This window comes from Myotis daubentonii, chromosome 8 (genome assembly GCF_963259705.1).
Source record: "Myotis daubentonii chromosome 8, mMyoDau2.1, whole genome shotgun sequence".
In the NCBI taxonomy this organism is placed as follows: Eukaryota; Metazoa; Chordata; class Mammalia; order Chiroptera; family Vespertilionidae; genus Myotis; species Myotis daubentonii.
The window spans coordinates 35,419,825-35,489,642 of record NC_081847.1 but is presented as its reverse complement, the minus strand read 5'-3'; the positions used below and the strand labels follow the sequence as shown (position 1 = coordinate 35,489,642).

General features: G+C 49.2%; 4 protein-coding genes across 4 annotated transcripts in view; all 4 read right to left on the bottom strand.

Annotated features, from left to right (window-relative positions):
- Nucleotides 1–3,757, bottom strand: part of LOC132240283 (uncharacterized) — an 18,393-nt gene extending 14,636 nt beyond the window's left edge. Inside the window, exons 1-3 of the mRNA XM_059707578.1 lie at nucleotides 3,617–3,757; nucleotides 2,305–2,521; nucleotides 1,575–1,679 (exon numbers count right to left, since the gene is read on the bottom strand). Coding sequence (XP_059563561.1) covers nucleotides 1,575–1,679; nucleotides 2,305–2,521; nucleotides 3,617–3,725 — 431 coding nt within the window. The 5' untranslated portion in view covers nucleotides 3,726–3,757. The remainder of the gene's footprint in view (nucleotides 1–1,574; nucleotides 1,680–2,304; nucleotides 2,522–3,616) is intronic.
- Nucleotides 3,758–13,200: 9,443 nt separating this feature from the next.
- On the bottom strand, nucleotides 13,201–36,631 carry BPIFB1 (BPI fold containing family B member 1). Its single transcript, XM_059707577.1, has 16 exons — nucleotides 36,593–36,631; nucleotides 34,978–35,134; nucleotides 32,323–32,464; nucleotides 31,206–31,313; nucleotides 30,100–30,240; nucleotides 29,247–29,328; nucleotides 25,854–25,917; nucleotides 24,043–24,128; nucleotides 22,912–23,091; nucleotides 21,491–21,544; nucleotides 20,868–21,026; nucleotides 19,243–19,310; nucleotides 18,197–18,242; nucleotides 17,057–17,120; nucleotides 16,060–16,136; nucleotides 13,201–13,272 (listed from the first exon to the last, which is right to left on the bottom strand). Exons 2-16 carry the CDS (start codon nucleotides 35,090–35,092, stop codon nucleotides 13,240–13,242), a joined length of 1,419 nt encoding a protein of 472 aa, XP_059563560.1. The 5' UTR covers nucleotides 35,093–35,134; nucleotides 36,593–36,631; the 3' UTR covers nucleotides 13,201–13,239.
- Nucleotides 36,632–52,383: 15,752 nt separating this feature from the next.
- On the bottom strand, nucleotides 52,384–59,214 carry BPIFA1 (BPI fold containing family A member 1). Its single transcript, XM_059707576.1, has 9 exons — nucleotides 59,170–59,214; nucleotides 57,925–58,100; nucleotides 57,594–57,753; nucleotides 56,048–56,155; nucleotides 55,585–55,734; nucleotides 54,632–54,716; nucleotides 53,968–54,031; nucleotides 53,517–53,591; nucleotides 52,384–52,558 (listed from the first exon to the last, which is right to left on the bottom strand). Exons 2-8 carry the CDS (start codon nucleotides 58,082–58,084, stop codon nucleotides 53,551–53,553), a joined length of 768 nt encoding a protein of 255 aa, XP_059563559.1. The 5' UTR covers nucleotides 58,085–58,100; nucleotides 59,170–59,214; the 3' UTR covers nucleotides 52,384–52,558; nucleotides 53,517–53,550.
- A 6,275-nt stretch (nucleotides 59,215–65,489) lies between these two features.
- Nucleotides 65,490–69,818, bottom strand: part of BPIFA3 (BPI fold containing family A member 3) — a 10,876-nt gene continuing 6,547 nt past the window's right edge. The window contains exons 3-7 of the mRNA XM_059707506.1: nucleotides 68,888–68,995; nucleotides 68,039–68,191; nucleotides 66,745–66,829; nucleotides 66,015–66,078; nucleotides 65,490–65,494 (exon numbers count right to left, since the gene is read on the bottom strand). Of these exons, the coding sequence (XP_059563489.1) occupies nucleotides 65,490–65,494; nucleotides 66,015–66,078; nucleotides 66,745–66,829; nucleotides 68,039–68,191; nucleotides 68,888–68,995 (415 nt within the window). The remainder of the gene's footprint in view (nucleotides 65,495–66,014; nucleotides 66,079–66,744; nucleotides 66,830–68,038; nucleotides 68,192–68,887; nucleotides 68,996–69,818) is intronic.

Genomic DNA, 69,818 nt, shown 5'->3' with positions numbered 1-69,818 from the left:
AACTAGGAGGTCACGGTTAGATTCTTGGTCAGGGCACATGCCCGGGTGGTGGGCTTGGTCCCTGATCATTCAGGAAGCAGCCGATCAATGATTCTTTTCATAAATGTTTCTATCTCTCTTTTCCTCTCCCTTCTTCTCTGAAATCAATAAAAAATACATATTGAAAAAAAAAGAATATGGAATTCATATAGGTGGAACTAAATGAACAAACTGAATTACCAAGCAAAATAGAGACAGACTCATAGAAAGCAGACAGACAGCTCGGGTGTTGGTGCAGGGGAGGGTGGAGTGATTGAGCAAAAAAGAAAAAAAGAAGAGAGAACTCCTGGACATGTACACTGTATGTGATTGCTGAGGGGGTGGAGGTAGAAGAGGGCATGAGGGACAAATGGTGATGGGGGGAAAAAAGGATATGGAGTTTTCACTTTGGAAAACCTGAAAGATCAGACAATACCAAGCCAGAGTCCTCCCTGAGTGTCAATCTCTTGGGGGCACTGAGGGTGACCTTGAGATGGGCTATATGCTCTCCAGTTTGCTACGTTCCACCAGGTCAAGGGTCAAGTTGTATTTTTATTGCACACATTACAAGGGTGATGATATATTTATTGTATAGCAGAGAGATATTTTCTATGCCAATATCTCCATTAAAGAAATATTTCTTTGTGCTCCTCTATCAAAAAGGGAAGCTAGACCAAGAAAACCATATTTTACAAAAAAACATATTTCTAAAGGGCATTTAAGAATATTCCTTGTCCAGCCGGCATGGCTCAGCGGTTGAGCATTGACCTATGAACCAGGAGGTCGAGGTTCGATTCCTGGTTAAGGCACATGCCTGGGTTGCAGGCTTTATCCCCAGCAGGGGTGGGGTGCGGGGGGGGGGGCAGGGAGGAGCATGGATGTGTGTGTGCAGGAGGAAGTGATCAATGATTCTCTCTGATCATTGATGTTTTTATCTCTCTTCTTTTCCCTTCCTCTCTGAAGTCAATAATAGTATATTAAAAAACATTCGTGTTTCATGTGCAAATACCGCTATAGCACTCCCCCTGTTGGCTGTTGTTTTTATAACCCCAGGTCAGCATCTTCCTCCACAGTTTAGTGAGCAATCTGAGCTCACATAGGCAGTGAGCTTTCTCAGTAGCCAAGTACAGCAGGGGACTTGATCATCCCCATTTTATAGGTGAGGAAACTAAGGCCCAGGGAACTCACGCCCTTGCTCAGGCCACCTGGATGGTAAGTGGGATTGGAGTCTAGGTGTGCTGAACTCCAAGGTGACCTTGAATTAGATCCTCCTCAGACCATCCTGTTAATGCATCTGCCTTTTACGCAGATGGGTGACATGGAAGTCAGAGGGTTTTATCTCAGCGTCTGCTGCTGATTCACTCTGTGACCTGGGGCAGGTCCCTCTCCCACTCAGTGCCTCAGTTTCCCCATCAGTAAAAATGGCTTTGAAACATGCTCAAGCAGAAAGGATTCTTATGATGCTGATGGTGACGCAGGCAGCAGGCTTTTGCCAGCAGTGCACGGCGGCCTGCTGCTTGCTGAGGCAGGTGGGAGGAAACGCGCAGGGCACTCACCCCTGGAGCGACAGGTACAGTTTGCTTCGCAACGTGACCTGCAGCAGGCTGTCGCTCAGGACTTGCAGGGTGACCTCGGGTCCTTTGGCATCTTCTATGACCAACCTGTGAGCGGTATGGGTGGTGGCATAGCCTGGTAAGGCTTCTGTGGAGTGTGTGTGTGTAATGGCTAGAATAGGAGTGGACCCCAGGAAGGGTGGGGCAGCTTTGGGACCACCCCTCCCTGACCCCCAGCTCAGCTGCAGAACACTGGGCTCTAGTTCCAGCCCCAAGCCTTGAAGACCTGGACAGGCCCCTTTTTCTCTCCAGACCTCAGTGCCTCACCGTCTACAAAAGGGGAGAATACAGTGGAGGAGCTGCCTATACACATTTACCCTGTCTGAATTCAAGTGTAGAATTTGATGAAAACCCTCCTGATTTTTAAATGCTGGCAATTTGTTAAAATATCTTTTAAGAACACTAGGCAAGCTTGTAATTCCCAGGTGCAGACTGAATGTGGAGGGCTACCAGACAGAGACCCCTGATTTAGACCTGCTTTATTCTGTGGGAGATTTCAAGTGTCGTGGAGAGGTTTAAGAACAAGAAAAATGCACGTGCTGAGCGCTTCCCAGGCTGTAGAGAACCTCCAAGGACACCCAGGCCTCCCACCACCCTCCTGGTGCTGCATTTGCCTGGTGAGAACAAGGCGCCTGAGGGGGAAGACAGGCCAGAGCAGCCTCGGTCAACTCACCCGCCCGCCCGGAGCAGCTGCCCCAGCAGTGGGAGGCTCTTCCCCGAGAGCAGGTCCCCGACCAGCGACAGGTCAAGCCCACTGCTCTTCTTGGAGAGGCCTTTGCTTACGAAGGGCAGGTGGTCCAGGATGGCGATACCTTCACTTGTGGCGCCCGTCACGGGTATCCTGGCCATGCGGCCCAGAATGTGGTGTTCCGAGAGCAAGTCTGAAATATCTGAGGACACAGGACACGAGGCCCTTCTTGGCCTGGGCTCACCGTTCATTCAGTCATTCAGCAAATGCTCACCCGCACCTGCCCTGGGCCAGTGAGGTAGGTGATCATTTAGCAACAAGTACTTACGTGCTCACTCTCTCCTGGCTCAGGGAACAGGAGCCATTGGCTCCTGCCCTCATGGGCAGTACATGCTGGTGGGGAGACAGACCACACTGAGCACTCAAGTAAGCAAGCACAGCAATTTTGAAAGTGCTAGGCAGTGAATAGAAAATAAAACGGAGTCGAGTTGGAGCATTACTGGGAGAAGGGTGGTTACAGAGAATCTCTCAGAAGAGGAGGCATTTGAGCTGAGACCTGAATGAGGTGAAGAAATCCACTATTGAAAGATTGGGGGGTTGGGGGGGGGGAGCAATGTAGACAGAGGAAATAGCATGTGTGAAGGCCCTGAGGTGGCGAGTTTATGAAACAGATCAATGAGGTAGGACTGTGGTGCATGGAGGACAAGGAGCTCACGGCCAAAAGTTAGGGAGAGAGACAGACAAATAGGGCAAGTGCAATCCACGTGGATAAGGCCATCGACAAGGCTTCACCGAAGGGTGGTGAGAGCCCAGCGGGAGGAGACCTTCTGCTTGGGGGGATTGGGAGGGATTCCATCAGAGGAGGGATTCCCATCAGAGGAGGGATTCCCATCAGAGGAGGGATTCCCATTAGAGCTTTGCCTTAAAGAATGAGTTGGAATTCACCGTGTTGGGAAGAACGAAAAGAGCACAGTAGGCAAAAGGAACAGCACTAGCAAAGGAAGAAACTCGGGCATCTATGGGGTGGCTAGGGCAGTGGTGGCGGGAGAGGCTGGACATACATATAGGGCCTTGAATGCCAGTGTGAGGAGCTTGGAGGTTCTCCTGAGGGTACTGGGGAGCCACAGCAGTGTGAGAGCAGGGGAAGGATAGGGTCAGCTCTCAGTGAAGGAAGGCAAATTCTGCTGCTGGTGAGGGGGAGGCCAGAAGAGAAGCCTTGAATTGGGAGGTGGTGCCATCTCTCCCCCTTCTCCTTCCCTGCGGGCCTGCCTCCCTCGGCCCACCCCTTACATTTTACCTGTTTCTAGCTGGTCCTTGCTGATCCGTAGGAAGAGCAGGTGCTGGGCCTCCCCTTGGGCTTGGGGCAGCAGCCCCCAGCATAGCAGTGACCCCCAGAACAGCAGCATCCTCAGGGCCAGACCTATGGACACAGAGCTGGGAAGCCCCATGTCCCCTCATGTCCTCACCAGGGATCCATTGCTTAGCGTCTCCCAGCTCTGCCTCTTCTAGAACTATCTCTCCAGCTTTCCTCCCCTTGCTTCTCCTCTAGCTCCAGATCCACTGGTCCATGAACACAGCCTGCACTTCCCACCACCTCACACTAGTGCCTTTAGTTCTCTTTGCCTGGAGTGCCCTTCCTCCTTGTGTGGGCTGGCTTCAAATCTGGGCTCTGCCACTCCCGGACTGTGTGACCCTGAGCAAGTTACTTGATCTCTCTGACCCCTCGTTTGTAAAATTGGGATTAAACATTAATTGTGAGGAATACATTCAACAATATGCACCAAGCCCTGAGCAAGCAACGGACCTAACCCCTATTAAAGTGGCCGGGCCACACTGTGAGATATTCTGTTCCCTTTTAGCCATGGAAGCTTCAGGATCTGGAGGACAGGGAAGGGTCCTGGGGGAGGCACCATAGTGGCTGAACTAGGCCCCTGGGACTTTCAGCCATGGCTTTTTACCAACTAGTAAGGAAATATTTCAATATTACAACTAGCATGTTTGTATGAGGCCCTATCGGCTGAACTGCAGCCCTGCAGAGGGTGGCCAAAAGGGCACAGTCAGGACCCCGGAGCCTGCAGGTGGGGGCGGGGTGTCTCTGGGTGGGCAAAAGTGTGTCACCAAGAGACTCAGCTTCTGAAACTGCAAGGCAGAGACCAGCTGGGATGCAGACACATATGCTAGCGTAAGCAGGGCTCACCGGGGAGCCAGCGATGCACCCCCACCGCACGCCTAGGAAGAAGCCGCCCAGAGGGTAAATGCTTCCCCTGAGCAAGGACAGGGTACCCCTAAAAGCAGCTGAGCCTGCCCCGGAGTGCCCTGCATTGCCTTGAGTCAGCAACATCCAGATTTTTGGTGCTTGGTGGCACAGGTGCTGCCCCAAACCGTGATATAATTGGGTATAGAAAAGAAAGGTTTTGTTTGCATATGCAAATTTTGGACTGGAAAACTTGTACTCATGGCATTAGCTCTTTATATTTTGCTTCTAGGATTATTTAAGATTCACCCACTATTTGTCAGTCCCATGACAGACACTTTCCTCAATCAGTTCACCCAAGTCAGTCCCTCCTCCCTCCCTGCCCTTAGTACTTCACACCATCTTCCCACCCTCTCCCTCTCTTGTCCTAAATCACCACACCAGCCCGGACTTCTGCTTGAGCCCTCACTATGTGGCAGACACCACGCCAAGAGCTTTACAAGCTCCATCACATCATCGAGTCCTCGCCGCAGTGGTCGGGATCATGGATAGCAGGCCCATTTTACAGATGACAAAACTGAAGCTCAGAGAGGAGCAATGAGTTACCTGCCCCAAGTCACACAGGTAGTCGGTGGGAGAGCCTGGATTTGAACCCAGGTTGGCCTGGCACTAAGACCCTCCGCACCACTTCACCACATTAGTGTAGGCACTCAAGAAGCACCCGAGAAGTGCCCCTGTGAGCCTCTTGGTCCTTACCTCTCCACGAATGGGGCTGTCTGGAATCTTTCCCTGGTCTCTGTCTCCCGCTTCCAAGAAAGACACTTTTATAACCTGAGTTCTGAAGCCGGTGGGTGGCACATGGCAGCAAGTCCAGCCCCTTGGCTGGGGCTGGTGCTCAGAGGAGCTCTTCAGGGGAGGGAGGGTCCTCTTGGCAGAGGGTGGCAAGGAGCTTCTAGCCAAAACTGATAGGGCCTGTCACTGAGGCTCAAAGGGCAGGCTCTAGGCCGGGCCAACATGCCCCAGGGAGGAAGTGGGAGGACCCTTCAGTTTGGGGTTGGGCCCTTTCCCTTAGGAACAACATCAGAGCTGCAGAACCTGGCTGGGCCTTCACTCTTGGAAGGGACCCAAGGAGGCTCCTAATACAGAATGTGCCAGCCATAGAGCCCAAGGGAGTAGGGTGTATATTGGGGGTGGTGGTGGGGGTGGGGTGGGCGTGTGGAAGAGAGCAGGCGAGGGACAGAGGCAGGCTGGGAGGGACCCGGTGACCACTTTGGGACCATTCCCCATGCCTTTCCCATATATGTCTCCTATGCCATGCCTCTGTAGTCAGGCAGGCCTGGGTTCAAATCCCCACCACCACGCAGTAACTGTGTAACTGTGGGCAAGTTACTGTCCCTTCGGAGACTCACTTTTCATGCCTGCAAAAGGAGAAAAATAAATCCACGTATGTCTTTTGGATATTGTGAGGGTCATTGAGGTAACTTAGCACAGGGCCTGGCACATAGAAAGGGTTCAAAGAAGTTACTTATCTTAATGTCCATTTTACAGATGAAGAAAACAGACTAAGAGAGGTTAAGTGACTTTCTCAAGGTCACACAGCATGTCTGAGACAAAACTGGATTTGAAATCAGGGCACAGAGAGGGGACTGGCTACCCAGTGAAAGGGAAATTCAGTGTGATTATGTAACCCGGCTTCAAGACCCCCCCCCCCCCCCCTGCCCGAGTTCTCACTCCCAATCAAACTGCTATGCAAAAGTCCTCTTATGTGAGTATCCTGGCACCACCATTGCGAGTGTGCTCAGCTGGCTCTGTCACCATGGATGCCTTCATTAACTGCTGTCTCCCTTCCCTCCCCTTCCAAAATCTGGCCTCTCTAAAGGGACAGGAGGGAAGAATTTGGTTGGAGCCTCATGGAATCCGTCTGCTTTACCTCACTGACTAATCTCTGCTGAAAGGAGATTCCTGGGGGAAATGGGCACGTGGGTGAGGCTCCGGTTCCCGTCATTTCACTGGCCGTGTGTTACTTGATGGCTCATCTGTGAGACAAAGACAGTAATGACTCCTGCTAGGCAGGAGAGGCTGTGGAGATATCACTTGTTGTTTTTGTTTTTTGTTTTTTGTTTTTAATCTCCTGTGGCTAATAAGACTCAGAGAAGCAGAAGACGTTTCCCTCCCCAGCCCAGGAAGGTCGTAGGGTCTGAGAGTTCTGATCTGGGGGTTCCTACCTCAGGGGTGCATGGATGGTGGTTGTGTTTTGTGCCTTGCCATCACGACCAAGGATGATCCCGAGTGGGGGGGTGAAAGGATTAAGGAAAGACAGACAAGAGAATGAAAGCTGGGTCTCGGTGGGACGCTGCCTCCCTGATGAGATGACAGCGCCCACAAGCCGTGTCTTTATTTTATAGCAGATGCCACGAGGCAAAGTAGGGGCGTGATCACGTTGTTTACAGCATTCTCGTGAGTCTCAACCTCACTCAACTACATGCACCTGAACTCTACCACAAGGCACGTGGGGCTACGTGTTTGGACCATAGGTTCAAGCTTACAACCACAGCCGTTGGCTATAATTGTGCTGGGAGGGCCCTGCCCTCCAGCTGGGACTTGCACGTGGCAATGTCCTTTCATTAGTCCGAGGCTTAAACCTGGCCAAAACACCGTACCCGCGCCCCACATCGCCCCCTTTACTTTTGTTTTTAAACACGCCTATTTACATTATCCAAAAAACTCTAAATAAATTATTCAGCATAATCAAAACATCAAAACAAACCCCTGGTTATTAACAAAACCATGAACAGCAATGTTAACAAGAGAACAAAACTCTGGCTACTAACAAAGCAATACCAATGCAAAATCAAGTTACAAACATGTTACGTTTTCAGGATATCGTACTCAAAGTCCTTAGATTTAGCTCTGCAAGATTTTACAGAAAACTGACCAATGCTAGCACAGCATAGCTTCTACTTGCTTTTCTAACATTTGCTTGGCCTCAGTCGCCATCTTCTTCAGCTGACTCCATGCTGATATCTCGCCGATGCAAAGATGTCATTGATGCAAAACCAGTCCCCTGGATCAGGTTGTTTGGGCCGTTGACCTCGGCACCAGTCCCAGTCAAATCAGCCTCGTCCATGATGTTGGAAGTCTGGTCCCTTCTCAGCTTTTTTCTTTAGCCGCTGCTGCATGGAAACGAGTAGCCCTCGGTCCTGCTGAGCTGGAGACTTCCAACTCTGAGTCTGGCGTCTCACACAGACCCAAAGTCTCAGGGAGCTATCAGGTCGCACAAGCAAAGATAACCAAAGCCTAGAAACAATGCAACTGCTGCAAGAGCTTACAATCTAGGTCTAAAGTAAAAATTACTTCCTTAAACATCAACCACCACAGCCATCTTCTGCTTTACAGTGGCTTAAACAAAACCTAGGAGATTTCTACCTTATTTTATATTTCCTAACTACTTCTTATTTTCTACAGCTTATTTCTACTTATTTCTCTATAAACTATAGGTCGGCTTGGCTACCCCTGCCTAAACCTTCCTGGGTTGCAATCCCCCCCCCCCCCCCCCCCCGCTTATTTCTATATTCCTACAACTTATTTCCTACTCTCTATTTCTACGGCTTATTTTCTACTGCTTACTTTTCTATTTATCTCACTATTTCTACAACTTATTTCTTAAACCAATAAACACAGCAAAACCAAACTTAGTCCTCGGTTTTGGCTGCGCAAGATTTTGTAGAAGACTGACAGCTAACTAATGCTAACATAGCCATAAACATGGCTGAAGGAGTAGCTTCCACGCCTTGCTTTTCTGCTATTTGCTGGGCCTCAGTTGTTAGCTTCTTCAACTGACCCCATGTTGGCACCTCGGCCCTCAGTGTGGTCTCTGTTTTCTTTTGCTTCTTCTTTGCTGTCATCAGGGCAACTCTCTCAATCTCTTGAACGGAGGGACAAGGAGGTTCTCTGGGTCCATTGTGGTGTCGCATGTACCGTTCTGGCACCCAAATTGGCTGCACTGCTCCTTCTGGAAAGACACAAACACAACCTCTTCTCCCCCTTTTTGTTTTAGTAATTGCATTTTAACACATTGCATCCCGTATAGAAATCTCTAAGACATACGCCAGGGACCGGACGTTTTTGGGCAAACTGCACGTTATTTAAATCATCATAACTACAGATCATAATGCACTCTAGGTGTTGTTTTTCAATAGTTATAACATTTTTATTTACAAAAACAATTAAACAATTGAAGTTCCTAGTACTTTTTTAACGTATGGTACTGCGTAAAACATTTTGCTCTATGAAGAGGGACCAAACAAAATTTACATAAGTATCTAGATTCGCTCCTTTTTCCATGGGCGGCACAAACTCTGCAGGCTCTCGTAGGAAGTTTTTTCTTTCCACTCGCGGAATACACGTAGGTTCATGCTGCTTCATATCACCTGACAACCTTTTGGGTGGACTTTACGAGGTGCTCTCCTTGCACCCCCAGGGGAAGGGCTGGACAGATATGTCTCTGGTTCTGGAGAGTGTTCATTATTGTCACCCGTTATCCAGTCTCTTGCCACCGATAGCAGAAACTGTTTATACTTCATTTTTGCTTGTGGATTGAGGACGTTGTACACTCTAAATGAACTGAAAAGTCCACAGTTTATAAGGTACAGCACTACTTTTTTTGTCCATTTCATCGTTTCCCTTAGAATGGAACAACACGAAAGGAATTGATCCGCACGGTCAACGCCTTTCATGTGGGCATTGTATTCCTTGATGCAGGTAGGTTTTACAATATTCTCTCCTGTTTTTCTATTTTTTTTTCCTGTTGTCGAGACAGAAGTGTCATGGATCGTTGATATCATTTGGGCAACCCGCTTGTCTTTCCATGCTAGGAGAAGAATATCGCCTTTTCTGGAAAATATTATGTCACCTTTCTTCATTCTTGATGTTTTCATTTTCAAATTTGGCGGTAAACCTCTACTCTCCCTAATAGTCCCACAGACTCTAGTTTTGTTCTGTAGCAGCAAATCAGCAGATGTAGCACTGTAATAATTATCCTGGTAAATATGGTGCCATATGCCAAGATAGGGTCCAAGGACTGAAAGAATAGTTTCTTGCAATGTCCTTCCTTCAGCAGTGTATATCTCCATATTGCAGATATAGCCGGTGTCACTCTCGCACACCATCCGAACAAGAAAACCGTATTTTGTTATTTTCGCTGGTTTGTACGTGCAAAATTTTAAACGTCCTCTCTATGGAATCATTCCCTTGTCCAAAGACAACTGTTGCTTTGGTTTGTATATTGTTCGAAATTTATGCAGGAAATAATCCAGCACAGGTTGGATCTTGAAAAGTCTCCCCGAGCGACTGTCCATTTTGGCGTTATCATTGAAATGCCAGAATGTCCATATTTGCTCAAATCTATGGCGACTCATTGTCTGTGGGAATATAGGGGTACATATCAAAGGATCTGTTGACCAATAGTCTTTCCAGCTATCTTTCCTTGTTTGACCCATCGAATAATTAGGCCAAGGAATTTCTTGATGTCCTTCTGTGTAACCGGAGACCACTTTAGTGTTCTAGATGGTGTTTTGTTTCATTGCGGTTTGATGGTGATAGTTGGACAGCTTTTTGCACAACATCTCAAACAATTCATCACCAAAAAAGAGATTGGTCACAGAGGGTACAGAGTCACACTGAGACGGAAATGTAGTGACCCCAGCATGACCTTCAAACATTTGTAAGCGTGGTGGTGTGTCAATTTCAGACCAACAATTATCAGTAGCTTCATCAGTGTCAGAATCACTTGAAAGCACCGCCACCTTGCGCTTCCTTACAGGTCTAATAATTTCACTGTCAGTAGAATCAGTAGCATCGTCTCCGGAATCGTCAAAACAGTCATCCGCATCTTCGATCTCACTAGGAATATCTGATAAATTATCCTTAAATACTTCCGGAAGTGTATCAGTTTCATTGGTTTCCTTCCTTTTTCTGAGAGAGGGCATTTCTAAAAGCACCAGGAACTTGAAGATGAAGACTATTCGAATGACCAAATTACAATGTAACTGCAATGCTTTATGGGTTCGTGCAATTATATAGCTTTTCATAGATTGACCTGCACGGTTTCCACCAATGAGATCGCTTCATTCGATGTGGACTGTGCCGTGCCAGCACAGCCAAGGGTGTCTCTGAGTGGGGGGGTGAAAGGATAAGGAAAGACAGACAAGAGAATAATAGCTGGGTCTCGGTGGGACGCTGCTCCCTGAAGAGGAGACAACGCCAGCGCCCACAAGCCGTGTCTTTATTTTAGAGCAGATGCCACGAAGCAAAGTAGGGGCGTGATCACATTGTTTACAGCATTCTCGTGAGTCTCAACCTCACTCAACTACATGCACCTGAACTCTACCACAAGGCACGTGGGGCTACGTGTTTGGACCATAGGTTCGAGCTTACAACCACAGCCGTTGGCTATAATTGTGCTGGGAGGGCCCTGCCCTCCAGCTGGGACTTGCACATGGCAATGAGAGGACCCTGTCCTTTCATTAGTCCAAGGTTTGAACCTGACCAAAACACCGTACCCGCGCCCCACAGTGTTTCAGGCCTCAGATGGAAGGAGGCCGGCACAGAAGACACTTTCTCCTTTATGGGAGGTGAAGACCCGAGGGGGAGTGATGAAGTTACAGAGTAGGAGGCATTGTGGGGTGATGTGTAGGGGCTGCTTGGTAGTCATGTAGTCAGAGCCTCAATTTCCTCATTTGTCAAGTGGGGGTGCTATGGGCTGTGGGAAAGGCTGGGCAGATGAAGATCTGTCAGAGCCTCAGCAGGGCAGGTGCTTGTGTTGGTTTGGGTTCCCCAGAAGGGTTTGTGTGCAGGTAGGTGATTTGGGAGGTGATCTCAGGAGACTCTGGTAGTGGGAGGGGGAAAGGAAGGGAAAGAGACAGCCCATCAAGCAAGTGATTCCAGGGCACCTGGGGCTCCGCCCCGCTGGGGTATTGTGGGAGCTGGTGTGGAGTTGTTCCCTGCCCCATGGGGTGAGGAAGTGGGGTTATTTATCCACGAACCTCTGGGAAGCCCCAGAGGTTGTGGGTGGTTGGACCCCGGAGCCACGGCCATGGCTGTTTAGGGGAAGTGCTCCTACTTGACTGGGGTGGAAGCTGCTCAGGATCGCACCGTCTGGGACAGGGGTCCCTTCTTCAGCTCCAGATGGGACCCAAGACCATAGGCTCTGTCCCATCTTCCAGGCTCCTCAGAAGCCCCCCAACAGATCCTTGTATGACTCCAGGGAACCAGCAGAGACCTACCCCAGACAGGATGGAGATCGACTTTCTTTTTTTTTTTTTTGTTAATCCTCCCTAGAGGATATTTTTTCCATTGATTTTTAGAGAGAGTGGAAATGAGAGAGGGAGGGGGAAGGGAAAGAGAGAGAGAGAAAGAGGGGGGGGAGAGGTGAGAGAGACATGCTGATTGGTTGCATTCGGTGTGCGGGCCAACACTCTAACCACTGAACCACACCGGCCAGGCAGAGATCAGTTTTCTGGATCTCCCTTGCCGAGTGGGAGTTCACACCTATATTTAATATGACTTGGAAAAGAATGCGATGTGGTGTTTGGGGACACAGGCCACTAAGTGTGGCTGGGAGTCAGCGGTGCGTTGGGACTGCAGCCCCGGGCCTAGAGCTCAGCCCCTGCACAGTAAGTGCTCACTGGCCCTGGTATAAGCGCCTTGTGCAGGGCCTTATCCTGGCCCCGCTGGGTCCCTCTTGGCCTAGCCTGTGTCTTGTAGGTAGAAACTCCGTCTGGGCTGCCTCTCCAGGCTGTGAGCTGTTCTTATGCCTGTTTAGGCCCTGAAGTTGGGTAATGCCTTTTCCTGCAAGGCCCCTCGTGTGCTAGGAGGGGACTTTGTGTGCTCGGAGGGCCCAGAGCCTGGAGAACAGGGGCCCTATTGTCTGTCCTGAACCTGATGCTGCAGGGATGTCAGGGAGACAATGGCAGTCCCGTTGCTGTCCAAGCAGGAAGGGCCTTCGGTGATAAGGCCCACATCCTGGAGGCCAGGTAACAACAGTGAGGACATCGCCCGCAGGCGACATTGTTTGAGCACCTCCCGTGTGTCTGGAACCATTCTCTCTCATTTCACCCTCGCTAGAGCCTTCTAAGATTGGGACTATGGTTCTCCCCATTTTATAGAGAAAACTGGGGCCCATTGAGGGGAAGCCACCTTCCAGGGTCAACAACCACTGAGGGGGGCCGGCCAGAACTCAAAGCCTGCCTCTACAGTCACATTGTTCAAACAGCCGTCGGCCCACCACACTGCCAAGATCAACAAAGCATGCGACCCTGGCCGAGAGGTTGTCCCAGCAAGTGGGGGTCTTAGGGCCAACCCAGAAGGCAGGAGGGCACAACCAGCTTTCTTATTCCCGAAGCCCAGGGAGGCGGCCAAGACCCTGGCTGTTATCCACATGTGGTCTGATGTGGCCCGAAACATAGCTCAGAGGTGGCCCAGATTGGCTCAGAAGGGCCTGAACATGATCCAAATGTGGCTCGGATGTCCAGCCCGTTAGCCTGCCAAGGGCACAGTGACTCCTGGGACAAAGATACACTCCAGGCTTCAAAAGTCATAGACAACTATTTATTCATTGCAGAGAGGGAACCTACGGAGCTGGATGCCACTGGGAGCCAGCCTAAAAAAAAAAAAAGAAAGTCGATCTCCCAAGTCTTCTCTGGAAGAGAGGAGAGGGGTCCAGGGTTCTACGAGGAGTCTGAGGTGAACACAATGGCGTCCTGCAATTGGAGGAGAAAAGTCAACTGGGTTTTTTTTTGTTTTGTTTTGTTTTTTACCTCCTGCCTTGTGATTTACGCTGGCATGTCCTCCTCAAGGTGACCACTGGTACTGAGGGTCAAGATCCTGAACTCACGCAGACAGAATTCTTGGGAGGGACAGAAGAGTAGGGTCTGCCCGCAGAGTGTGGGATTATATAGGATCGCTGTCCCTTGTCCCAGCTGATCACCAACACTTCCCCAAAAGTTTCTTCAAATGCAGATTCCTGGTTGTACCCATTGGGCCTTAGGCAGCTAAATCTTTCTTTTTTTCTAATATATTTTTATTGATTTTTTTACAGAGAGGAAGGGAGAGGGAGAGAGAGTTAGAAACATCGATGAGAGAGAAACATCAATCAGCTGCCTCCTGCACACCTCCTACTGGGGGTGTGCCCGCAACCAAGGTACATGCCCTTGACCAGAATCGAACCTGGGACTCTTCAGTCTGCAGGCCGATGCTCTATCCACTGAGCAAAACCAGTTAGGGCAAGGCAGCTAAGTCTTTTAAAAAATCTTTATTGTTGAAACTATTACATATGTCCTCCCGTTCCCCCATTTAGGTAGCTAAATATTTAACAAGGCTCTGGCTTTTTTTTCTTTTTAACTAAGTGTGCTATGAAGAACTTTATTAGATTTCCCCCAACATTTTATTTTGATCATTTTCTTTTTTTTTTTTTTTTTTTTAGTTTTATTGCTTAAAGTATTACAAAGGGTATTACATATGTCTCTTTTTTCCCCCCACCCTTGACAATCCCCTGGCCTCCCCTACCCCCCAGTGTCTTATTATTTTGATCATTTTCAAACATACAGTAAAGTTGAAAGAATTTTATGTGAGCACTTATATACTCATGATCTAGATTCTCCCATTTAAAAAACTGTATTTGCTTTAATCTCACATCTAACCACTTATTCATTTGTTTGACTAGATTTTAAAATATATCCTGTATAATAAAAGGCTAATATGCAAATCAACCAAATGGCAGAATGACCGGTCGCTATGATGCGCACTGACCACCGGGGGCAGACACTCAATGCAAGAGCTGCCCCCTGGTGGTCAGTGTGCTCCCTCAGGGGGAGCGCCGCTCAGCCAGAAGCTGGGCTCACAGCTGGCGAGCGCAGTGGCCGTGGTGGTAGCCTCTCCTGCCTCCACAGCAGTCAGACATCCCCTGAGGGCTCCCAGACTGCAAGAGGGTGCAGGCTGGGATGAGGGACCCTCCCCACTGAGTGCACAAATTTCGTGCACTGGGCCTCTAGTTATATTATAAAGCTATATAAAGGAAATAATTGTGCTGCTTAGTCCAAAATAAATGAACAGAGTAGAACAGAAAATTTGGAAACAGTTCCAAAGGATGAAATGATACTTTTCCAACTCAAACTGTAAATGATGAATTATGCGATGCAAGTTGCTTTAGAAAATAAAAAAGAGGAGCATTGCTAGATGTCCCCTAATAAGAGATATGTGAAATAAACCAAGCTTCAGCCATACAGTTGTATGGGTACCCGTTGTCCATCCAACACCAACCAAGTGCACATATGTCTTAGATAAATGAACTACTTATATTTTACTCAGATCATTGTAATGTTGTCCATTAGTGCATGGCCTGTGTATTCAGACATCTGCTGAGTTTTGCGGATGAGGAAGCTGGGCTCAGAGAGGCCAGAGGACCTGCCTGAGGTCCCATGGCTGGAGAGAGGCAGAGCTGGGATCTGAACTTGTCCTCTGGTCCCTAAGTCTAGATTCTCAGCCTCTTTCGGTACCATCCACAGTACTCTTCTCATTATTCTTCACCAAAGAAAGCTAAAGGGTGGGCAGCTGATAATAAGTCAAATGTCAACTTGCCTTGAAAGCTTGTTAACAAAGCCTCCTACCCTTCCCCCAAATTCGACTCTAGTGGAGTGGGGCATTTTTGAGACTTCCTTTCCTCTGGGGATTTCTCTGTAACTAAACAGCTTTCCCTGACCTGTGGATGTTTTTAATTGTTAATACTTCTGCTTTCAATGTCTCCTCCACTCCAGGGTGGACTAGAAACTCCAAGAAGGCAGGGGTTTCTGTCTTTTTTGTTCACAGTTGTGATCAGTGCCTGGCACATAGTAGGTGCTTAGTAAATGCCTGCTGGGCAGCTGATTAAGATGGAATCACCTCGCTGTCATTGGCTCATGTGGAGATTGGAGCCCAAAGCAGGGGGTTATCAGGGCAGGTGCCGAGTGCAGATCTCTACTCTGCCACCTACTGAGTGTGTGACCTTGGAAATGGACTTGCCATCTCTCACTCTCAGTTTCCCCATCTGTAAAATGGGGATGACAATAGGATGTACCTCATAGGGTAGTTGTGAAAACTGAGCAAGACACCCCAGTACCTGGCACAAAATGATTATGGACTGTTAACTATTATTAATGACAATATTTGGGGGAGGTGGATGCTGCTACAGCTCCTCTCCCTAACAGCTGCCAACAAGAGTCATATGTTCAATCAGCACTTATTGAGCATCTACTGTGAAAGGCCTTACTGAATCAATGAACAAACGAAAGAATGGGGTGGGAAAAGCTGGAGGTGTATTGACCCCTGGCAAGGACAGTTGTATTCTTCCTCTTACAGATGAGGAACTGAGGCCCTGAGAGAAGAAGCAACTTGCCCAAGGTCCCTCGTGAGTGAGCAGCGGGGTCAGGATTGGCGCACAGCCCACACCTCCCAGCCCAGGGCTTTCCTAGTGACTATGCCCTCCTTGGGGCAGGATGTTTAACCCCACTCACCTTGGTCAGAAACGATGAAGCTTCGGTAAATCCCAAGGCCCTCACTATTGACAGTGGGATCCCAGATCTTAATTTGCCTGAAATAACAAATATGGTTGGAGACTGGTGGTCCTGGGCAGCTGTGGGCAAGCTCACAATTCCCAGAGGCGGCACACCCCATGCAGACTGGCCCTGTTGCTTCTGCTCAGCTGTTCTCCTGCCCAGCATCCGTTTAGCCTCATCTCCTTAACCTTTGCCTCCATCCAGCACCAGCTCTGGCTGCTCCAAAGGGCACCCCTCGCATCCTCTCACATTCCTGCTCAAGTACCAGGCCTCCCATCATCCACAGCACAAGTGTGGAAATTGAGATGTCTCATTCTAATAAAATAAAGGAATGAAAGAGGCGGGCTTGTCATAGGTTACCAACTTTCCCACCCCCATGACCTGAGGCTTAATTAGAGTAATTCCATCTTTTCTCTCGGCTTCCTCCACCATGAACACAAATAACAACGCCAGCAACAACAATGGCTGAGAAATGTTGAGCACCAACTGGGCTAAGGCAGCCCCCTCTGCCCCTTACAAACACCATCTCCTTTGTGCTTCTGAGGAAGGTACTCTTATTTCCCCATTTTACAGATGGAGAAACTGAGGCTCAGAATAATAAGGCAGCTCATCTAAGGCCAGTCAGCCAGCAAGAAGGGAATTAAGACTCGGACCAGGTGTGTCTGAGGCACATCGAGTGTGCTCTTGTCTGTTTACACCTTGGTCTCCTGTTGTCATCCCCATGGGCATTGCCTGGCTCATCTTGCATGCCTAGGCTCTGCAACCAGTGAAGGAAGGTGGAGAGGGGAGAGCTCATTTCCAGATGGGTGACCAGAAAGGCTTCCTGGAGAAGTGGAATTTGAAGTAGGGTGGAAAATGAGTGAAAGGGCCTCAAATGGAGACTCAGGCAGGAGAAGTAACGCACCCACCCTCAAAAGCCCTGGGAAGTGGGGGGATGGATAGCAAAGGAACGCACCATTCTGATTTGGCAGCAAGGTGGCGGCGAGGATATCAGTGGCGATGTCTTTCAGAATTTCAGGCTGTGAGAGAGAAGGGACATTGCACCCTGGCTAAGAATCCCAAGTCTTCCCAGCCATTCCTAGAATGGGCACAGCCCAGCCCCATGGTGAGGACGGCTGGCGGAGATTCTGGAATCCCAAGTCCCTGCCAGTCAAAGTTGCTAGGGCTCCTGAGGGTGACACAAACCCAACTGGCCCTGGGGTCCCATAGTTGAGGGGGCTGGGGTGCATCAGAAGGATGTCCCCCCCACCCCGCCTTCACTCTCAAGGGCTCCAGCAGAATGTGCCTTTAGGAAATTTAGCCCTGTGCTTCCTGAGGTTTTGACTTCTCAAGGGAAGCCAGAGTCCTGGTTTTCATGTGGAAACCTCCCGTTTTAAAATATTAATTAAAAAACAAAATAAAAATATAAGGACAGCCCGGCTGGCATGGCTCCATGGTTGAGCATCAACCTATGAATTAGGAGGTCACAGTTCGATTCCTGATCAGGGCATATGCCTGGGTTGCAGGCTCAATCCCTAGTGTGGGGCCTGTGGGAGGCAGCTGATCAATGATTCTCATCATTCATGTTTCTATCTCTCTCCCTCTCCCTTCCTCTCTGAAATTAATAAAAATACATTAAAAAACACATGTAAGGACAAAAAAACAACCAAAACAAAATATAAGAACAAACACACCAAACCCCCAGAACCGACACCATGTCACAAGACAGGATTCAGCCAATTTCAGACTCTGATTTAGTCTGACTCAGATGAGGAAACTGAGGATCAGAGGGAAAGGGCTGCTCATGGTCATGAGATGAGCTTATGTGATTGTGAATAGAAGAGATTTGTTTCTTAATTTTGGGTCAAAACTTCACAGGAAAGTAAATGTGCATCTGTGTGTCCGTATTTGTGTGTTCTCAGCTGTGTTTGGCATAAAGTAGGTAAATGCCTGAACCAGGAGGTTAGACTTTGTAGCTGATAACGTGGAGGCCGGCCAGCCCACTATGGGGCTGCCCATGGGGACCTGTTGAAAGCACATTCTGCAAAATGTCTCCATTTGAAATGGACCATTCTGGGGTATTTTGTGTCCGCAGGGACAATCTGTTAATACTCACGTCGAACAGGGCAATGTCTGAGTTCATCAAGTGGATCCGATCAGAACTGCAACAGATAATACCCATGAGAATGGACCCTCCAAGTCCTATTCATTCATTCATTCATTCATTCATTCATTCATGCATTTATTCATTCATTCATTCAACAGCTCTTTATTGAGCACCTACTATGCACCAGGCACAGTGTAGGCTCTGGAGATACAGCAGCGAACCAACTCAAATTCTTGCTTTATGGAGCTTACATTGTAATTGAGGGTGGTATGGGGAGACAGAACTGTCTGCCAGGTGTGGGCATGCTGTCAGCCCAGCCCTGGGAAAGCCACACAGAGGCATGTGCAGAGCTGGCTGCTTCTTCCTTTTCTTTCTTAATTGAGAGAAGCTGACCTCTGTTCTGAGAAGGGTCCTCATGGACATGCAAATGCCAGCCAAGTCTGCAGTGGCACCCTGGGATCCGCGTGCAGCAGGACCTTTGGTGGCGGGTGGTGGTGGGCTCTGTTTTGCACATCTGAGTGGCTAGGGCAGCAGGAGGGTGGTTGGGTGGGAGGTCAGGCAGGGGTGCAGAATGCAGCTGGAGCCCCGTGCTTCTGGGCTGGGCTCTATGGGGGCTTCGCATCTAGGCATGACTGTCACTGCCTCTGTGTGGAGGTGTCCAGAATGGGCCGCCCACGGCCGAGGGGATGACGCTGGGCAGGCTGTTCCTGTGGCCAGGGTCAGCACGCCCATGGCTGCTGCAAGGCCACTTCCCTTTCCTGCTCTGCCTCTCACACTCAGTCCTCGACAGCGGGACAGTCCAGGTAAGGCAGCCTTTCTGCCTGCCCTGGAGTAGCTTTCACTGGATGCTCACACCCCAGAGACTCAAAACACTGTGTTTAGGCGGGGGGGGGGGGGAGGTTGGGGGTTAATGGGGGGGATGAGGACACATTTGTAATACCTTAACTAATAATAATAAACACACACACACACACACAAAAGACTGTGTTTCAAGAAACCCAAACGGTCACCAGGTGGCACTCATTTTTATCACCAGATTCTTCACAATGATTTACCTGATTTCATTTAAGTTGAGCATAAGCTGGGCACCTTTGGTAAAAAACTGAGCTTCTGAGTTGGCTTCCTGCAATGAGAAACCCACATTTCTTTTAGAGGATGTATCAAAGGTGGGGTGTGGGGTTCTGCAAGGGGCCCTGGGGTCAAGCTGACACTTGGATCTCAGCTATTGGTTCTGCGACCTTGGGAAAGGGTTTGACCTCTCTGGCCTCACTTTCCTCATCTATTAAATGGGATAGTACCTGTACCCACTCCCCACTGAACAGACAGCCACATAGGATTGCTGTGGGAAATGATGATGACAGCAGCCAATATGCATGGAGCCTTCACTGTGTGTCCGGCAGTTTTAAGAAGTTTATATGATTATCTCCTTTGATCCTCACAACCCTTTGAAGTGGCTTCTATTTTTACCTCATGGTAGAGGTGAGGGAACTGAGGGACAAAGATCAATAACCTCCTGGTAATGTTAAGCATTATTATTATCAGAAAGGTCAGAAGCAAAGTCAGGTCTCAAATACAAGTGACAACGATATATATCAACTTGACCTGTGGGCGGGGTGAGCCTGAGGCAGAGTGCCAGGCTCCAGCTCCAGTGAGCTGCTCCCAGAGAACAGACTTGTCCTGCAGGCCTGGGCTTGGTGGCCTTCTGAAAAGTGCCTGCCGCTGGCCATGGCGGGGCCAGGTCACCAGGGAAGCTCATTCCCACTGCTGGTTGGGAATCAGAATATCCTTCAATAGCCCTAGCCAGTTGCTCAATGGTTAGAATGTTGGCCCTTGGACTGAAGGGTCTCGGGTTTGATTCTGGTTAAGGGCACAGGTTGCAGGTTCAATCCCCGGCCCCGGTTGGTGTGGGAGGCAACCAATCAATGCGTCTCTCTCACATGGATGTTTCTCTCTCTTTCTGTCTCTCCCCCTCCCTCTCACTCTCTCTAAAAATCAATGGAAAAAATATCCCTAGGTGAGGATTAACAACAAGAACAAAAAGAATATCCTTCAATATAGGAAGCTAGGGCACTGTGTCTCCTGTAGTCTTTTGTGAGTGGCACCCCTGAAATTGTGTGTGGGCAACCCATACAGCTGTCCACTGCAACTCTGCTATAAGGATAGTGTCAGCATTAGGTTCCTTCTAACAACCAGGTACTGTCCAGGCTCCTTGGTTAGGCACGGTTCCAGCAGCCAAGCATAAATCCCGTGTTGTCTCTCTGTTCTCTCTGCCTCTGTAGTGGGTGCAGTGAGTGCCCCAACTCAGATCCCCTTGAAAGGGCGGGGCATCCGTCCCTCCCTGCCCAGTGCTGCAGCTAGCAGTCCCCAGACCCTTCGCTGCAGACATGCGCCTGCTTGAACAGAGCTGCCTTGCTGGGAGTCACGTCCTTCCTACCCATGGGCAGTACTTGGTGGCCAGTAACTGACTGAAAAGGGGGTAAAGGCTTGACTGACTAATAAAGTCATACAGGGTTAAAGTCATCAGGGCCCCCAAAGCTCCTGATTCTTGGGGTTAGCGCCCCCTATACCCCGATCCTGCTGGGTGACAAGAAAGGTGGAAACGTTTAGCAAAGCAAGAGGGATGAATGGGAATAGTGTAGGTCCCCTAAATTGCTGCCAATGTCACAGGCAATTAACTCACAATGCCCAGGGTGAAGAAGGGGCGGCGGACTTCATTGGAGGCGAATATTTCCATCACGATCATTTGGGCCAGCTTGGCACTGTCCTTGTCCAGAAGGAGCGATGGGGCCTCCTGGGTTAGGATCTTCACAATCTGTGTGCGCCCCAGCTGAGCCGCAGCCTGGAGGGACATCAGACCTGCATGTGGCCTCCCAAGCACCTCGCCGTGGCCCGCAGGTCCCATGTGGCCTGGCCCGGGCCCAACTTCCCGGCCTCCCTGCTTCCTCTCCGTGCTCCAGCCACACGGTCCTCTCCATCCTGGAACGGATTGCTCTCACCATCTCAGCCTTTGGTTTTGCTTCTCCCTCTGTCTGGAATCCCCTTCTCTCCAGGGAACCCCTCCCTAGTTTTCCAGACTCTCTCAGTGCCCCATGAATGCTCTCATAACCCTTAGCATCCGTCCTCTTCGCTGACAGGTTATCTGTGTAATTATGTGATGCAGGTCAGCCTGGCCTGTTGGCCTGAGATCTTCGTGAGGACAGGGCTGGAAGGGAGGAGAGTGCTCTCACGTAATTTTATTCCCCAGAGGCCCGAGGACAGACCCCAGCAAACACCCATCAAGCTGCAGATGGCCAGTGGACCAACCTTTTCACTGATCGCCTTGAGGCTAGACTTCAGCCGGAGGGCCAGCTCAGGAAGCTGAGGATGAGAGGAAGCCAGAGCAGGTCAGCTGGAGGGGCGGGGGAGACATCCCTGCAGCAGCCCCACTGCTGCGACCCCCAGCACCCCAAAAAAGCTGGGTGGGCCTGGTGGGCCAGGCTACATATTTGTCACTTGCAAAAAACAGCCCTATGTTAGCTGCTGTGAGGCAGGGGATCCCCGCTGGCCTGGACTTTTACTGTGGGTTGGTAGTGGTTGTGGGTTTGAGGGCAGCTCCCTGCTCCCAGAGCGCACAGAGGAGTGACCCAATCCTTACTGTCGTCCTGAATGTGGTTGCTAGTGACCACTCCTCTTTTCTCACCATCTCAGCCCCTTACTCTGAATTCTGATCCTCAAGAGCTTGGTTATCTGTTGTCTGTCAGCTTACTTTAAGTCCGGACACCCTCCCCTAACTTTGGGGCAACACTTTTGCCCTGTAGGCCTCAGTTTCCCCATCAGTCACCTTGGAGGCGGTGGCACACCCTGGCTGACTAGGGTGTGCTGTTTTTTTTTTTTAATGATCCTTCCGCAGGTTCACCTACGGAAACCTTGTTACGACTTTTACTTCCTCTATAGTCAAGTTCGACCGTCTTCTCAGCGCTCGCCAGGGCCATGGGCCGACCCGGTGGGGCCGTTCGGAGGGCCTCACTAAACCATCCAATCGGTAGTAGCGACGGCCGGTGTGTACAAAGGGCAGGGACTTAATCAACACAAGCTTATGACCCGCACTTCCTGGGAATTCCTCGTTCATGGGGAATAATTGCAATCCCCAATCCCCATCACGAATGGGGTTCAATGGGTTACCCGCGCCTGCCGGCGTAGGGTAGGCACACGCTGAGCCAGTCAGTGTAGCGCGCGTGCAGCCCGGGACATCTAAGGGCAACACAGACCTGTTATTGCTCCATCTTGAGAGGCTGAACGCCACTTGCCCCTCTAAGAAGTTGGAGGGTGTGCTGTTTTGAGAAGCATTCCAAGGCTGTGTCAGCACTGAGGCTTGATCGGGAGGACCCTGATTGATTCGTCATGTCTGCCATGGGCCCCGGGGTGGACGGCAGCAGCCTAGTTACTAGTATCTAAGATGCCCTTCGGTTGGGAAGGACTGTTATTTGGCAGAAGAAGCAGGTGTCATGTTCTCAGAGGGCAGAACGAGGAGCAGGACTGGATGCTGCAGGGAAAGCTTCATCTTTAGAACGATATGTCAGAGGCAGAGACTGTCAGGGGAGGGAGGGAGCTCTCCATTACTAGAGGGGTTTAAACTAAGCGTGACAGGGGATTCGTGCCCCGGGGCCCTTGCATCCCCTTTGATTCAGAAAGTTCCCATGATTCAGTAGAGGTGGCTTTCTCCTCTGTCCCATGTCGAGGCTTACCACAGAGTCCAGCATGACCGCGAGTTCTTCTGAAGGGAGGAAGGCCTCTACTGCAGCGTTCATCACATCCTGCCTCACGGTGAGGCTGAAAGGGGCGTCGTCCAGAGCGGGAATTGTCAGGGAAGCCGCAGACTCACTGAACCTGTTGGTCTCCGTTCCCTGTGAGTCCAATAACTTGGCCTAAGGAGACACAGAGCAGAGAGCTGGTATCAAAACTTTAACTCCACGCCTTACCCAACCACCACCTGGAAGGAAATAATGCCTCTCAAACTGCTTCCCTTTTTGCACTTGCTGTCAGGAAGCTCAGCCCAGAATCCAGTGCCTTGCTGTAGGTGAGGAGTAAGCTCAGGTGCCTAGCAATAGCTACCCCACCTGCACCCCTCAGATAACCTCTGATTTTTAAAAACTTTAATTGTCTTATTTGGAATTTAGGTTTCAACTTTTCAGATACTTCACAAGCCCTTTGGATGAAGGGAAAATTAAAAACTGCAAGAAAATGGTTGGAAATGCTTGATGCTGCAGTTTTCCAAGGGATCCATGAAAACTGGTCTGGGATACAAGCTGTCCACATTGGTGTGGGCCCTGAGGGAGTCGAGCTCCAGGGTGTATGCAGCTCCATTTACCAGGCTCTTCCTGCCGGCCAATCTTCAGTCGCATGTCACTCCCTCCTTGGGGACTGTGATTATCTACACTTTACAGATGAGGAAACTGAGGCTTTGGGAGGGGAAGAGACTTGCCCAAGGTCACACAGCCAGGGACTGGTGGGGCTGGGTGAGAAACTTAGGTCTGTGTGCTTTGAACCTGGGATCTGGTTTCAAGGTAATCAGATGTTTGGGGATTGGCAGGGGCCCCAGTGCAAACACTCTGGCCCATGACTGGGGAGATCAGGGTCGGAGGACAGATCACCAGGATCGATGTTCTGTGCTTGGCCCTTAGCTTCTACCTGCCGTGTTTTCCCCATTAGAATGGTTTGCATGGGACATGTTTGGCATATTGAGATTTTTCTCAATCAGCCCGTGTGTCTTAACCGTGACCAGTGTTTTCTCCCCTGAAACAGACCCCTAGTATCTGACCCTGGGGTCAGAGAAGGCAGTGATGTCCCCACTTACTCTCAAGGTCCATGACACTCACCCCCAGGTTGAGCTGGATGTTGTTATCCTTGATGGCAGAAGACAGAAGGTCAAACTGCAGGTGGTCACTGCTCACGGAAATGGGCGCTGCTCGGAGACAAGAAGAAAGCTGTGTGAGGGTGAAGGGCAGGGTTGGGTGGGTTGTTTGGGGGCTGCTTTTGGCTGGAGCTGCATTATTGCATGGGGAGGGGTAAGAAGAGAGGAGCAGGAGTAATGATGATGTTGATGATGACAATGACGAAAATGATAATAACGGACATTTATTAAACATATATTGAGTGTTGAACTGTGTTAAACCTTCATTGTGTTAGCTCATCGAATCCTCACAATAACCTTAGGGGGTATAGCTCTTATTCTTACCCCCATTTTACAAATGGGAAAACTGAGGCTCAGAAAAGTGAAATGATTTGCTCATACTGTGAAAAGATTTGGACCCAGTGATCCTATGTCAGCGTCCTGGTTTGAACACAACTGACCTGTTGCTTGTAACTCTCTACCTCCCCACCAGACTGATCCTATCCAGGCAGGTCTGGATCTGTTCTCTGGTTCAAATGTGTTCGCCTTGGGATTCCCTACTTGGCCGCGAGGGGGCGGAGGCGTCTCAGCTGCCCTCGCTGTTGGGCGGAGAATGGGCAGGGCAACGGAGGAGGCTCAGGGGTGGGCAGGGCAGGGAGTAGGTCCTTGGACCACCTACACCCTCCCCCGCTCCCTGCACCCGAAGCTTGCCCTGCCCATGGGAAGCAGAGCATCCAGACAGACTTCTGTTCTAGCCCCAGTCGCCTTAGGTAGTTTCTTCCCTCCTCAGTCTCAGTTTACTCATTTTAAAGTGGGGGTGCGATACAGAAACGTTGGCCTCATAGGTTGTACAGAACGGGTACCTAGTAAAGCTGGCTGGAATCTGAATTACACCACACTTGAAATTTGAAGAACTGGATTTAAGCCTTCCCCATCCCTAACCTCTGTAAACTTGAATAACGGACTTAATGTGCCTCAGTTTGCTGATCTGTGAAGTGGGTAATGATCACTACTTCACAGTGATGTCTGTGGAGCAGCCAGTTATATAAAACACCAAGCACAGTATTTGCTCTATGGGCACTCAATGCTACTGATTCCATTCTCTTCCCACCCCTCTCTGGTGGCCCCTTTGAATGAGCCACTTCAGATCCCCAAGCAGCAGGCAATAGAATTTTCTTCTTCCTTTCAATCCCCGCTCTGAGGCACTTGAGCACAGCAGACACTTGAGGTGGGGGTAGAAGCCTGTGACCTCCCATTTCTGCTACTCTCAGGGAGGGAGAAGTGACCCTCCTGAGCATACATCTGACCTCTTCTTTTGTTCCCTCTTCTCTAAGCCCACAGTCTTTGCTGTATCATTCACTTATGCATCCATTCAGCACACATTTGAATAAACTTCTATCTGCAGCCAGAGCACCCGCTATGTGCCTGGAACTCTCCTATAAACTTTTAATCCTCACCAACAATCCCGAGGTAGGGCTGTATAAGTCCCATTTTACAGATGAGGAAGCTGAGGATAAGGAGGTGGAGCTGGCTTCCCATAGTCGCCAGACAAATCAATAGTAGAGCTGGGATTTTAACTCAGATTTATTTGGGTCACCTGCTGGCTCATGTGGAAACGTGCCTATAGTATATAGTAGATACTGGTGAACTCAGAACTGTGAATTCCTGTCTGCTCATCCCAGGCAGGAATTAACTGGTGCTGCTCAGGCCAGACTGGGGAGGTGCCCCCTCCAGAGCCGCAGCCTGGAGGCTGGCTCAGCAGAAAAGAAAAAAGGTGGGAGAGAGCAGTGCACTCACCCTCCACCAGATGCAGGAGGTCCTCTTGCATGTCCTCAAAGGCCTCCTCGATCACGGGACACAGCTGTAACAGCACAAATGAGGGAACTTCATCAGCACAGGGGTCCCCTAGTGACCCATGCCCAGCCCACGTGGCCTCAGTCCCGCCGCCGTGCTCATGGCCAGCCAGGACTTTGTCCATGGGGTAGAGGACTCGGTCGCACATCTACTCCCCCAGCCAACTCTGCTGCTCAGAGCACCCCACTTCAGGCCCCGGTGAACCTGGGGCCTTTTGTCCCCATCTTGTTCCCAAGAGCCCATGTTTTCCATGGGAAGGAGATGGAGAGGTCCTCCCTTCATTCACGCATTCATTCAGCACGTCACTACCGAGCTCCTTCTGCATGTCAGACTCAGAGCAGAGGCCAGCAAGACAGGCCGAACCAGACACGAGAAGAATCTCTTTGTGTCCTTTGTGGGTTTCTAGCTCCTCCCAAATTGCCAGCAGCTCTCATCAGGGAGCAACTTTGTCCCCCAGAAGACATCTGGAAATTTCTGGAGACATATTTAGTCGTCACAGATTGGGAGGTGATGTTATTGGCATCTGGTGGATAGAGGCCAGGGATGCTACTAAACATCCCACGGTGCACAGGACAGCTCCCCACAACAAAGAAGGATCCGGTTTAAATGTCGGTCGTGCCAAGGGTGGGAGACCCTGGCCTAACCTAATCCTGGTCTTACCTGTTCTGTTCAAGACGGGGATAAACATTTACTTGCCTGTGGGCCCCAGAGGAGCTCATTCCCTGCTCCAGGCAGCCCGTTTTCCAGGCACCTGAGATTTTGTCTTGGTGCAATTTCCCCAGTGGATGAACCTTTTGGCTGACCACCCATTGCTACCTCTCAAGAAAGGACATTGCACTTTGAGAAATGTTCACTTTTTCGGTGAAAAACCCATTTCCTGCTCCCAGCTGCGTTGCCAACCCAGAACCCAGGAGGACGGAGGACTCGGGTTTAGAGACCCCCAGACTTCACTGCCAAGGGACCACCTGTTTCTCATGGGAAAGGTGTCCCTGGCAACCTTTGCATCTTATCCCAGAGTTCCTCTTCCTTCAGTTTCACCAGTGGTGCCAACTCTGGCTACACATTAGAATCCTCCAGGATACAAGCCAGAATCCTCTGGGATACTAAGGCCCCACCCAGACCAATTAAATCTGAATCTCTAAGGTGGAGCCCAGGTAGCAGGATCATAGTCCCTCCTAATCCACAGCGGATACATCCTAAGACCCCCAATGGATGTCCGAAACCACAGATGGTATGCAATCCTAGATATACTATGTTTTTTCCTATATATACATACCTTTCACTTAAAAAAGCACTTTTCAGTGCTTTCTTTGGTACATCTGGATTGCCAGGATCATGACTCTTGCACTTTGTGGCCATTATTGAGTAAAATAAGGGTTATTTGAACACAAGCACTATAACACCATGGCAATCCATCTGATAACCAGGAGGGTTACTAAATGACCAACAGGCAGGGAGCAATTGTACCATGGGGATGTTGGACAAAGGGATGAGTCACACCTGGGGTAGACAGAGCAGAACAGCTCTAGATTTTATCACGACTCTCAGAATGGTGCATAATTTTAAACTTAGGAATTATTATTTCTGGAATTTTCCATTTAATGTTTTTGGATAGTTGACCATGGGTAACAAACTTTGGAAATTGAAACCGCAGATAAGGGAGGCACTGCTGATGGGACCCACATGTTTACGCTGAAAGGGGCTTTAGCTTTTTCTAGATGGGCTTCTGCCAGATTTCAATATGCCATGCTTTCCCCTTCACATCAAGTAAAATATTTATATGATCATTATATCAACTCTAGTGAATCATGATGGGAGAACAGGATGATTAATAGACAGCCGGTTGTCTCATATTGTTCACTATATGTGGCTTTTAACCCTTAAAAACAGATCTTATGCAAAGAGCATTTTGTAATCCCAAGTCCTTGCCATTTTTTTCTAGTAAATGTAAAAGGTAGAAAATGTAAAAATACATTTTAGGCGATTAAAGTATGATGCCAGTTTAAGAATGATTTTGGTGAAGGCTGGCAAGAAATTTCCAGCTGGATCCTACTTTAAGAAACTCCCACTTTTTTTTATTTAAAGAAACGCCCACTTTTAAATAGAAAAACAAACTTTCTGAAAAGAAAAATGATCTCATGTAAGAAAAGCCAAATTTTACAAAATTACTTTCAGATTCCTTTAAGAAGGCTCTCTGGAATGGCTTAATAAAGTATTAAATATGATGTAGCTATTTCATAATTATGAACTGTGTGCAATGGCATAGAAAATATATATCACTTAAATAATATAAAGTAGTACTGACAACGAGTGCACCACATAAACATTTGAGTGCAATATACAGTAGAGAAAATAGCTGCCAAGTTAAGGTAGAAGCATTATGGGTATTTTCTCCCCTAAAGTTGTTTAGTTATTACATCATCATTTTCTTTCAAAAAAGTTTTATTGTAAAAAAACATATTAGTTATATGACAAGGTATTTTGACCCTCAGGAGGCCCATTGCTGTGAACATATCTTGGAATTTATAGAAATCAATGGTCAAAGTGGATGAACCAACTTATAGAGTTTTAACTTACCCGTGGCCTGTAAGGGACATATAAAATGAGACTGACTCGTGTTTACTGACTCAGGAAAATAAATCCAACAGGACCTGGTGGATGACAGACCCCTGAAGACCGCCGGCTGGTCTGAGACACTAGGGTACTAGAGTCAGCTTGTATTGGTTTGTGAGGACAAATTGTTAAATTTTCAGGAGTTTCTGAGCTGGTGCCAAGCTGAGGCATTATTAAAAATTAAAGTATATAAACTTACAACTAAATAAACTATACTAAAAGCAAAGTTAATGAAAACTCGAAACTCATTACTTCCTAATTATTTTGTTGAATCTCACTAATCATTTTGTTATATCTTACTGTTATTTCCTGCTCTTGAGGTTATTCATGTCTATTGTATCCGTGTGGTGGAAATACCACACAGCAGTGTGCTACGGCACACTTCTTCCCAGCTCTGCTCAGTGACGTCACATTAGTAGCTTGATATTGGCCTTGGAGGGAGTGGTATACATCAGGGAAATCAGCAAATGCTACACGCACATCTGGGCTCTCTCCCCTCAACTCTCCACAGTGAATAGTTAACGATTTATCAGCACATCACTGTCCAAAGTCTCCTGCCTGACTTTTGGCAGTTCCATTATCCTGGCCTCAACGATTCGTTGCTGAAAGAATGATCCAGACTCGGTTTCCCACTCAAGGTCCCGTAACACCAGCTTGCAGTTCCATCCCAGCCCTTCAGGGGGAGCAATCTTTACCGGCCCGTGAGGACCTGATTCCACTCACCTGGCTTTTCACCAGTTTGGGCAGGGCTGGCACCAGGAGTTTCATGACACCGTTGGCTAAGGGGTTGACCATGAAGGAGAGCCTTCCGGAGAGGAGAAAGGGAGAGAGCTTAGGAGAGGTCAGAGATGACCACCCCTCCATTGTTTTACAGAAAGGGAGACTGAGGCCAGGGGAGAAAGGAACTTGCCCAAGGTTGCTGGGCCTGTGGGAGACAAGGCTGGGAGTAGACCCTGTCTACTGAGCCAGGTGTGGATAGTAGCAGGGAGTTCTCAGGGAGCAGGGGCCGGGGGTTGTCACAGAAATGTGTGCTGGACACTGGGACAATGGCAGTTGGCCTTTCTCCCCGTCCCCCTGCTAAGGGGAAGTGGAGGGGAGCACCACGGTTTTGAGCCCCTGCTGTGTGCCCCACACTCTGCTGTGCTGAGTTAGTTACAGCTGTGACCTGAGCTAACCTCTCACTGCAGCTTGAGTGAGGCACAGGGAGGCAGGCCCAGCATCACCCACACAGGAAACGAGGAGATGCATTTGCCTGACGCCAGAGCAGGGGCTCTACCCTCACCTGCCTAGGGGGGGTTTGAGGGGCCCTAGGCAGGTGGCTCCTCTCCACCTTTGAAAGTTTGCTCCACTGCCTGGCACGATGCCTGAAATCCCACCATTACGACTCCACCCTTGATGTCTTGAACTTTCTTTGGCATCACAGGTTCTCTGAAAGGAGCCCCAGATCCAGAGTCGGGAGGGTTGGTCCCTTTCTATCTCTGGGCGTCAGTGCTCTTTATCTGTAAAATGGGGCAAAACCACCTCCTGGCTCCCCTCCAGGCACGGCGGGAGCCCAATGGGAGGGGGCCACACTCACTTTTTCAGCAGGCTGATGCGCAGGCTCCTGCCGTTGTCGGAGCAACTGCTGAGGGTGAGGCCTTTCTTGCTGGTCTCCACGCCGATGGTGGCTTGGACCTCTGTCTCCATGTGAATCTCCACAATGCTCTTGACCAGGGGCCTGGGAGTGACAGTGCCCCATGCTGTGAGCACATCCCAGCTCCAGGCTGGAGTGAAGCTGCTGTCCCTTTCTGTCCTCTGGTGCTCTCACCTCTCTTCTCAGGCTCCTGTGCTGGGTTCTCCGCATCCTCCCCCACCCTGCCCCCCGCCAGCCCACCTTTTTATTTCTTTTACCCCAGCATGTCCCAGGCTCTGTTTTTTTAATTCCTCTCCTGGTTTAAATCCTAAAACAGCTTCCGAATTTATACCCAACTCCTTACTCAGGTATCTTACAGGCATCTCACATTCAGCATGCACAAAATTAATCTGTGCATCCTGCCCAAACCTGCTCCTCTCACGATCTTCCCTGTCTTGGTTGCTGGCCACACCATCCTGCCAGTTGCACAGGCAAAAACCTTGGACTCAGCCTTGACTCCTTAATCTCTCTCCTCCTCTCCCCCCACATTCAATCATCAGGAAATCCTGTTGTCTGCACCTACCTCCAAAATGTATCTAGAATCTGGCCACTTCTCACCATCTTCCTGCCCCCCAACTCCAGTCCAAGCTATCATGGTCTCCCTCTGAATTATTTCAGTAGTTTCTGGATGGCCTCCCCGCCTCTGCTCTTGCCTCCATATACAACAACCAGAGTTATTCTTTAAGAATATTAAACATGTCATGTTTCTCCTTTGCTCAGAACCCACCATGGCTCCCATCTCACTCAGTAGAGGCCAAGTCCTCACTTTGGTCCATAAGGCTCTGTATGATCTGACCTTGGCTGCCTGCTGGCCTCCCCTCCCATGACTCTCCTCTCTCCTACCCCACCCCTTTTTGCCATTCTTGCAACAAAGCAAGTGTACTCTTGCCTCAGAGCCTTTGCACTTGCTCTTCCCTCTGCTTAGAACTCTTTTCCAGATACCTGCATAGAGGAAAGCGGGGAATGAGTGGGTGAATCTGCCTGCTATGCCTGACTGAGGGGATACTCACGTGTTGAATCCAGCCACCAGGTCCAGTGGGATATTGACTATCAGCTCCTGGTCGTCAGCAGAGGGTTGCACCTGTAGCTCCATAATGTTGGCTGAGGTGATTTTCAGCCTGGATGGATGCAGGAGAGATGAGATTTATCTGAGCATCGGCCACAAACTCATTCCCCTCAATCTTCTCTGTCTCCCCTGGTGTCCAGCCAGCAGCTGGACCCAAGCCCTATCCACTGGTTCTTCCCCAGCATGGTCTTGCCATACCCCCCCGCCCCCCCGCCCCCCCCCCCCGCCCCGCCTTGCTCCTGCTCTCAACACTCCCATGGCTCCCCATTACTTAAGAGATGAATCCCAGCTTCTTGGGCTGACTTTGTAGGCCCTCTGGGAACGAACCCCTCTGACCTCCCAGTCCTTACCTTGGGGTTTGAGCACCAGCCATTCTGGCCGCCTCTCACCCGCTATGCCAGTGATTCCCAAAGTGGGCGCTACCGCCCCCTGGTGGGCGCTGCAGCGATCCAGGGGGGCGGTGATGGCCACAGGGGCATTTGTTTTAACTTTTTTTGTATTACCTTTCTATTCTGAGTTCAATAAATAGTTTCATAATTTCAAACTTCAATGTTTCTAACTTACACCTTTCTTTACTATATTTTACGAAAAGGGTAGAAACATTAATACATATATCTGTTTAATTGCTATTAAAATTTTTAAAAAAATTAATTTCCAGGGGGCGCTGAGTAATATTTTTTCTGGAAAGGGGGCGGTAGGCCAAATAAGTTTGGGAATCACTGCGCTATGCCTTTCCCCAGGCTGGCCACCTCTGCCTGGAATACCGCTTCCTTCTTGTCTCCTGGTGAACATGCAGTCAATGGCTCATCTGTCACCGAGACTTAGAAGCATCACCCTCACCCTCTCACCCCAGGTGACCTTCCCCTGGAGTCACCCTATCAGGCTCCCACGTGACTCTCTTATGGTTATTAACTCATCTGGGAACTTCTGAGGAAGGGACTTCATTCGTTCCATTCTTTGTGGTCAGACAGATTTGATACCGATTGATGCTTATTGACTGACCAGTTAAACGTGCAGAGTGTGTCCTGGGCAGAAGTGTGGGCGGGGAGTTCCCAGCTTACCAGATGACGTGGTTCAGGACAGAGTTCACCAGGCTGCCTAGAACGGGGATGCCCCCGGCCGGCTCCTCCCGCAGGGTGCTCAGCAGAGGCAGCTCCTGGAGGATCTGGATCGCATTATGGTCCCTCAGCTCCTGTGTCAGCTCTGGAGACAGATTCTGGGGATTAGAGTCCAGCGGGAGGGGCAAGGAGGGGCTCCAGGCTGGGAGAGGGCAATCACGCAGGACTACTCGGACCTGGACTCAAGGTGAGGGTACGGATGGTTCCATCCTGGCCATCTCTACCATTGACGTGGCCTTGAGCATGATGGCCCAGATTGGGGCGGCTAGGGCATGGGCGGACCATTCACCCCCCTGAGTATTGCCAGCCTCTGCATCCCTCCCACCAGCCGGCGGCAAACACTTCTGGAGCCAAGAGGCAGGGAACTCATAGGTCCCTGTTTGGGGCTGTTTTGCTGCCTAAAACACAATTCTCTGGCATCCACATTCTACGGGCCTGTTGTCCAAAGAGTATCGAGTGCTGAGCAGAGAAAGGAGGAGGTCGGGTCAGGGGCCTGGGAGCCAGGAGCCCTGGGTTCTGTCCATTTGGCTTGTGTGCAGAGCGGGTCAGAGGTGCCGGAGAGCTGATGCTGGAGAGCCCAGTGACTGACGGGAATTGGTGTATAAACACCCTGCTCCCGCAGCCCTCAGGCGGGATGACTCAGGTGTATGTGTGCCCCACTGCACCCCAGAGTCCCTGTGTGTTATTGCCCCTCGGCAACAAAACCACCCTGTTAGCCTGCTCTGTGATGATGGAGATGGGCCCTGTAAGTGGTCCTCCTCCGCTGCTGGTGCGACGTTAAGCTCCGTCAGTAGAGGCTCTGGAGGGCCTTGCAGCAGCAAGTGCTCCCCCTCCCGGCCCTGCTGTGCTCCTCTCGCAGGCTCCTGTGGGGTCCAGGCTCGAGTTCAGCAGGACTGTGGGCCCCAGCTCCTGTCCAGGAAGTTTCCTGAGAAGGCTTCCCAGTGAACCAACCGCAACCGCCTTCCTGCTGGTTGCCATGGTTGCTCATGTCCAAGCTCCTCTGGCTGGCACTGTGCTTGCGATTCACCGTATGGGCCTAGGGCACCTCTGCCTGCCCCCTCAGCACCCAGCGCACTCTGCCCCTGTCCCTACTCTGGGATCCTTGGGGGCAGCTTCCCAGAGAATTCCATCGGCTCCTCGCAGTCAGGTCTCTGCCCGCTGCCAGCCTGCCAGCTGTGCACCCGCTCTGACCCGGAAAACTGGACAGATGTCCCCACCATCCCGTGGGCTTCAACCTCAGTCCTCTCAGGAGGTCAGGGAGGATTGTCCCCTCCAAGTTTATTCTGTCCCTGGATTAGCCTCTCCCCCCTCCCCAATCCTCTTTGGAGTTTTTATTTTCTTTCTTAGCCAATGGCCCATGACTCCGACCCCCTGCTCATAATTCTTTATACAAACTCGTGTGTCGGGCTTACCATGGGGTTTCTGTCTCCTGACTGGTCCTAACCAACACAGCTGCCCAGTAGGACTGCACTCCAGCTCCCTGTGGCAACTGGCCCGCCCTTGCCTGTGGGTGTTTTCTGAGAACACCTCTGAGGCCAACCACTCGCCAACAACTCCTTAACTCAGATTCTGCTTCGGGGGACCTACACCATGGTTGCCATGGTTGCTCATGTCCAAGCTCCTCTGGCTGGCACTGTGCTTGCAATTCACGGTATGTGCCCAGGGCACCTCTGCCTGCCCCCTCAGCACCTAGCGCTCTCTGCCCCTGTCCCTACTGTGGGACCCCTCCTCCGGCTGCAGCAGCTGTGGCCCTGCAGGACCCGGTCCCGCGCCTGTCCATCCAGCCCAGCCGAGGTCCAGAGCATGCAGAGGGCCGGCCTCTAAGTGTTTAGATGGATTTCCAGAGCCAACTGGTTATCACATGCTCCAGGCACAGCACTTTGGAGCGATGGTTTTCAACCAGGGCGCTTCTGTTCCCGAAGAGACAGAATGTCTAGAGACATTTTTGGCTGTTAGCACTGGGCTGAGGATGCAGCTAAGCATGCACAGGACAGACTCCCACAGTGAAGAGTTATTTGGCTCATAAGGTCGGAAGAGCTGACGTCGAGAAACTAGACCAGAGAGTTCGCCAAGTTCTTGTCAATCCCTGTCCTATTGGACAGTCCCAGCAACCCGGGAGGCAGGCCTTCCTGTTTGTTTCCAAAGGACAAAGCCCAGGCTCTGGAAGGTTCCCGGGCCGCAGAGCTGGAGGGGAGAAAGCTGTGCCTGGGATCCAGGCTGCAGGGTTTGCAGCTGAGGGTCTCCTCTCTGGGGACTGGTTGGCCACTGACTCAGACTCTGAGGAGGTGCTTTGCCAGTGGGTTTTAGGCGAGAGCATGCATCGTCACACTCAGGGCCGACCGCCCTCTGCAGGCTGCGGAACCTCAGAGTGGTCAGTTTTGGAATCATGGCATTTAAGAGGGTTTATTGGAATCATGGACTCTTGGGACCACAGACACTTTCAGCCTTTACAATTTACCCACTGGAGTCTCATCTAGACCTGGGTCCTAACTGTGTCTTGCACACCCCCAGTCATGGGCAGCTCCCTCCCTCCTTTGGAGAGCTGCTCCACCTGCCCCATTGCATTATGGTGCTGAAGCCTGGGCGGCCAAGACTTACTTTCTCTGATGATTTCTGGGCCGAGGAGGAGGACTGCAGGAGGATTGAGGGTGGCTCCGACCAAGGTGGCTGCCAGCAAACCACAGAGGAGGGTGAAGGTCCTTGAACTGGCCATCTTCCTGGGGGCCAAGGAGCAGCAGGTGGCAGATGTGAGAACCTGGGGTTTGCATAAAGGGCCCTGTTAGCCAGGCAGAGGCCAAGGGCAGGTCCTCCACGCCTTGTGACTTGGGCATGGATTCCAGCAGAGGCTGTTTAGTGAAGTGATTAAGAATAGCATGAGCTCTTAGAGACACTTGCAATAATGATTCAACACCTGCCTCCCTGACCAGGCCATGAGCTCTGGGAGGGAGCATTGGTCTGCCTGCTCCCCATTGTATCCCCAGCACCCAACACAGTGCCTGGCACACAATGGGTGTTTAATAAACAAATGGTTGCTGAATAAATGAATGACCTTTGGGAGCCCTGGAAGAACAGGGAATCTAAGCCTGCTAAACTGAAAAGGCCTAGGCCATGGGACCCCTGTGGAGTCACAGGATCCCCCATCCCTGTGTGCCAGGAAGCCTAAGGGTAGAGGAGAAATATGGACATCAGAGTCAGACCTGAGTTGGTGGACTGCTTCTACCACTTGCTGTGTGACCTTGGGCAAGGGACTTACCCTCTCTGAATCTCAGTTTCCTCATCTATAAAATCAGGGATACTAATAATACTTCCATCACAAGGTTGTTGGGAGGATTAAATGAAATCATCCATTTGTGGCCTGGCACGCTATAAGAGCTCCATGAATATTAGCTGTTATTATGAGTACAACAGTTATTATTACTAATCCTGGGCTCAGAAAGAATCACCTTGCAGTTAAAGCGAGAAAACAGATAAGATGCCCTGCACTCTGCTCTTTTGCCCAGGAAGTTTCTTTTAAGCATCTTAGCTCTATTTTCCCTCCTTTATCTTTGCATGTCACTCTGTTCTCTGATCAGAGACACTCAGAGAACCAATAGGATGGTAACATCTGTTTTGTGGAAAAGTGTCTCCTCCCTAAATCCCAGCACCGTACACACACACACACACACACACACACACACACACACACACCCCACACCATATCTCACCTCCTGGCATTTGCTTATGTGATTCCCTTTGCATGAGATGCCTTTCTCCAACCAACTTTTACTCAGTTCTCACCTGACATGTCACCACTTCCTGGAAGCCTTCCCTGACTGCCCCCTCCCACCACCACCATACCCCTGGGATTTCCTTGAGCACAGCACATACTGCATTGGCCTATATTAGGCGGGCCAGGACTGTCTGATACTTCTTGTCTCCAGAATCACCCAAGCCCAGGGCTGGACACAGAGCAATTGGTGTGTACAGAATGGGTTTACGTCATCCAGATAAAGCCAGGGAAAGACTCAGCCATTCTCACTCCTCAGGACCATTCTCTGGTCTTCTGGGTAAGGGAGTTGGGCGCCTCTCTACCCCCTCAGAGGGTCCTAGTCGACAGAGGGACCTTACCTGAGGACCAAGACTCCCTCCTTCTTCTGACCTGACCCCAACAGGTATCTCCAGCTCAGAACCTCCCTGGTGCCCAAGGCTTTCAGCCCCTTCCCCACACTTGTACCTGGACACACCAGCGTCCTCAGCCTCCTCCTCACCTGGGCAGTGGGTCTGGAAGTCCAGCCTTATATCCTGCATACTCTGGGCTAAGCAGTTAGTCTTTGCACGTCACTCTGGGCTGAGACTACAGAGTGGGCCAAGGTGTCCAAGGGAAATATTTGTGACTTCTGTTGAACCACATCTTTGCCTGGAGCAGCCCCATGACTCCAGCTTCCTGAGGTTTGGAGAAAGGTCTTGGGCTGTCATGAAGGGCGTGCCGGGTGCTGGGGCACATGGCAGGCACTTGGACCAGGCACATGGTAGCTGTGTTTGCTAATGCGCCAAAGACCTCCAGCTCCTAAAGGTGAAGTCTCCTGGGAGAGACCCTGCCTATCCCTTGGGCACATCTCCAGAGAGGCAAGCAGCCCCTCCTGGGCTTCCCAGGTGGTCATGCCTGCTGCCTATGAACAATGCCTCTCTGTGGGAGGCCTGAGCTCCTGCTTCCTGCCCCTCGGTCCCACACATTCCCTGGGTCAGCAAGCATGACTGTGCCTCTGTAGGCCTGGCACACTTTGGAACCCACGGGTTGCCACGGCCGTGCCCTCAATATTGCTCAGTTCCCTTCAGACTGCTGAGGGCCTCTTTATCCCGGCCTCACCCCTTCCCAGCTCCCAGGCCTTTGATTGTGCTGTGTCCTCTTCCCGGAATGCCACGCCTCATCCCCCTGACCATCCGTCTTGCCCTGTGTGGGCCGCAGGGCAGGGGAAGCCTTTGGAGTTTCACAGACGGGGTTCAACGTCTGCTCCTGGGCTGGCCAGCTGTGCGGCTGTGGGAAGATGACTTCTCTCTGAGCCTCTCTTTCCTCAGCTGTAAAGTGGAACTCTTTTGAGGGTCACATAAGACAATGTGGAATACTTGGAACATCAGAGAATTCAGTAAATGGTGAAGGCTATTATTACTGTTGAAATAATATCACTGACCTTCAAGACCCAATTCAGAAAGCAGGATCTGCATAAAGTGGCCTGTCCTCAGCTCTGGCTACACCTGGAATCCTTTTGCCTTCCTGGGAGCCCCCAAAGCACTAACTACTTACTCTCTTGGGGCTTGGATTCCCCTTTGCCTTGAGAGATGTCCATTTTATCCATCCATCCATCCATCCATCCATCCATCCATCCATCATTCATTCACTTACTCATCCCAATCTCCTCTCCAGTCTCCCTCTTCCCTCTCTTAGTCCCCCTACCAAATTCCAATTTCCACCCAACAACCTGAGTTAAATTTTAAATATATTCCTCAGACCTTGTCACGCTCCTGTTTATTAACCCGCCCCCACCCCAGGCCTCTGCAGTTCTTGCATGAAAATCCAAACTCTGGGAGGCCCCACATGGTTGGCTGCTGTCCACCTCTCAGCCCTCATCTCTCATCACTTTGCCTCTGTCTCCTCTCATTCCTAGCTCAGGGTCTTGGCACGTGCTGAGCCTTTCCCAGGAGTGCTCATTTCCTAGCTTTCCCCTGGCTGGCTCCTTCTCCTTCACCAAGTTTCAGCTTCAGTGTCCCTCCTTGGAACGGCCTTTACTGGCCACTGTGTCTAAATTAAAGCTCTCTCTCTCTCTCACTGCCCACTCATGGGTGTCTTCAATAGTGTCATCTGAGACACTACAATTCCACAGATGCTGTATACCAGTGGTCAGCAAACTGCGGCTCTCGAGCCACATGCGGCTCTTTGGCCCCTTCAGCGTGGCTCTTCCACAAAATACCACGTGTGGGCACACACATATAATGTGATTGAAACTTCGTGGCCCATGCGCAGAAGTCGGTATTTTGTGGAAGAGCCACACTCAAGGGGCCAAAGAGCCGCATGTGGCTCGCGAGCCGCAGTTTGCCGACCACTGCTGTATACCAAAGAAGGGGCCAGACCACAATGGAAGCAGGTAGGCAAGAACTGGCTGCATAGCTCTTCAGTCCCTCATGCGGGAGCTCCTCACCCGGATCAAGGTGATAAAAAGGTCAAGAGGGAAAAGGAGACAGCTGTGGTCCCTTTTCTCACTTTCCCAGGGAGGAGAACAAGGGTGTTTGCCCCTAATGCAGGCAGAGAGGGAGTGGGATTTTCAAGGACAATTTAAGGGCTTGAGGGTCCCTGAAGTTGGGACAAGGAATATCCTGGATTCTTTTTCTTGCCTGAGGCAAGGCCGATGAGCTAAAGTTATGGTGGAGAGCCCTAGCCGGTTTGGCTCAGTGGATAGAGAGTCAGCCTGCAGAATGAAGGGTCCTGGGTTCGAGTCTGGTCAAGGGCATGTAACTTGGTTGCATGCTGGTTGTGGGCTCCTTTCCTGGCCCTGGTCAGGGTGTGCATGGGAAGCAACCAATCGATGTGTCACTCTCACATTGATGTTTCTCTCTGTCTCTCCCCATCCCTTCCACTCTCTCTAAAAATAATAAATAAGTGGAAAAATATCCCCGGGTGAGGAGTAACAAAAAAGGAAAAAGTTTTGGCAGAGAGAGCGGCTTCTGTAAGTTGAGAATTATAACTCTTTGCTCCCTCTGGATGGGGTCAAAGCGTGTGTGTGTTTTTCCTGGGGCCCAGTGTGGACCCTGCAGGAGAGAGCTGGTCTGGGGCTGGTTTCCCTGGGCAGGTGAGGAAAGGGTGTCAGAGGACCGGGGGCTGAGGTGGCACGCAGAGTGACTAGTTGGAGAAGCTCTGTTCATATCTGAGGTCACAGCCTGAGAGACCTGCCAGGAAAGTTTGGTCTCCCCCCAAAGAAGGTGCTGTGAGACTCAACTTGAAACATATTTTGGCTTCCCAGAGTGTAGGAGCCATCTATCAGTCAGGGGAAATCTCTCCTGCCCTCTTTCCTCTCGTTCTTGCCAGAGATAGAGGGAAAAGGGGTGTGCGCGAGGGAGCCTCCCCTCCCCCCATCTCTCTACGAGCTGGTCCATGGCAGCCTCTGTTACGGGTGGAGAGAGGGAGTTTGATGTTCAGCTGAAGCTGGCCACTCTGACATAGCGAAGTGGTGGAGTGGGAAAGACCATCTCCTTTCTACAGGTCACCATCCCGAGGCCAGGTCGGAGAAAATAGAGGTGTTACCACCCTCATTTTCCAGAGAAGGAAGGTTCTTGGGGAAGGGGAGTGACCTGCCCAAGGTCCCACAGCCATAAAATGTGGAGCCAGCATCTGGACCCAGCTCTGGCTGACTCTGGAGCATGCTCTGCTCCCCTGTCCAGCCCACCCCATCTCCTCCAGCTGGGATGAGGGGCTTCTTCTGGGAAGTCTGTGGTCCTGTAGGAAACCAGAAATGGTTTCTGAGGACATGGCAGGGTTGGACAGGTGGAAACGGGAGGTCTTGTGGACTGTCACTCACTCGAAAGGCAAGAAGGGAGGCACTTTGAAGAACTCGCTGGAGTGGCATCAAGTCCACAGTTTAAAAAGGCTCTCTGTTGGCACCAAAGGTGCAACCAGGATGGCAAAAACACTTCGCCTCTCGTTGCCTGGTACTGGCAGTTGGAGAAGTCCTCAGGGTCTGGACTCAGCGGGGAAGGGTGTGCTGATTGATTAGCAATGTCTGCCATGAGCAGTGCAGACGCTACATCCCCGCTGCAACCACCTGCCTCTTTGCTGCAGATTTTGCATTCCCTTGCAAAATGTCAAAGAGAAGACAAAGTGGGGAGGAAATATCTAGACAACGTGGAGTTTGCGAATGCCTTCGGACAAGTCTTCTTATCTCTGGGCCTCAGTTTCCCCAACTGTTAGATAAGGATGTTGGGCTCCTTGATGCTGTGGGTCAGGTTTGGATAACCTTGGCTTATAGCAGAGGGACCTCGGTAGATATGCAGTGAGGAATGGCCTGTTTCCAGGGACAAATATATTATTTGGAAGGCTCATACCCATTGCCATTGGCGCAGGGTCTGTGTAGGTTCTGTGCCAGGGAGCCCAGGGGTGCAGGAAAAATGAAATATTAGGCTGCTCATTGCAGCATTATGATAATGGCCCTAAAGTGGGACCAGCTTAAATGTCCAGCAATAGGGAATTCAGTAAATAAATGGCGGGCCACCAGGCAGCTGTCCCAAGACAATATAGAGAACATACTGAAGGCTCTTAGCAAGTGAAAAAAAGAAGTGGTTTCTACTATTTTTTATCAAAAAAATTTTAATCTAGAAAAAATACTGGAAGGAAATGCCCCCAAATGGTAACAATGTTTATTTCTTGGTGGTGTCATCACAGGTGACTCTTACCCATCTTCTTTGTATTTTCAAAATTAAAAAAAATGTTTACACTAAATGCATTTTTGATCAGCAAACAACCCCTTGAAACAGCTTGAAAATGAGTAAATAAAAGCTGGGCAGAGGACAAAGGAGCGGAGGCAGCCTCGTTCCTTTCCCAGAGCCCATCCACTGACTCAGGATTCCAAGGAAACATTGCGATGACATGGCCGACAGCTGCAACAAAAGCCCAGTCACACGAGTCCCGGAACCACCAGAACCACCGGGAAAGAAAGACAGAAATCAGAACTGGAAACACAGGGGCATAATCCCTCTTTTGTGCGACAGGAACACATAAGCTGTAACGCAAACAAACCCTGGCTAAGCCAGAATCCTAGGTTGGGTCACGGTCAGGGTCAACATAGGAAGGGTCAATCACAAGGACTGGATTCCCATCTGCGGGAGCAGCATGTGTTGAGGTGGAGGACAGCTGGGCATTGGTAAGTGCCCTAGGCAAGGGGAACCCAGACAGGGTGATGGGTGCTCCTCCATTCTCTCAGTCATTTAGGACTGTGGGATGGATAGAGGCATCAGCCACAGGTCAGCGGGTCAGCCAGCTAATTGTATTCCACAGTATGTGGGCCCCGTTCTGGGTGCCTTGGACATAGCAGCAAACCAACCAACTGTCCCACGCCCTCCTGGGACTCACATTCTCCTGGGGAGACGGTGATCCAGAAATAGACAAAGAAATATAAAAACGCAGAGGTCAACTGTCTCAGTCGTGGGGTCAGAGAACAAAAATAAAGAACATGGCCCTGGCTGGTGTTACTAAGTGGTTGGGGCGTTAGCTTGAGCACCAAGGGGTAGCAGGTTCGATTCCGGTCAAGGACAAGTACCTGGGTTGCAGATTCGATCCCTGCCACCTTTCAGGGTACATGGGGGAGGTAACCAATCAATGTGTGTTTCTTTCACATCGATGTTTCTCTCTCCTCTCTCCCCCTTTCTCCCTCCCACTTTCTCTGAAAACCAATGGAAAAAAATATCCCCGGGTGAGGATTAACAAAAACAAAACAAAACAAAACAAGAAAAAATACATTTGGAAGGCTGGAGCTCTATCATCAGAGCATCATGAGGGTTGAAGCGCTTTAGCTTCATCTGGATGCCCTCCCGCATCGTCCAAAACACACACACACACACACACACACACACACACACACACACACACACGCCCTGTGTAAATGTCTCCTTGTTTGACTTTCACATTTCACATATTTGACTTTGGGAACACAATTTGGGGAATAAATTATGTATGAAGGGAGGGGCTGCCTAAAGAATAGAATGGGAACAGCCCTACCATTTTCTTTCTTTTATAAAATAAATGTTTTTATTGAATTTAGAGAGCGGGGAAGAGAGAGGGAGAGAGAGATAGAAACATCAAGTATGAGAGAGAATCATTGATTGGCTGCCTCCTGCACACCGCACATCAGGGATCGAGCCCGAAACCCTGGGCATGTGTTCTGATTGGGAAATGAACCACATGACCTCTTGGTTCATGGGTCAATACGGAACCACTGAGCCACACCGGGCGGGCAGCACTACCATTTCTGAGTGCTCATTACCTGCCAGACTGAGCCGCCAGCCCACAAGTTCACTGCTATTTCCTCCATTGTGCAAATAAGGAAATGGAGGTGCAGAAAGGCCAGGTGACCCTGCTTAAGGTCACACAGCCACTGGGACAAGAGGCCAGGAGTTGAACTCAGGTCCATCTGACTCTGAAACTTGTGCTCTTAACCTTTCAGCCATTGTCTCCCAAACACCTGTTGTCTATGCATCGCGTCCCCTGCCGGCCACATAGCTTCTGCACTATCTGCCAGATTACTGCTTACTCAACTTACGTTTTGGTAAATGGAATCACGTTTGAAAAATCAAATACGCTTGATTTTCTATTTCTAACCGAAAATTGTATAACCCTACCAAAGTGAAAAAAGAACATCGCTTCCCATAAAACAGGGGCCAACATGACTCTGGTGACAATAATGTCGGTGATTCAGTTTACCGAGCACTTCCATGCCCTTTGCTTGCATTAGCCCATCTAAACCCACACCGATGCCCTGAGGTGGGCACTGTTTATCCTCACGTCATAGGCGAGGTTTGAATGAACCCCTTTCGAGAGGGGAAATACTTTTTCTAGAGTCACGGGGAGAACAAACCAAAATGCTCTGGCCATGCTGCCTGCTTGAGGTGTCCGGGCCGAGCAGCCAGTGCTCGGAGAGGTGAAGGGCTGAGGCCGCAAGAAGGCCACTCACTTTTCTCCCGCCAGCAGTGTGGGAGGCAGCCCTGCTTCTGGGAAACTGCACCGACCTACTTACCTGTATCAGGAAATGCCTCGAAGCTCTTTCTCAGAGTGCCAGCCGGACAGCACATCTCTTACCTTGTGGCGGCTGTGTCCACTGGCGGTGGGAGTCCGAAGCCTGAGAGAAGTGTGTTCTCCAACCTCTTTGCACCTTTCCCGGACTCGCCACAACCTCCCTGGACTGCAAATGTCTTGCTCTTTGCTTATAAGGGCTTTCCGGGGGCTGGGAGGGGAGGCCAGGAACCCAGTGGGCACCTCCCTCCAAGTTGCCACATGGAATTAGGTTCCTGTGCTAACATTTACTCACTTAGTCACCTGTCCTCTGGAAGAGGAGAAAGAGGCCGTTCGTGGGCAAACCAGGGGACCCATCTGAAGGTGGGAGCATGGCAGGAACTGTCCAAAGTCTTCCTTCGCATTGGATAGGGACATTCAGGACACCCCTCTGCCCCCTACACCCCCTCCCACTCCCACTCTGCTTCTCTGCACTTTCAGGGTCTCCTGCTCCCGAGAGGAGGTCATTCTGGGGGTCTCTGTGCACAGAGGACCCGACTTCTGGCCTGTTTCCACTCATTCCTCAACACCCTCTCCCCCCTCCTGAGTGTCCCCATGGTGCAGTCTCTGGCCTTCCTTATCTACGCCCCCTCTGCCTGGCCTCATCTCAGGCCTCACCAGGTATTGACGGGGGCAGCTGCAGCAGTCTCCTCTCTGGCCTCCCTGGGTCTGGCCTGGCACCTCAAAGTTCCTCTCCACACTGTAGCCAGAGCCACTTTCAGATAACACTGTCTGTCCACCAGCTAAGTTCTGCCCATCAACTTACTGGTTGGATGCATTGCAACCCAAGTTGCAGATGTCAGGACCCTTCCCACTAGGTACTTCAGCCCGAGTGTCATTCCCTGGAGTCCAACATTTGTCTGCAGTTGGAGGCCAAGGTGCATCCTTCTCTGGTCGTCCAGTGTCTGAGTTCATCCAACACCAGCCTCCTCCTCCATGACGCCCAAGTTTAACCCAATGAGATCACAGTCATGTGCCAAAGTGGATGCCACGTCTGTCCTGGCCCTCATGGTCGATCTCCAAAAACAGTTGGTGATGACATTGCTGGGGACTGGTGGGCCCTGGGGTTACAGTGGAACTGGCCACTTAGAACAGACAGGCCCGGATTGATGGGTGCCTTTGGCCTCTGCCCCGATTAGCCCAGTCCTCAAGGAGCCAGGCAGAGACTGAAAGAAGCAGAAAAACGTCGAGCACAATGGGAATATCACTTTTGATAGGATCGTCAGATTACCTGACAGCTGCAGCACTGATCTTTAGCCAGCGAACTCTCTCTGGAATCATTAAAGTGATCCTGGGACTGCCCAGCCCATGGCTGCCATGGAAAATGTTTCAATCAATATACAATGAAAAGTGCAGATATTAAATGTCCATTTGCTGAGATTTGACAAATACACACATCTGTGTAAACCCTATTAAGATACAGAAATTCATTATCACCCTGAAAAGTTCCCTCATGACCCCTTTTGGTCAATTGTCTCCTGAGCCGCCATCATGGGAATGGGATCTGATTTTTTCTGTTTTTTAACCACTAAACATTAGTTTTGTCCTCGGTCTTCATGTAAATGGATCATACAGTATATAATCTATTGTGTCTGGCTTCTTTCATTCAGCCTAATGTTTTTCATATTCATCCACATGGTTGTAGCTACTGGTAGGTCCTCCCTTTAAAAATTTAAAATAAAATTGATTTCAGAGACAGGAAGAGAGAGGGAGAGAGAGAGAGAGAGAGAGAGAGAACTATAGATGAGAGCGGAACATTGATTGGTTGCCTCCTGCAGGCTTCCTACTGGGGGCCCAGCCCGCAACCCAGCATGTGCCCTGACTGGGAATTGAAACATGATCTCCTGGTTCATAAGTCAATGCTCAACCAGAGCCACCCTGGCTGGATGGTCCTCCCTTTTTATGGATGTACAGTATTCCATTGTATGAGTCAATTACAGGGTGTTTATTCAAGTTTTCTTCCTGTTGATGGACAGCCGAGCTATTTCCAGCTTGGGAGTATTATGAATACAGTTTCTATTGAACATTTTAAGACAAATCTTTTTGTGAATACATGTTTTCATTTTTCTTGGATGGAATTGCTGGGTCACAGGGGAGGGGTATGATTATTTTATAAGAGAGTTCCAGCACTTTTCTCAAAGTAATTGTATCCTTTATCACTTCTGCCTGCGGTGTTTGAGAATTTCTGGCTGCTCTACTCCCACACCAGCGTGTGGTGTGGTCAGTCTTTTTAATTTTAGCCCTTCTGCTGGGACTATCAGGGCTATCTTTATGTAAAGCAGTGGTTCTCAACCTTCTGGCCCTTTAAATACAGTTCCTCATGTTGTGACCCAACCATAAAATTATGTTCGTTGCTACTTCATAACTGTAATGTTGTTACTGTTATGAATCGTCATGTAAATATCTGATATGCAGGATGGTCTTAGGCGACCCCTGTGAAAGGGTCGTTCGACCGCCAAAGGGGTCGCGACCCACAGGTTGAGAACCGCTGATGTAAAGTATGTCCCTGGCTCCCTCCTAAAGGCTCAGGAGGAAGTCCAGCTCTCAGCCTTAGCTCTGAGCTCCTCAAGGTCCAGTCCTTCTCTATCCAGCCTTGCCTTCTCCATCTTCCATTTAGTTTTCCTACTCCATTGACCTGAGTCTCCCCCCTGTCCTGCATGAAACAGATTAGGTTCATTTTTCTCTGCTTTTACATTTTTCTCTGCCTTTACATGTCAGGAGCTGTTTTTCTCAGAGTGTGCGGTTCTCTGCTGAAGATGGCACCGCCTTACTCCAGAGCTGTAGCGGTCTTCTCTGTGACTCGCTTATTGGGGTTTGCCAGAAACTCCACGTGACACCTTCACCATGGAGTCTGAATGGTCACATGACTCGAGCGATAGTGCTGCTGGAGCTGCGGCACAGCCCTTTGTTGCTCTGGGCCCCCTCAACACTAGCACAGAAGAAATGTCCAATAGACACGCCTCTCTGGTGGGGGAGAGGATGGAGTGTAGGGCGAGAACTATAAATGCAAATGCCTGTAGAATCAGGTTGCCAGAAAAAAATACAGGAAGCCCATTTAAATTTGAATGTTAGATAAAAGATGAAGACTTTTTAAGTTTAAGTATGTGCCATGCAATATTTGGGACATACTTACATTAAAAATTACTCATTATCTATCTGAAATTCAAACTTAATTAGATGTCTTATATTTATACTGGCAACCTTACTTTTAAATCTGGCAACCTTACTTTTAATAGCCAAGCTTGTAATAGCATAAAACAACTTGAAATGATGGGGTGGGGAAAACAGTGGATGCATTTATAATCAGTAACCAATTGGAGAATAATCAGCACTTAAAGTAATTTAAAGTAAAAGTGAAAAACAATGTGCCAGATTTGGCTTGATGCTGGTGAACTTTCAACTCCTGGCAACGAGTTTGGCTCTAGAGTTTGACTTCCCGGATTTGAATCCTGGATCCACCGCTCACATGTTGTATGACCTTGAGTCTTAGCATTCTCATATCTGTTAGGGTTAAATAAAATCCTGCATTTAGATGATTTAGCCAGGTGTGGGGCCCATTATTTATGCTAAATAAATATTAATCTTCAAGATGACTATTGGGTTGCCATGCAGCAGCTCCCTCTAGTGGTCATAGGACATATGGGTGAGCACAGGTGCAAAGCTAGGATCCTGGAGGTCTTCTTAGCTCAGGGTATCCAGTAGCCAGGCTAGTCAGGCATTGGATAATGGGGCCCCAAGCTCCATAGATTCCAGTCATTCACATATTACCTCCACCATTTCTGTCACATACCAGCCACTGTTACCTTTATTTACTAATTTTCCTTTATTCCCTTTTAAACTGTATCACTATCTTTAAAGAAATCTACACTAATAAAAGAGAAATATGCAAATTGGTGTCACTCTGCTATGCCCACCAGACAATCAGAGCGACTATGTAAATTAACCCAACAAAGATGGTGGTTAATTTGCATACTCAGGTGTGAAGTGAAGACTGAAGACTGAAGAGGCTTGGCTTCTCCGCTGTGGCCGGACCAAAGGCCTGGGTCCCGGGTGCTGTAGGAAAACCGGTGCAAGCAGCCAGGGGAAGGAAGACCTATTGCATGAATCTTCGTGCAATGGGCTTCTAGTCCATTATAATAGGAAATGTTACAATTTTCAGTTAAAAGCCCAGCATCAACTTTCAGAAATAGAAGCTAACCACCAGTAGATACAAGTGAAATAGAAAAGTTTGTTTTCTTGGGTAATGTGGTGAGAAGAATTGGAGGATTTCTCTCTTTTTCCCCCAATGATGAAATAAGGCTCAAATAATTTGCTCAAAATTTTACTTCAGGAAATAGTTGGCATGAATGATAACAACCGATATGTTTCTGTTTAAAATCTATTTTTATTGATTTCAGAGAGGAATGGAGAGGGAGAGATAGAAACGTCCATGATGAGAGAGAATCATTGATCAGTTGCCTCCTGCTCACCCCCAACTGGGGATTAAGCTCACAACCTGGGCATGTGCCCTGACTCAGAATCGAACTGTGACCTCCTGGTTCATAGGTTGACATTCAACCTCTGAGCCACACTGATCGGGCCAGATACGTTTCATGAACCCTGACTACATGCCAGGCATTGTGATAGGCACATATTTTACATTGATCAGCTGATTTAATCCCCACAAACCCCCTCTGAGATTTTTTTTCAGATGAGGAGCCTGGGGCTCAGAATGTAGCCAGTGGAATGTGAAGAAAGTGATGCACACATGCTAGTTTTCAGCCTGGCCCTCAATACCATCTTACCCATCTGTCAGTCCTCACTGTGCTGTCTTGGTGACTATGGAGCTCATGAATTTCAAATGGTGTAACTCCAACATGGAGCATGGAGTGAATGTGTGAGCGGAGAATCAAATTTTATTGCCTTACTGTGGTACAGACTGGCTCTGTTCTCACTAATACCATAGAAGCTTAGATTCTATCTTTTTTTTAAGTGAGAAAATTCTGATACGTTACTATTGAGAATAATTAGTAGAAAAAGGAAATGGGGAGTTGGAAATAGGAAAGAGAATGAAAGCAGGTGCTGGAGAAACTGTTGAGGTTTTATGATGACGACTTGGGAAAGATCCAGACCCTTGTGAAGGAGTGGGAGGGACAAGAGAGATGAAACAAATCAAGATGTTGTAGTTTGAAATTAATGATCAAGCATAGATGTGAAGCACGTTGTAAGGGCAAGAACTCAAGCACATTTTCTCCTCCTCACTGGCTGACATTTAAGACAGATGTGGCCCTAGCTGGTTTGGCTCAGTGGCTAGAGTGTCAGCCTGTGGACTGAAGGGTCCTGGGTTCGATTCCAGTCAAGGGCCCATGCCCGGATTGTGGATTCATGCAGGAGGCAGCCGATCAACGATTCTCTCTCATCATTGATGTTTCTACCTCTCTCTCCCTCTCCCTTCTTCTCTGAAATCAATAAAAAATATATAAATATATACACTGAGTGGCCAGATTATTATGACTACCCTATCAGTACTTCATTGGCACTTCCAAAAATACTGAATATTGAAAACTTCCTAAGCAAATACTCTCAAGCTTTTATTATTATTATTATTTGCAAAACTAATTCACTTCATTGTACTGATGGGGTGGTCATAATAATCTGGCCATTCAGTGTATACATATATATCTCTATACCTATATCATCTATATCTATATCTATCTATATCTATATCATCTATCTCTATATCTACCTCTATCTCTATCTCTATCTAAATCTCTATCTCTATCTCTATCTCTATCTCTATCTCTATCTCTATCTCTATCTCTATCTCTGCCTCTGCCTCTGCCTCTGCCTCTGCCTCTGCCTCTACCTCTACATCTATATCTATATCTATCTATCTCTATCTCTATCTCTATCTCTATCTCTATCTCTATCTCTATCTCTATCTCTATCTCTATCTCTATCTCTATCTCTATCTATATCTATCTATAAAGACAGCTGTTGCTTTGAATGGCTGGTCATGGTGAATGACCCGTCTTCCTTCTTTCTTTCAGAGAGCACTCTGCTAGGTAGGGCCTTATGCTTGATGGGGCCAGTGCCTGCCCCCTCGTGGTCCAGAGGGTTCATGGTTATGGTGAGAACCACAGTCTTCACTCCCCCTGGTGGATCAACTTCATCCAACTCACTGAAAACCTGTGATACTTGCTCTGCATATTCTTTGGAGTCCTTAGTGGCCTCTGTAGAATACGTGAGGAAATGCGACTGAACAAGGCAGGCTCACAGAGCCCGAGATGATATATCAATTGAATAAATACCCACCAGGTTGCTGTAAGTCTCTGGTTAATTGCAAGAGTTCTGAAAAAGTTGGTTCTGACCATTTTTGTTGTTGTTGCTGTTTTTCTCATTGCTTTTATGTAGGAGATGATTTCCAGAGGTCTTTTTTAAAGATATATTTTTTATTGATTTCAGAGAGGAAGGGAGAGGGAGAGAGAGATAGCAACATCAATGATAAGAGAGAATCATTGATCAACTGCTCATATTGGGGATCAAGCCCGCAACCCAGGCATGTGCCCGGACCGGGAATCAAACCTCAACCTCCTGGTTCAAAGGTCGATGCTCAACCACGGAGCCACACTAGCCAGCAAGAGGTCTTTAGTCTGCCATTTTCACTGACATCCTTCTAGGGAGTTTTTTTAAAAAAAATATATTTTATTGATTTTTTTACAGAGAGGAAGGGAGAGGGACAGAGAGTCAGAAACATCGATGAGAGAGAAACATTGATCAGCTGCCTCCTGCACACCCCCCCACTGGGGATGTGCCTGCAACCAAGGTACATGCCCTTGACCGGAATCGAACCTGGGACCCTTCAGTCCGCAGGCCGACGCTCTATCCACTGAGCCAAACCGGTTAGGGCTCTAGGGAGTTTTTTTAGGTGTTAAAATGTCACTATTAAAAGTCATAAATGTGTTCTCCTTAACCTGCCACCTCTCAGACTGTTTTGTATCCAGGGGAGTCTTAGACTAGTTAGTTACAAATTGAAATTGTTAGGGGAGGGAAAAGACCCATCTGTGAGCTACAGGCAGAAGCCCAGGGAGCAGCTGGAAAATGGTCCAGAATGGGCAGTGGAAGTGTGTCTAGTCAGGAATGTAGTTTGGTGCCATGGTCATGGGGCAGCAACACCAATTCGGATGGTCCCGGGTGTGTGCGCCTGCCCTTATCCACATTGATTTTTGGACCCTCAGCCAAGGAGGACTCTCAGTGTTGACCTGCCCCAAAGGAACATGAAGGTAGCTAATGCTTGGATCCTCCCTGAGCCCAATCAGGCCCTGATGGCTGACTCTCATTCAGGAAGGTCCTCTGTACTTCGGTTCACTAATTAGACATTCACAATGATCATGCAGCTGTTTATGGAATTTACTCATCCTGAGCTCAAAGATCTCATACTTCTGTGAGTGTGAAAGATGCTTCCTCCCTTAAGCCCTCACCAGGAGACACATGCTGGGTTCCTACAATTACCTTCTTGCAGTTCTGACCTCCGAACTCTGGGACTGTCCTCCCATGATGTCACGTTGGCTGGTGGCAATAGTAGGTGCAGACAGTGGTGGGTCTGGGCACGGTGACAAATATTTGGCAGGGATTGAGAAACACTACCCTGAATCTGCTTAATTTCACAAGGTCAATGAGGTCTCCCAAAGAGCAAGGGACAAGATTTTCTGTGAAGTCTGGGATGTTTCAGTTCTTGATTTGCTTTTTTGTCACTCTCTGACCTTGTGCAAGTCATTCATATAAACTACAAGGCTCAGTACCCTCATGTGTGGAGTGAAAGGTTTGAGTGAGTCCAATAAGGATCTCAAACTATGATAGCACATTTATTTTTTATTTGAAGGGACAACCTTCCCCATCCTGGGTAGCCCTGTTCTTCTTCCTTCTTGCATTCAGTTTTTCATAAATCTTATCTGCATTAACAGTCTCAATATCCTTAAAACCTTCCTCTTCTTAGTTCCTTTAGTCTTCTTCCTCCAAAACTATGACACTCACCTGTGGTATCAATCATCTTTTTATATACAACTAGAGATTTGGTGCATGAAATTCACGCACGGGAGTGAGGGGGGGAGTCCCTCAGCCCGGCCTGTGCCCTCTCGTAGTCCGAAAGCCCTTGGGGATGTCCGACTGCCGGCTTAGGCCTGCTTGGGGAGCCTGGCTTCTGGCTGAGTGGTGCTCCCCTTGTGGGAGCACACTGACCACCAGGGGGCAGCTCCTGCGTTGAGCATCTGCCTTCTGATGGTCAGTGCATGTCATAGCGACCAGTCATTCCACCATTTGGGCGATTTGCATATTAGCCTTTTATTATATAGGATTCCAATGACCCTTTTCTATCCCTACCTTCCTCAAGCCTTTCAGCAATGAACACTTTGGACCAGTTTGCCCTTCCTCCTACACTTCTTTTTAAAATCCTAACCCGAGGATATGTTTTTATTGAATTTAGAGAGAGAAAGAGCAAGGGAGAGAGAGAAAAATAAAAGCAAGAGAGGGAGAGAGAGAGAGAGAGAGAGAGAGAGAGAGAGAGAGATCAGTTGCCTCCTGTATGCACCCTGACTGGGGATCAAACCTACAGCTTAGATATGTGCCCTGACAGGGTATCAAACTGCAACCTTTTGGTGTATAGGACAATTCTCCAACCAACCAAGCCATCTGGCCAGGATCCTATTCCCCCCCCCTTTTTTTTTAATCTTTAGCTTCCTCTTGTTGTGAGAACAGAAAAGGGGCCAGTATGACTAGATGCAAGTAGCAAAGAGGAGTGTGTGTCTGTCAGTTTCCTGGACTCTCTCTTGGGGTCGCCCAAGTACTTCTGTACAGCTTGGCCAAAGCTAAAGGCATAATCTTCCTGCTGGAATCAACACACCCTCCCACATTTCCAGTTACCTTTGGGCTCCCCAACTTGAGACATGGACAGGAGCCCCTGTCCTCATCTACACCTATCCAGGTCCACCTCCTGAACATTTCTCAAATCTGCCATTTTTACTTTTTGTGTGGTAATCTTGCCTGGAGGTTTACATCTAGCCCTAACCTCCTGTCCTCCCATTCTAGTAGCCACTCTGAAATTCACATTCATCTGAACACCTCCAGGTCCTGCTGAAGACCATTGAGATCTCCGATATAAGGTCCAAACTCTGTTCAATGGCTCCAAACACCCAGGCCTAGAGCCCTCAAGTGATGGTGAGGAATGACAAGACACTCTGTGCAGACAGAGAACAATTTTATTTGGTGAGAATAGGGATGTAGTGGGAAAGGAGAGGGAACAGTTTCCTTGGAGAAAAGGCTGTTCTGGTCCCCAAACAGTGTCCAGGACGTAGATAGCCTTCTGTGAGTCCTCGGAAGCTGGGCAGGGAGTGGATTGAGCAGCAGGAAATGGTTCTGTTGGGAGAAGACTCTAATCAGAATGAGGTCACTGACTCTTGTTGATATTGGTCATCACCAAACCCTCCAGAGAAAGGGGAGGAGGCTGAGACCCAGGGGCTAGAGGTCTTGTCTCAGCCACAAAGGGAGCCCAGGTCTGGGGTGATGAGGCTCCTTGTGCATGTGTTTGAGTGAATGTGTGTTTGTGTATCCATGAGCACTTGTGTGTGGCGAGTTTGCATATGTGTGCACATGTGTGAATGTGTTGGTGTGAGAGTGTGTGTCTTTGTCTGAGTGATCATGTGTTTGGGTGTGAGTGTGCATCCATGACCAGGCATGTTTCTTCTGTTGTGACTATGTCTCTCCATCTCTGTCAGCATTTCTGTGGACTTCTCTGTGCAAATCTGTGCTTGTCGCTTGCTGGGGGCTAATTCCAGCAGGTCATAAATGCAAGAAGTTCATCAAAGGTTGGTGAACCTTAAGGCTTCAGCAGGGCTGAAGATACATATTATTGCCTGCTGCCAGACAGCTGAGGGCATTTCCCCAAACCTGAAAATCTACATGTTATTACTTGCTACTGGCCAAACAGCTGAACAGCTGAAGGCAGTTCCCCCAACCTGATACTTTGCTGCTTACCAAACTTTACCTTTGATATGTGTGTTTGCTTTGCTAAAGGGCAAAATGTGGGAATAAAAAGCCTTGGGCCCGGAGATTCGGAGAACTCAGCTACTAAAGCTAAGCTTCCCTGGCTCCCCCAAAATGCCTTCCATATTTATATTTCATGTCTAGTCTCTTTATTAATTTACTTGCAGCCCCTTTTTTCAGATTCCTGAACCCTTCTAGATGCAGGGTAACAACCTGGCAGTCAATGTGGGTTGTTTGTCTCTCTCTTTGGATGTTACTGTCACAGCCCCCTGCTGTCCCCAGGGGAAGAGCAGTAGCCCCCAAATCCCGGGGAGTTGGGAGCAGCACTCACAGCTCAGCAGAGGCCAGGTCCCTTTCTGGAAGGCTTAGGCCTTGATGACAAATGTCAGCCCATGGATCAGTTTATCTGGAAAATAAGAAAACAACCGCTGCAGACCTGAGTGGTGGTCTCAGTGTGGAGGAGTCTGGGATGTTCAGCATTCCTCCCGGGCCTAGGGTCAGGGAACAGGAACTCTGGAGGTCTGAGCAAGCTCAGGCTGGGCTTGGCAGGGGCAACTCCTCCTTCCACCAACCAGCCCAGTTGTTCTCAGTGTCAGGGTTGATGGTGGGGAGACAAGGCCTATACCTCAACATTCTCTGTATATTTCAAGGCAAAAGAAACCATTTCTGTAGGGAGCTGAGGTTGGAGGGATCTATCTGCCCCATGGTGTGTGGGGACAGAGCTCCTTGGGGGCAGGCACTGCTCCTGCAGCAGGGGAGAGGGCTTGGAAGCAGGTACTTACCGGCAGTGTCATGCACCAGGGTCATGTCCAAGTTGGCAAGAACTGAATTGACCAGAGGGCACACCTGATCCAGGGTGAGAGAGGGGAATTAGACAAAGTGGTACCTGGAGGGGGACTCTGGGAGCAGCAACATTTTAGGATGGATTGTCCGGGGTAGATTTTCTATTATTTCTCCGTGTCTGAGAGTGTTTGTTTCTAAACATTCCCACAGATATATGCTTGCACTCCCACTGGGCAGAAGGAGAAACCGCAGTCCTGTGCGTGAAGAGTCCAACCACACAGTGAACCAGGGTTCATTCTGACACGACCTCTGTTTCTAACAAGGTATACTGGTCTGAGAGGGCTGCACATCTGGCTAGAGGATGTGCCCAAGCCCAGGCTGGAAGAATGCTGTCTGCAGCCGTAGTGGGGGTGGACTGGGAGCTTCTCTGGGCAGGCCAATCCATTTCAGCTGTAGTGTGGACATGCTCAGGGCCTCGCCCAGAGCAAGAACCAATGAATGCATTTGAAGGATGGAAAGAAGAAACATGGATCAATGGACACATAGACATGAATGAATTTACTTATCAAACTGAAGGGCTCAGAAAAGCTCACCCCGGGGGCCTCTTTCAGCTTGAGAAGATATAGGAGCCCAGGGCCAGGAGCCCCCACTTTACCCACTTACCTGGTGCTGCACCAGCTCAGGAAGGACCTTAGTCAAGACCCCAGTGAGGCTGTCAACAAGGTTTTGAATGGGGAGGGAGCCAACTCTGAAAGAGAAAAGCCATGGTCAGTGCAGGAGCCTGGGGTTGGTATGGAGAAGCTTTCCAAGGGGCCACTGGGCCCATCACAGTCTCAGCATTAAGCTCCTGAAACTGGGCCTCGTCCATGCACACTCACATACAGGCAAACACCAAAGGGCTGTCCAAAGGGAGTGGCACCTTGTAGTGCACACAGTGGCACATGTAGAATAAACACATAGTTCCATTACACAGCAGATATTCAATGAGACTTTGTAGGGTCCATAAATGGATGATCAGTGCTTAGTGTGTAGTTGTCATGAGGATTCAATGAGATGATGCATGTGAAGGATGATATATGTGTTCAGTACATGTTAGCCACGATGGGGACAACTCCTGCCATATTGTGCATGACTCAGTCTTGTGACAAGTAACTGAAGTAAGTAACCCAGGTAGGCTCTGTAGCTATTTTACCTCTTACCAGGACTCACACTTATGATCTTAGTGGGTTATCAATCCACAACTGCAATGCAGCTTGATATACAGTTTGGGAAAGTACTGTCCAAGTTCATCAAGGAAGCCCTCCACCTCTCCTGATTCCCTTTAGTAGATGGGGCTTGAACTTGGATTTCTTGTTGGCTGATCCAGCATAAAATTGGTCAGCCCAGCTTAAGAAGGGATAAGTCACTATTTATCCATCCATTTACTACAATCCATCCATCCATCCATCCATCCATCCATCCATCTTCCTTCCCTCCATCAATCTTCTCATCATTTCATTCTCCCACCCTCCCATCCTCCCACTCATCCATTCTCCCATTATTCTGTCTTTCCAACCATCTATCCATCATCCCATCCTATTGTCTCTGGGCAGGTGAAGCCACCCCCCTGGCCTTACCCATCAAGCAGGGAGAGTTCCAGGCTGCCGGGGGAGTGAGTGCAGTCACCAAGAACGAAGTGGATCCTCCCCTGTTCATTTCTCACAGCTAATATTTCTGCAGTGATGTTTAGCTTCACAGCCAGCTTCAACAGACTTCCGACAAGGGGCCTGCAGAGGAGATAGCGGACCCACCACATTCCAAGGAGGCGGAGGCTTTTCTCCTTGCCAGGAAAGCCAGCCTCACCTCATCCTCAGCTGTACTCATCTCATTTCCCAGTAGGGAAACCGAGGCTCAAAGAGGTCAAGTAAGTTTCCCAAGTGACTCTGGGTCACTGACCTAACAGCAAACAAACTGAACTTGGAGGCATATGTCAAACTCCAATGCCCGTCCCCCGCCACCCCCCGCCCTTTTTGGCTACCCATGGTCATCAGGGTCTCCTTTGGTGAGCTACCTTCCCATCCCTACTTGGAGCCTACTCACGTTTTCACATTGAGGACCACACCCAGAGGGATGGTGAGGTAGAGACGATGGCCATCAGGGCTCTGCACAAGGCCAAGTTCCAGCAGCTGGGGATTAGTGACTTTCACACTGCATAGGAGGTGAAGGGAGAAACATTAGCCCCAAACCTAGAAACCACCTTTAACCCAATCATACCCATCTCAGAGGTGGAGCTAACCATGAGGTGGAATGGGGGAGACAGGGGAGGAGTCTTGTGGCAAAACCACATGGGTTCTGCGTTACATCAGTCCTCCCCAATCTCTGCACTGGGCCGGACCCTGACATACCCAGGGCCCTCTCCTCAACTTGAGTCTGTGAGGTATTCTAGGATAGAGACTGAATTATATCTGCATTCCATCTGGATTGCATGTGCATTCTGTTTGCCAGTCCAGAGCCTTACAAAGAAAGGGGCTACTGCATATTGGTTGACTTTATGGAATGATGAGCATGTGAGTAGATAAATGTATGAATGGATGCATGGAAGAGTAAGTGGTTAGATGGAAGGAAGGATGGACAAATGGATGGGTAAGTGGATGAGTGGATGCTGTATGGGCAAGTGGAGTAAGTTTTTAACAAACATTTATAGTTGGAATCACTCATGCTGCCATGACTTTCAGTGGCAGGTTAATTAACAGTGTTTATCATGGAGACTGAGCAGTAGGAAGTCAGGGAGAATGGAGAGAGGATGGAAGGAAGTTTCTTCTCTGAGCCAGCCACTGTGCCAGGTGGTTGCATCTTTTCCAGTCTTCCCAACAGTTTTCCTCTGTGGAAACCATAATATTTATTTTATAGAGAAACTAAGTGGGACCGAGAAACCCAGGGGGACTGAGTGCCTGGTCCCAGGTCACTCAGCAAGTACATGGTGCATTTGGAAATCAAACACAAGGCTATCTGTCTTTAAGTCAGGGTCAAGCACCTGGGTGGGTAAGAACCTTGGAAATTGCTCTAATCCAGCCCTATCAAGGACCCAGGCTCTGCCAGATCATTGCATTAAGCTTTCCACTATTCCTTCTTGCTTAGCGAGCTCTCAAATGTCTCATGGGAAACTCATATTAAGTCATTCCATTGATATCACATTAATGATGTCATTGAGGAGAGTGGTTACACTTGCTTACATCAAAGGCCACCTGTGTTCTAAGGAATTCCAAAGGTGAGAACAAAATTACCACCATGTAGTGGGAAACACCTTGACTTTGGAATTAAGTACATTAGAGTCAGATCTCTCACTCTGCATCCCTCTAGCTTCAATTTTTCTCTCTGCAAAGTGGGGATTATTAAATCAACCTCAGAGGGTTGTTGTGAGGATTACAGATGATGCTGGGGACTCAGGATGTGCTTTAGGACTGAGTGTAATTGCTGGTTCAAGAGGACTGGTGTTCCCTGCCAGACTATGAGAAGGGTCTCAGACCGAGTCCTGGCCTCGTGTTCAGTCCACCCATCTCCCTCCTTCAGGGCCACTGCCTGGGGTAACAGATCACCAACAGAGATTCTCTGGTGGGGACCAAGGCCCTACTTTAGGGCTACTCACTCAAGGATGTTGTCCAGGAGAGGGATCACTGAAGTCACTCTCCCAAGCAGGCCACCAATCAGGCCACCAGAATTTCCTCCTTCAGACTTCAGAATGTCCAAGAGTGGAAGGTTTGTGAGACTATCCAACAGACCCCCAGAGAGCAGGCCATTGCCGAGAGCTGGAAATGGGTATAGGGGTTCTTAGGGGTCAGATCTGACTATTTCAGATCCTCAGCCTCTCTTCCCCATTCATCCCTGTCCTCCATGGTTGGACACACACACACACACACACACACACACACACACACACACACACCACCTGAAGGAGGTTGTCATAGACTCGCACTTACCACTTGTCAGGCTTCCAGCAAGATCTGTGGGACTTGAGGCCAGCGCTGGAGTCAGAGGCAAGGGTTGGGCCTGACCCAAGGGCAAGGGCAGGGCTTCCAACAGGGCTGTGGTCTGGGTCAGCAGCCCACAGAAGACAATGAGGCCCCCAATTTGAAACATCTTCTCTCCTTGGTATCTGTGGACAGAATGACAGGCCCACTGTGGCATGGATACCAGAGAGAAATTTATCCACCACCCGCCACTGGCCCTCAGAACACTGGGGAGAGAATAGCAATAGCTGACACGACTCAGCATTTCCTCTGTGCCAGGCATCGGGCTGAGCTCTCCACACTCAGTAACTTTTTCATCTTAACCACAACCTAAGATGTGGCACCAATCATCTGCATTGCTCAGGTGAGAAAATGGGAATCTAGTGAGTTTAGGTGACTTCCCCCAAGGTCACAAGTACACCTGAGGACAAGATTTGAAGTCAGATCTGTCTGACCCAGAGACTTCTGTTTAAATTAAGTGCCCCCCCCCCCCCCCCCCCGCCGCCCCTTTGGAGCTCCAGTGGCGCAATCGGTTAGCGCGCGGTGCTTATAAATTAAGTGCCCTCAGATTTACTCTCTAATTGGCTGGCTTGCAATGGCTTGAATCATTGCCACTAGTTCCAACTCTTTAGACAAATCAAATGAAAAACTTAAGCATGCCAAGTAGCTGAGGAACTGAACTGCTTTGACATCCTCCTCCTTAAATCTTTTGGTCGGGGTCCAGCCTGCGATGGTTTGTGGAAGCCCTTGCAAGTCACAGACTATCAGAGAGCATACGGTCATAGCCACCATCTCATCCAGACCAGTGCTGGGGAAATCCTGGGCCATTCGAAGTCTTCATTTCACAAGGAGAATCAGGGGACCAGAGAAGGGTAGTTATAGCCTCAAGGTCGCACTTGAGCCATAGAGATTTTGACTTAGGATATGAAGAGCGAGCCCACGGGAGATTTCAGCAGTGTACACCTACAGTCACGTGCCTCCCATCACCATCGAATTCCCTTTTCTGCATGCAAATGCTTTTATATTGACATTACTGGTTTCCTTGAGAAGCAGAATGACTGGCCATCCTCATGAAAATGGCCAGTCCTGTTTCCTTTAAGAAGACCCCCAATGAGTGATCCCAAGTGCAGTCAGCCAGTGCCCACCCCACAGCAAAGAGCCTGGCACCCCTGCCACTCGGGGCCGCAGAGCAGGAGCAGAACGGGCCGGTCTCACCTGGGCTTCTCAGAGGTTCTGGTGGCTGTCCTGGTCTCCTCTCCCCTCTTCTGCTTGCTCCTGCCAGGGAGGCAGCCGCTTTTATAGCGTGGCAATAAGGAAACGTGCCATCGGATGATGGGTTTCTAGAGAATTCAGAATTCTGCAATCTGGTGGTGCCTTTCAGGGCTCTCCAAAGTAAATAATTGCCAATCATATTAGTAAGTGGGTCAGTTAAGCCATTTGATTAACAAGTTAAACAGAGAAAAACCTGAGATGGGGATGTTACTCAAGACTTCATGGTTTCCTGCGCGGGGCTGAGGCTGGGGACCCACGTTCCAAGGTGACCTGGAACACGGGGAGAAAGCACCAGCCTTCTCACATCTAGGCCCTTTTCCATTCCTGTCCAGGTCTTTTTCTCCAACTAGAGGAATCTTGTTCTTAAAGTGTCAAAAACAGTCTAATTCAGCGGCTCTCAACCTGTGGGTCGCGGCCCTTCGGGGGTCAAACGACCCGTTCACAGGGGTCGCCTAAGACCATCAGAAAACACACATATAATTACATATTGTTTTTGTGATTAATCACTACGCTTCAATTATGTTCAATTTGTCACAATGAAATTGGGGGTCACCACAACATGAGGAACTGTATTAAAGGGTCGCGGCATTAGGAAGGTTGAGAACCACTGGAATCGCTTCTGATTTCCCTTTATTTGTGGGCTCTCCATTCTCACCATAACCCTGGGAGAGAGGAGTTGCTGCTCCTCCTTTGCAGAGGAGGAAACTGAGGCCCACTGGGGATAAGTGCCCCAAGCCACACACTCATTGGAAAACAATAACAATAAATCGGCATCAACAGATAACACTTGCCGAGCCCTTGCTGTGTGCCAGGACCACGTTGTTTTTCACAGGCAGCATCTCATGGATCCCCACAGCTTGTGTGAGGTGGGAATGAGTACTCCCATTGTCACAGGGGAAACTGAGGCTCAGAGTGACTTGACACATGCAGAGTCGTACAGTGGACGTGGGGCTGAGGCATTCACACTCCAGTCCTTTCTCTGAGTCACTGTGCTCTATGCTGACTGACTTGCTTTCCCACATCTGTCAATTTCATGCTGTCATGAAATTTCATGGGAGAGTCTCATATCCTGGGAAAGTCTTTCCAGCTTCCCAGGCCTGAGGGATGCTGTGGCATCCTGGTTTTTACCTTAGCCTCTCTCCTTCCCTTCCCCGAATGAAGTCATAAGGCATTTGTCCCCACAGTTTAGACCAGTGATGGCGAACCTATGACACGCATGTCAGAGGTGACACGCAAACTCATTTTTTGGTTGATTTGTCTTTGTTAAATGGCATTTAAATATATAAAATAAATATTAAAAATGTAAGCCTTTGTTTTACTATGGTTGCAAATATCAAAAAATTTCTATATGTGACACGGCACCAGAGTTAAGTTAGGGTTTTTCAAAATGCTGACACGCCGAGCTCAAAAGGCTCGCCATCACTGGTTTATACCTTGGCAATCTGTTTTACAGATGAAAAAACTGAGGCATAGAGAGGTCAAGTTCTTAGACCAGTGAGAGCAGGTCTTGCCGTGAAAAACCTAACACCTTATTAACCAATAGAAAGAAAGGAGGAAATGCACATGTATTGAACACCTACTATGTGCTGGGTGCCCTCCATACTTTAACCTCGTCTTCCTCAGAAGTATTGTTGTCCCTCAAATATTAGGTAAGGACACCAAGGTTCAGAGATGGTGACAACTTCCAGGGACACAAGGGCGAGTGTGGATGAGTAGTAGAGTTAGAACTCGTCCCTGTGTCTTGTCACTCCTGTCATCAGTGAACCACTCTGCTTTCCCTCCTGCCAGATCTTCCCTGGAACGGCTCGCGCTTCCGGTGAGAGTCCAGAGAGGCCTCCAAGGGGCCAGGGCCATGGCTTGACCTCAATTATCCATTCAAGCACTCACTAGATTATTTCCAGAGCGTGTGTGTTATCAATCATCCTTAAAGGGTCCCGTTTTTTGTTATCTGGGTACCACTCTTTGGGTTGGGTCTGACTGCTGCTATCTGCAGGAAAACGGAGGCAGGTAAGTCAAGGGGACTGGTTCTAGCTTATCCAGCCAGTTACTGAACAGGTGACAGGCGCTGGTGTGAAGAAAGGAAGCTGCATATGTCTGATGGGAGAAAGGGATGGATTTGGGCACAGATGTTCCCTGTCCTTGACTCCTGCCCCTCAACTTGGGGTATCGGTTGCCCCATAACAGGTTTGGCCTGGGCAGTAGCAAGGGCACCAGACACTTCCCAGAACCCGCCAGAACAATGTTCTTCTCCATTTCTCTTGGACTCTCATACTCTACCAACCCGGCATGGGGACTTTTCTAGTCTTGGGGCAGGAAACCTGGCTTTCATTCATTATATATGTGCTATTCTTGATGTCTCCTGTGCCCTGAGTTTTGAAATGGAGAAGCCCAGGTTTGAAAAATATAAAACAATCAACCCGCAGTAAAATCGGCTTTCTATCCTTTGGTGTGCAGTTCTGTAAATTTTAATGCACATGTAGCTTTGTCACCACCATCATAGCCAGGGAGTCGAACAGTTCCATCAACCCCCGAACACCCTCATGCTGCCTGTTTCGAGTCACGCCTGCCTCCCGCCCCCCTCTGGTGAGCACTGGTCTGTCCTATGTCACTACTGCTTTGTCAAAGGCCCGGGCGCTGGAAACTCAAAAGCCTTCTCTCTGCTTCTGAGGTTGCCCCCACTTGAAGCCAAGGTGCTGCCTGTTCCATTGCCCCAAGCAGGGCAAGGGTCGTGGGGCATCAGGCAACGCGGAAGGACACGCTGCTGACACTTCAAGTCAGTGTTTTCCACATTGGTGACGTCAACGCCTTCCCAACGTGTTTCTCAGAAACTGTAGGTGGTGCCCTCTCCTTCCTACGTATCTGATGTGGTTGTGGTTGTGGTTGGGAGCCTTTCTTGGTGGTGTTTTGTGAACCGAGAGGTCCATTTCTAAAGGGCAGAGTTAATCTTCCCAAGGGGCTCTGATCCACCCACAGCCTATTCTCCAAAACCTGGGAGTGTCGGGACGTTGGTTCTGTTCCCGGAGCAAGACCAGGTGGGGGCTAGTTTGAGGGGGATCTTCAGGTGGCCTTGGGAGCCCCAGTGGTTTTGTTGGGGGACAGAGGGCAAACAGGGTTCACGGGGAGCTACGTGCCCCAACTTCGACGAGAAAATATATTTTTGCTTAAGGCAAGTTGCACTTACCTTGAAGATTAATCTTCCCTCTTACATTTACAGCAAATAATAATAATAATAATAATAATAATAATAAAAGCTTTTCATGGGACACTAGAGCTTTATACCATTTCTAACAACTGTGGGGACACTAAGGCTCAGGGAGGACAGTCAGCTGCCCAGGTCACTCAGCCAGGAAGGAGTGAACTCAGACCGCACCAGGGCTCTCTGGCTTTAGTGTTTGTAACGTCAAGAGCAAGTTTGTATCACAGTCTTCAGTTCAGAAAGTGCTGAGAAATCAGACAGCGCTGAGTTCCAAACCCGGTTCAGCCGACTGCGGGCAAGAGCTTCTCCTCTGCCAGCCTCGGTTTCCTTGCCTGCAACAAGGAGCTGGTGGCACCTACCTCCAGGGCTGCCGATAGGATTAAATGGGGAAACAAATGCAGTGCGAGGCCCTATAGCTGGCACAGAGTCAGACCTCTGCAACGGAAGAGCCTAAAGTTATGGGCACAGATAACTTCTGAGCATTTGGGGCTGAATTTCTGCTTAACTCACCCTCCACTCCAGACCCCAGTCTCATAACAAAGGTCCATTGTGCAACAAGCTCTTCTAGGAGAACACACAATGTGTCCACAGCTCTGGGACCCTTCAAATGAAAACAACGCAAGAAACGGGAGGAGGTCCCTTGAGGAAGAAGGCCCCGGGGCCAGCCCTGGAGGGGTCAGGAGGAAGGCAGACTACAGCCAAGTTGGCCAAGGGACCAGGCAACCTCATTGGAGGATGGGGCCCACCCCTCCCATGTTTGCTCTTTAATCATGAACAGGAAGAACCCACAACCTCAAGGCCGTCAAGGGGATTCATCTGTGTGAACATGGGCGGTTAGGGTTGCAAATCCCCGCTGAAGCATTTCGGATTAGGGAGTCTGAATTGAAAGATGGGGACATGAGTCTCTCTTGCCCTGTTCTCATCTCTGAGATGTTGACACTTCCTTATTTGAGCTTCTCAATTCAGCTGAACGCATATTTCGTCACATTCCCGTGTGTGTGTGTGTGTGTGTGTATGTGTGTGTGTTTGGGGGGGCTGATGTTAGAAGGGAGGGAGGGGAGATTGGATGGGGACTTCACAGTGGTCAAGAGTATGGGCTGCCTGAGTGCAGTCAACTTGGTCATTTCATCACTGTGTGACCTTGAGCAAGTGGCCTTCTCTCTCTGAGTCTCTATGTCCTTCCGGGTAAAATAGAATAGTAGTTCATGGGTTGCTGTAAGAATTTGGTGAAATGATGATGTGAGCCTCTGGCACCAGGCTTGGCACATGCCAAGAGCTTAACATGTGTGTGCTACTATTATTAATAGGTGTGTTATTTCCCTTTGATCTCTCAGTAGGCTTTTACTATCCTCAGGTGGAGGAGGGTGGGAATTCATATTTAATAACTGAATAGACATTAATCAAATAAAAATGAAGTAAATGACATTAAATAAGCGTACCCTATGGAAGAATTAATAGTCATTAATCAAATAATTAACAATGAATTAAATGACATTAAATAAGCGTACCCTATGGAAGAATTAACAGTCATTAATCAAATAATTAACAATGAATTAAATGACAGTAAGTAAGCGTACCCTATGGACTTAGCATATGTTAAACATCCTGCAAGTGGCTTTTCATGTACTCTGACAAACATCCTGCATGGTCAATATTTTTATTTATGAATATTTTGTTAAAGTATAACCTAAATAAGAAAAATGCACATCAGTGAATAGCTCAACGAATGATCACAAACTGAACACCCTCCCCATAATCAGCACCCAGATCCAGAAACAGAACATTGCCTCGCTTGAGCCCCTCCCAGTCGCTCAGCCACTCCCCAGGGGTAACCAGTATCTTGACCTTGAGCAGCATAGATTAGTTTTGCTGTTTTGGCTTCATGTAAATGGGAGATGCAACATGAGCTCTTTTGTGTCTAGTTTCCTTAGGTGTGTGTGATGCATCTATGTCGCCGTGTGCTTTTTCAGGTCATTGTCATTACTGTAGAGCATTCTGCTGGGTGACTACCCCACAAGATCTCCTGTTTATGCATTCTTCTGATGGGCATTTAGGTTTGTTGGTTTTTTTTTACTTTGGGGCCAATATGACCATAGTTGCTATGAGCAATCTTGTACACATCTTGTGGTGCCCACAAGCACATGTTTCTGTTGAGCATAGACCTAGGAGTGGAATTGCCATGTTATACGTTGCACATTAGGAGGTGCTGCCACCAAGTTTTATAAAGTGGTGGTACAACCTCCCTCCTACCAGCAGTGTGAAGGCTCCTATTGCCCCACACCCTGTAGGCTTTCTATTCCCAGTTTGCAAGTGAGGAAGACCAAGAGGTAAAGTGCCTTGTCCCAAACACAGCTAGCGAGTCCTAAGACCAGGACTCGCTCACTCGTTTAATCCCAGATATTGGCTGAGCTTACACTCTGTGTCAGCCCTCTGCTGGTAGGTGGGGGGGTCACTGGTCACCCTGATGCACATGGTCCATACCCTCATGGAACTTCTCGTTGGGCTGAATTAAATCTGAACTCAGATCTGTTCGATGCCAACAGATGTTTATGCTTTTCTACTCTGTCACTTTTTCTCTATACTCCCTTGGAGCTCAGCAAAGTGCTTGGCACACAGTAGGTGCTCATTAAGTGTGGGTTTAAATGAATGAAGGCATGGGAAATCTTAATAAGACCCTCCCTGCACTGAAGAGCACATCTATGGAGGTCTTCTGGATGCAAAACACAGGAAAAGAGTGTTATCTCTGGTATTTCTGGGTTGATGAGCAAACCCAGGCATATTTAGTCTCAGGATAAGCCTTCATCAGGCCTTTACTTCTGGAATCCAAACTCAGGACCCTGTCAGGGGATCTCTGCACCCTTAAGAGCTGCAATTTATTATGGGGGAGGACAGGATGTCCATGGAGTCTGTGTAAAGTTTTGGGGGCAGTGGAAGCCCCACTCTAAGGGAGACTTAAGGTTACAAGAGGTAGAATCTTCTTCCGATCATCAACAGGCAGCTGGACACTCAGGCCTGGCCTGGGGAGGGTTGGCTGGACACACAGCTGGTTGAGTTCATGAGCAGAAGGCTATTCTGTAAGGAGAGGAGTTGGTGTCAGTCACCAGCTTGTCCGCTCCTCCAACCCCCAGGTGCACAGGGAAGAAAACTCATCCACCCATGCCAGCCAAGGGCCTGTGCCCGGAGCATTCCCATTACAACTCTTTCCAAATGATATCTGATTATTTGCTCTTATTGTCAATCATTCACTAGACTGTGAGCTCCATGAGGGTGGGGACTATATCTGTTTAATCTGCAACTGGGGTGGGTGGTCTCAGGTTTGGGGTGGGGCCAGTGCTCCCTAAAGGATTGAGAGGAAGAGCTACAGTCTCTGGTAATGTGGAGGTTTAGGTGACTTAGTGGGGCCCAGCCTGCTTGTAGGAGTGCCCTCTGCTGTCCCAGCTCTCTTGAGGGCAGGAATGTGGTCTCCTCTAAGTGTTCTCAGAGCGTGTGCAGACACTGCTCCCTCAACAGGCCTCACTGGGGGCCCCGGTGGGGCAGCTCTTCCAGCCATTTTCCCATCCTGCGTCCTCCCTGAATGGATGCAGACACTCACCCATGAGGCTTTTCAGCAGTTTCACATCCAGCTGCCCGAGGATTTCACCAATTAGAGGGCATACCTGCACCACCAGCACAGAGAGAAGGGTCAGATCTGGGACGGGGAAAAGGAAACTACAGGGCCTGTGGTGGCAGCTTAGACCAGGGGTCCTCAAACTACGGCCCGCGGGCCACATGCAAATACGAATACTGTATTTGTTCCCGTTTTGTTTTTTTACTTCAAAATAAGATATGTGCAGTGTGCATAGGAATTTGTTCATAGTTTTTTGTTTTTTTTAAACTATAGTCCGGCCTTCCAACTGTCTGAGGGGCAGTGAACTGGCCCCCTGTTTAAAAAGTTTGAGGACCCCTGGCTTAGACTCTACTGGATTTCCTTCCACATGGAATCGTGGCAAGAGTGGCTTGGCTTCCTTGTATTGAGTGCCAACTGCATGCTAGGTGCCATACACAACACTTCCATGTTTTATCCCCCTGAATCCTCACAACATCTTTATGAAATTTGGGACTGCGGTGGTTCCCACGCTACAGATGGGAAACCGAGGCCCAGGGAGTCTAAGTCACCTGCCCAAGGATACACAGTCAGTAGGAGGGCAAAACTGAACATTTTAATTGAGATCTTTCAGATTCTAAATCCCAAGATTTGAAACTCTTTGCTAAACTGCCAATATATATGCCCAGACCCTCGGACTGAAGGAGGCCCAAGCCAAACATATTTTTCTCAAACTTACCTGATCTTCTATTAGATGTGGGATAACTTTTTCCAGATTTTGTCTAAAATTGCGGACAAAATGTTTTACCTTTGCTGAGAGATCTCTAGAAAGAGAGGTAGATGTACAGAATAGATAAATACAGACAAAACGTTACTAGGTGCAGTATATTGACTATACCTTACACCGTTATGTCATCTGTTGCTGGCCCTCTACAAGGAGCATCAGTGACAGCAGCAAAGGAGCAATTCAGAGAGGCGACTTGTCCAAGGTCGCACAGCTCGTAAGTGTAGGTTAGATTAGATTCAGTCAGTGAGCTCCAGAGTCCGCAAGTCTTTCCCCTGCCCTGTCCTCTCGGTGAATGTCTGGTATGATCTAAGAACTCAGTGAATGTCTGATGAGTAAATGAATGGACATTCACTGAGAACTTTGTTGCTTTCAGCATTCTGGACCCACATGGAGAAATCAGAGAGAAATCTTGCCCTCGAGGGACTCATAGTCTATTGAGGTTGACAGACTTGGTCAGCCAGTGTATAGATCTTCCTTTAGCTTTTTTTATTTATTTATGTCTTGTTCACTACTGTATCACTAGCATGAAGCATGCTGTGCCTGGCAAATAGTAAGTTCTCAGTAAATATTTGTTAGTGAATGAGTGGTGAAGAGGAGCTTTAGAAAAGGAAGGGCATCCCAGCAAAAGGATCTGCATGTGCAAAAGCACGGTGGTGTGAAAATAAATGGTGTGTTGATGAAGGGGTGGGTCCTTGAGAGAGACTATGGGGTAAAGGGCTGCAGGGTGGGGCAGGGGAGAGGACAAGTAGGGCCTTGAGTGACATCCAGGAGTCTGCATACTGAGGCCATTGGAGAGCCACTGGGAGGTTTGAGGCAGCGGCTGGGGGACATGACTAGATTCTTGTGCTAGAAAGTTGCTTCTGCTGCAGGAGGAGAATGGAGTGAAGGAGGTGAGGTACAGTCAAGGAAAGTCGGAGGAGGCTCCTGCAATGGCCCAGGAAGTGGACCATGGGCTGCACAGTGAAGGATGGAGAGCAGGGAGCAGTGGGGGCTGCCAGGAAGTCAATGTTGGGAGCCGGTGAAGATGGGCTGCAAGGAGTGAGGAGGAGGAAGAGTCTGGTTTCTTTCTGGGAAGGTGGCAGGGCCATCACTGGGAGGGAACACAGGAGAAGGAACAGATCCTGGGGAAAGGGTGAGATCTGTTTGGGGTCCGTCCAGGAGGTGGTGGAGACATGTCAGGAAGCTAGGGCCAGCGAGGGCTAGTCAGGAAGGGGCCCAGCCCTGGGGTTTGCAGCTAGGACCTTACTCAGATAGAACTGTTGTATGGACGCTGCTGGGCTCCACGCGGCAATTGCCTATTGCCAGATCCCTCCGGCCAAACTCATCTTTCTCCAGCCAGAACTCCACAGAGAGGTTCATGCGTGCATGTGTCGTTGCAGTCTTGTTTTTGAAGGGCCTCCTGAGGATGAGAGAGGGAGGAAGAGGGCAAAGGGCAGGAAACAGAGAAAAGGCAGGAGGTGGAAGCAGCCAACATGAAGAGTGGCTCTCCGTGTGGATGGCACTGTCTACACTCTGAGTCCTTTTCAACAAACCAGCCCAGTGGGGCTCCATGTTGCCGGCGTGTTAAATCCTGTGTTCAGTGGTTAAGGAGGAGACTGCTATTAGCCAGAGTGGCTTCTGAAAATCCTTTTAATAGAGCAGATTAGGGGGCTTTGGAAATTCAAAGGTTGAGAGTTTACTTAATTTTTAGGTTTTCACTGTTGAGCTGCAGCCTCCCTTTCCTTGAGGCAGTAGATGTTAAAGGATAGTTTGAACAGAAGAGAAAGGTGATGAGATACAGTGCTTCTCTTTTTTAAGTCAGTGTAGTGAATTCACAGAGATTTAAATGAGCAAATGATCTGCCTCCACCGACCAGTGATTGCCATCCACATTTCAGCTGAAGGAACTAAGGCTCAGAGACATGAAGTGACTAGCCCAAGGTCACACAGTGAGTGAATTTGGAAACCAAGATTTGAAACCAGGTTGGGGCCAGAAAGATCTGTGTTCCACAGGTTGCCAAATTCCCTCCCTTACCCCCCACCCCACCCCCACCCCAGCTCCCTGGTTCCCAGTGAGGAGGAGGCGCACCTCTTACACCTGCCTCTATATGACTTACACACTCAAGTCAATGTCAAATTCAAGTGAGATGTTTGCTGAGAACCACTCCTTAGGGACAGACATCTGGATTCTGCCATAGTCCAGCTGAATGTTGGTGATGTTGGCACTACACAAGGAAAGAACAGAGATCCAGTGAGGGTGAGGGACCTCAGACATCAAGGCCTCGGGCTGACAAACAAGGCTGGTTTGTCTATAAAAAGGGCCTGGCAGTGCATTTGGAGTCAGAGCCTTTTATAGATGATCTGAGGGCAAGAGCCACCTACAGGAGCCCTAGGCTGCAAGCTGTCCCAGCGTGCCCTCGCAGTTCCACGCTGTCATATTGGTTTGTGTAGCCCATAGCCAACTGCAGACCCAGACCCTAGGCCTGTTCTCACACCAAGCCTCCCCGCTCAGTAGATGGCTCCACCACCTCCCCAGGTTACCCAGGCCCAAACCCCAGGAACTGTCTTTAATTCTCTCCATCCCTCATTTCCACGTTCACACCATCAGCAAATCATGTTGTGTCTGCTTGCAAAATACATCCAGAGTTTGGCCACTTCCCACCACCTCTGTTGATTTTACCTGGTCCAGGTTACCATCTCTTCCTGTCTGGAGATACTCTAGTTCTTCTGGGCTGCCGGTCCTGATCTTGGCCTCTCTATGACCGTTCTCCATGTGGCAGCCAAAGGGACCTAACTCCCCTCTCACTCAACATTCTCCACTGGTTTCTCGCTGCTCTTGGAATAAAATCCAAACTACCCACCACAGCCCTTTTGACCTTCAGTGCCTGGCCTCAGCTGCCATCTTGCTCACCCAGCCACATGGGACTTGTTCTTTTTTCAAACATCAATTTCCTTCCTACCTCAGGGTCTTCCCACTTCCTGCTACCCATGTCCCTCATGTTACTTGCTTCTTCATTCAGGTTTCTACCTAAGGGTTATCTCTTTTTT

Coding starts and splice junctions, on each gene's coding strand:
- BPIFB1 (XM_059707577.1), bottom strand. CDS start 35,092: ATGGCCAGTTCAAGGACCTTCACCCTCCTCTGTGGTTTGCTGGCAGCC. Junction 23,092..24,042: donor ACATCCAGCTCAACCTGGGG/GTGAGTGTCATG, acceptor GTGTCTCCTTAG/GCCAAGTTATTGGACTCACA. Junction 17,121..18,196: donor CAGACATTGCCCTGTTCGAC/GTGAGTATTAAC, acceptor TCTCTCTCACAG/CCTGAAATTCTGAAAGACAT.
- BPIFA1 (XM_059707576.1), bottom strand. CDS start 58,084: ATGTTTCAAATTGGGGGCCTCATTGTCTTCTGTGGGCTGCTGACCCAG. Junction 54,032..54,631: donor CTGAGCTGGTGCAGCACCAG/GTAAGTGGGTAA, acceptor ACCCTGGATCAG/GTGTGCCCTCTGGTCAATTC. Junction 53,592..53,967: donor CCTGGTGCATGACACTGCCG/GTAAGTACCTGC, acceptor CTTATTTTCCAG/ATAAACTGATCCATGGGCTG.